This window comes from Cyprinus carpio, chromosome A15 (genome assembly GCF_018340385.1).
Source record: "Cyprinus carpio isolate SPL01 chromosome A15, ASM1834038v1, whole genome shotgun sequence".
NCBI classification, from domain to species: domain Eukaryota; kingdom Metazoa; phylum Chordata; class Actinopteri; order Cypriniformes; family Cyprinidae; genus Cyprinus; species Cyprinus carpio.
Genome location: NC_056586.1, coordinates 7,778,934 through 7,851,022, shown reverse-complemented (window position 1 = coordinate 7,851,022; position 72,089 = coordinate 7,778,934). Strand labels below are relative to the sequence as shown.

Genomic DNA, 72,089 nt, shown 5'->3' with positions numbered 1-72,089 from the left:
TCCACTGCTGTTTTGAACCCTTTTGACTTTCACTGTATGGCAAAAATATTATTTAAAATATCTGCTATAGTGTTCTGCACCAGAAAGTTTGTTTGGAATGATGTGAGTAAATTATGACAGAATTGCAACATTTGTCAACAAGGATTAAAGGACACAAAGGCCATGTCAGAAACATTAATATTACTTTTTATTTTAACTGAATGAGTTAGATCAGCGGTTCTCAATTCCAGTCCTCGCGCCCCCCAGCTCTGCATATTTTGTATACCTCTCTTTGTTAACACACCTGATTCAGATCATCAGCTATGTCAGGAGCTCTGTGCATGAACTGTGTTCCCATTGACATGCTCCCTACACAGTGTTCATTGCTCCCTACTCCCTGAGCAGGGGAAATCTGTTGAAGTTTACCTCACTTCAGAACATTCATTCACGGACTTGTGCTGCGCAACGTCTTATGTAGTCAACGTCACGAACAAGTGTGACATCATATACCTCTGTAAATAAATACAATTTAAATTCACGTATCGCACACTTTAGTGCACTTTGAATGGAACATATACATTTGCTTCGAACTTTAGGTTTATATTGTCCAGTGGTTCATGGCACTTCGCAGGGCACTTACGTTCGAATAGAACAAACGTCTGAAGTGAGAAGAGAAACATACAAAATGTGCAGAGCAGAGGGCGCGAGGACTGGAATTGAGAACCGCTGGGTTAGAAGATGGTTAATGTAGTTAATGAATTGGTGTTTTGTTAAAAAAGGGCCATATATTTCAAAGTTCACTGAACACATTCTCTCTGCTGTTGGCAAATCATTTATAGGTTCTTTTTTTTCTAAATCTTGAAAGCAAATTTTGTCCATTCCATAAACACCACATCCTTCTCGATCACATTTCCTCTTCTTTCTTAGAGCCAGAGAGGCCAGTCTTCACAAAGAGCTTCAGATGGCTGTCAGTCAGAATGTGAATATTAATGAGTAAGTATCGGCTGTATAAAGCTAAGTAAATCTGACTTCATGTCAATCCAAACCCTTATAACTTTCTTTCTTCTGTGAAGCGCAAAAAGAGAAATGTTACAGTCATTTATTTATGTTTCACGGAGGAAAGAATATCATGCTGGTTTGGAATGATATGAGGGTGAGTAAATGATGACAGACTTTTCAGTTTTAAGTGAACTATTCCTTTAATCAGCATTTGAGGGCAACATAAACAATCTGACGTGGATCATTTAAATGTTTCATGTTGTTAATCAGAGAGTTTTCATTTATTGTTTTGCTTTTGCCTGTCAGAGAGACTGGAAATGTGTCGCCTCCTAAACCATCATCCCCTAAATGTGAGTCTTCACAGAGGTTTGAGAGATCCCATGCACCTCTTTCAAGGTAACTACTACAGTAATTAGTTTAAAGGTATATTTTGGGTCTTGAGTTTCAACTATGCATTTGAGGCATGCTCTTGATTACCCCAGGAAATCATTTAGATATGTCCATCAGTTTTTAAAAATGCAGCATCATTAGTAACCTAATGTAGTTTATGAAAGTAAGTGTGATCCCTACAAGTCTCGATAGTTGTTCTCATGGTGTGAAGTTGTTGTTTTTCTTCTCAGGTCTGCTTCAGCTACATCCCCCCGCATCATCAGCTCCATCAGAGGACTTTTTGAGTAAGTTTCTCGAATCACTGTGTAGAATAAGTTGTGATTGTTTGAATGTTTTTAAGCCATCACAGCCAGCCACTCGCAAGTGTAGGGGAATATTATTTTTAAAATTAATGTGTTATATTATTACATTAAGAAATGTATGTAAAATAGAGTAGGGGCCCTATCATACACCCGGTGCAATACGGCACAAGGCGCAGCGCAAGTGCTTTTTGCGGTTTTAGGCATGACACAGTTCTCATTTTCCCGTCCCACGTCGTTTAAAAGCATTTGTGCGCCCATTGGGCGTTTTGCTGGTCTAAAAAAAGGTGTGTTCAGGTGCATTGTTGGCGCATTCTTTTTTGAGGAAACACTGCCTAGAACAACTGCACCTAAAAATATCTTTTCTTGTTTTTGTTTATTTAAAGAGCGTGTTTGATAGACGCTATATGTGCACAACACTTACACTTTGCTTTAAATTTCGTTACACAAATAGAGACATGCAGCCATACTATTTTTCTTTTAAAATAGAAAAAAATACTATCTTGCTTGATATATCATTTTGAAGGGTGTGGGAGATGAGATTGTTTTTAAAGTATTTACGCCCAAAAAAAACACCCATTACTCATTAAGAGAATAGGGTCAACATAATAATCCATTATAGCAAACGTTTTTCTGTCATTAAACTAGCAAAATGGATTCAGACACGCCCTGAGTGCACCTGCACCGTACGCTTTAGACCATGCGCTTAGATCATTAAAATAAGGCCATAGTATTTTTTTTATTAGAAATGCAACAAATTATAAGCAAATTCCATAATAATCATATAGCTCTAAAAATTAGGAAATTCAATCATTGAGCCCTATGAAAAAAAGTAAACCTGCTGTTAAAATGTAAATATGATTTAAAAACAAGAGTATAGTTGAATCTAGATCATAGTTACAGTTTATAGGCACTAGGTGATCATGCCATATGACAACTGATGGTTTTGAATAAACCAATCAGATATTTAAAATAGTTTTGTTGAAGACAGTATTGAATTAATTAAATATTATGAATTTGATCATTCAGTTTGGACTTTGTTTTCCTCATGCACCATTCTCCTTCATTGAGTTAATTGTGTCATTCTTCTCAGGTGTGTGTGGTTAATTACCGTTGTTTGGTCTGTGTGTTTAAGTTCCTGTGTGTTCGCTTCTAGATTGTCCGGCCTCGTCTGCGTTTATGCTACCCTGTGTGTTGGATTAAAGACTTTAATAACTTTTTTCTTCATCTTCGTGTGTTTAATACAGTGTAGCTGTGACAGATTTTAATTTGTATACATTACAATTTTTAGTCAAGTCATCCATTCTATCTTTATAGAAGTTGTTTGTTTTGGAAACGTTATTATTACTGTTATATTGCTGTTGTGTTGCTGTATGTTACTCCGTGTAACATCATTAACAACATTGCTGATCCAACGTGGTTCTTAAAACAAATGTGTCAATCTTGCAGTTGTTACTGTGCAATAATTACTTTAGTTACTATGCTTTAGGGAAGCTAGTTTATTTCTCCAACATTGTATCATAACTATGAGGCTAAAGCAGCAAGGAGAAAGTGTATGTTTTTCAGTAAATATATAGTCAGTATTTTGGCTAATCAGAAAATACTTTTAGCTGCCAATAAGATTGTAGTACATTTAGCTTCATATTAACATCTAATCCAGAATCCAGAAAAGTCTGCAGACTGTGCATAGACCTTGAAATTGGTTTAAAAAAAATACTTTACTGTATTTAAAAGTGTTATGCTGTAAAAATGAATTCAAATAATTTCAAAAATAATCTGATTATGTAACACGCATTAACACACTACACTCAGCCCTGCATCTCTGTATAAGTTCTGTATTATTGATTGTTCTTCTGTTGTGTGTCTTTATGTGTGTCCAGGAGTAAGATTAGAGGGAAATCCGTTTGCAGGTCAGAGGAAGATCTCTATATACCATTAGGAGTCTGTCTGGTTGCCAGAGTCCCAACCAAGGCAATTTTTTCAACGGTGCGTGTTACTGTTTACAACAATATCAAACAAAAAAAAGTTGCTTCTCACAAGCTTTGAAATGATGCTTAGGTCCTGTTGGGTTATGAAGCAACTAGAAACCAATACAGCATGAAACAGTTGTGTAGATGAACCGTAGTATAGTGATAGACATGGAGAGATAGGGTAAATGGATAATAATATTGATCTTGTGGTTCTTACATGGGTCATATCTTAAAGATATCTTTAAAAGCACATTGCCTGTAGCGGTGGCTGGTGGTCTGTCTGTGGGACAGAGTGTCTGTGTGTCGCTGTGAAACAGTGTCTTTCTATAGCACACTGCAGCTCTGTCATGTGCAGCCACCCGCTTCACATGTCTGTGTTCATTTGAATAGCTGACAGCAGGAACCAGCCCTAGTTGTGGTATGGAGAGGAGTTGCCACTTCTTTAAATGGAGATATGTATTGAAGTATTGAAGGGCTTATCGCCTACAGCTTAAATTTCCATTTGAGTGTAAAGTAATACAGGTGCTGGTCATATAATTAGAATATCAACAAAAAGTTGATTTATTTCACTTATTCCATTCAAAAAGTGAAACTTGTATATTATATTCATTCATTACACACAGACTGATTTATTTTAAATGTTTATTTCTTTTAATTTTGATGATTATAACTGACAAATAAGGAAAATCCCAAATTCAGTATCTCAGAAAATTAGAATATTACTTAAGACCAATACAAAGAAAGGATTTTTTGAAATCTTGGCCAACTGAAAAGTATGAGCATGTATAGCACTCAATACTTAGTTGGGGCTCCTTTTGCCTGAATTACTGCAGCAATGCGGCGTGGCATGGAGTCGATCAGTCTGTGGCACTGCTCAGGTGTTATGAGAGCCCAGGTTGCTCTGATAGTGGCCTTCAGCTCTTCTGCATTGTTGGGTCTGGCATATCGCATCTTCCTCTTCACAACACCCCATAGATTTTCTTTAAACCAGGTACTGGAAGCTTTGGCACTGTGTGCAGCTGCCAAGTCCTGTTTGAAAATGAAATCTGCATCTCCATAAAGTTGGTCAGCAGCAGGAAGCATGAAGTGCTCTAAAACTTCCTGGTATACGGGCTGCGTTGACCTTGGACCTCAGAAAACACAGTGGACCAACACCAGCGAATGACATGGCACCCCAAACCATCACTGACTGTGGAAACTTTACACTGGACCTCAAGCAACGTGGATTGTGTGCCTCTCCTCTCTTCCTCCAGACTCTGGGACCCTGATATTCAAAGGAAATGCAAAATTTACTTTCATCAGAGCACATAACTTTGGACTACTCAGCAGCAGTCCAGTCCTTTTTGAAGCGAGACGCTTCTGATGCTGTCTGTTGTTCAAGAGTGGCTTGATAAAAGTTATTGGTATGATGGAACACATGTATTGCATACGTCTTTGTGTAGTGGTTCTTGAAGCACTGACTCCAGCTGCAGTCCACTCTTTGTGAATCTCCCCCACATTTTTGAACGGGTTTTTGTTTCACAATCCTCTCCAGGGTTCGGTTATCCCTATTGCTTGTACACTTTTTTCTATCACATCTTTTCCTTCCCTTCGCCTCTCTATTAATGTGCATGGACACAGAGCTCTGTGAACAGCCAGCCTTTTTTGCAATGACCTTTTGTGTCTTGCCCTCCTTGTGCAAGGTGTCAGTGGTCGTCTTTTGGACAACTGTCAATTCAGCAGTCTTCCCCATGATTGTGTAGCCTACAGAACTAGACTGAGAGACCATTTAAAGGCCTTTGCAGGGGGGTTGAGTTAATTAGCTGATTAGAGTGTGGCACCAGGTGTCTTCAATATTAAACCTTTTCACAATATTCTAATTTTCTGAGATACTGAATTTGTGATTTTCCTTAGTTGTCAGTTATAAACATCAAAATTAAAAGAAATAAACGTGTAATATATCAGTCTGTGTAATGAATGAATATAATATACAAGTTTCACTTTCTGAATGGAATTAGTGAACTAAATCAACTTTTTGATGATATTCTAATTATATGACCAGCACCTGTGCACTCCTCACTTGTATTATTTTTACACCTTAGTAAAGTTGCTTCCCTTTCTGTATTTTTCGTGTTAGTGCACTGTTTAAAAATAAGATCACCCATGACAGTTATTATTTGTGCCGTGATAAAAACAGAAGGTAGTGAGGTTCCTCAAAATCAGACACTTGGTTATTTGAACACTCAGATACACACTCAGAGTCTCATTATATCACAGACAAAGTATTGTTGTGCACTATTGTTGGACCATGGTATTTGGAACTTGCACCATGTAAAAGAGTGTTTTTGCAATTTTTCTGCTCCACTAATAAACAGTGGAGCAAAATGACTACTGACACCTGACAGCAGGTGTGAGATGAAGTTTTCACTAATTTTCTTCAAGTAATTTGTCTGTCTAGACCGAAACTGTGAGCAGGGCTACTCAAGCTTGAGTCAAAAGTTTGGAATAATTATGATTTTATAAATGTTTTTGAAAGAAATCTCTTATACTTACCAGTTCTGCATTTGACTAATATACAGTGAAAAAAATAATACTGTGAAATATTGTTATAATTTAAAAGTACTGTTTATTATTTTAATATATTTTAAAATGTATTTTATAAAAATGTATTCCTTTGGCAAAGCTGAATTTTCAGCATCAGAATTCAGTGTCACATGAACTTTCAAAATCATTCTAAAAAGCTGGTTTGGTGTTCAATTATTAGTAATGATCAATTTTTAATTATTAATAATTGATCTTAGTGTTATTAATGTTGACAACAGTTTTTCTTATAAATTTAAAATGAACAGCATTTATTTGAAATAAGACTCTTTTGTAGCATCAGTGTTTTTTTTCTGACCAATTTAATGCATCCTTGCTGAATAAAAGGATTTTTTTAATTATTTTTTTTTTTTACTTTTTAATGGTAGTGTATCACAGTTTCCACAGAATTATTAGGCAGCATAACTTTTTTTTTTACATTGATTATAATTATAAATGTTGCAAATCAGCATATTCATATGATTTCTGAAGGATCATGAGAGGCTGAAGACTGGAGTAATGATGCTGGAAATTCAGCTTTGATTGCAGGAATTAATTAATTTAAATGTATATTCAAATAGAAAACAGTTATTATTAGTTGTAATGGTATTTTACAATATAACATACGCATACTTCTTTTAAAAACATTAATAGATAGATTGCTAGGATATTTTTGTTGATTGTTAGGGAATTGGTACAGTGTTGTTAGGATATTCTGGGTTGTTGCTAGGGTGCTCTAGGTGGTTGCTAGGGTTTTCAGAAAATTATTAAATGAATACCTAAATGCAATGCAAGTCAGTTAAAAGTGTCATTGGATAAAAGTATCTGATAAATGTAAATATAAAGATTAGAAATGAATGTGTGCTTTGTGGTTTCAGGATGCACATGAGCTGGGAATCAATGCTGTGAGGTTCAGTACCAGTTCAAACCTGTTGGCTACAGGAGGAACTGACAGAGTCATCAAACTGTGGGGCATTGAAGCAGGTACATCACAAAACTGATCTAGGAAAAAAACGATCTTCTGTTTAATTGTTTGCTCTAGCCATAAAGACAGAGTTCAGATAGATAGTATAACAACCCACATTGAGTGATACTGAATGCTTTTGTCATTACATGTAACTGCCTCTGACCACCAGCAGATGGCAGCATGCTAATATATATATATATTTATACTAAGTCAGGGTACATTAACCAGAATGTCACATCACCACAATAAAAAAGCTAATTTTGCATGGACAAGCATTACTGTGTGTGCTGTGATGTGCTCTATTATGCAGTTAATAGACACAACAGAATTGAGTGAATATTCTCAGGCTTGATGTAATTTACGGCGATGTTTCATCGTCACAGGTACTCTTCAGAACAGAGGGACATTAGATGGAAGTAATGAGGGGATCACCAGCATTGAGTTCGATCGTACGGTATGAACACACTCAAATCATTGTGTTTGAATGGATTATACACAGAAAATGAGCAATGTAATGAGACGATATACTATATCACTAAAGCTCTCACTCCCTGCAGCTTTGCACAGTTTTACATATGAGCCCTGCAGTTCAGGACAACTTACAAATTGTCTACTCTTTGTTGGTTATTGGTTATAAACATTGTAATTTCGTTGTGTCGCTTGCTTGTAGTGTATACTGGTTGTTACAGTGCAAGCATTTTGCTTCAGTTTCTTTAGCAGTCATTTCTGTGTCCACTGCAACCAAACACAGATCTGTGCATCAGACTGCTTCAGATTCGCTCATTAGGACCTGTTGCTGTGATTAATGCCTGCATTAATGTGCACAACAGACTCCTCAGAGATTGGTTGCAATGCTTGTACAACTGCTACAAAAAACATATGAATAAAACTTTGATGCTATAAGAGTATACCCAATTGAAATACTGTATTAACTATTTCAATAATGTTTTGATGAATACCAGTTTACTCACAGAACTATTTAGTGCTGGTTTAACTGAATTATGAGTGGTTGTTGTTGCTCTTTATTGGACTTTAGTTCAGGGATTGTTGATTCCAAGCACCCCAAAAGTATGGTGATACCCAATACCCCAGCTATATTTTCATGTATACTCATTATAATGTGCCTTAAAAATAGTATGTGTGCTATAATGTGCTTCATAGAAAGGTACAACCCCAATTCCAGAAAAGTTGGGACATTTTGTGAAATGCCATAAAATCAAGAGTATCTTATTTCTTCATTCTCTTTAACCTTTATTTAATTGACTAAAGTACAAAGAAATAATAACCTAATTTTATTTTGTAAATGTAAACAAATTTTGATTTTGATGGCTGCAACACCACGCTGTTGTAGCACATGCAGGATGAGACCTGGCATTGTCTTGATCTAATATCCATGGACTTTCCTTGAAAGACATCATCTTGATGGCAGTATATGTCTCTGTACAATTCCAATATATGCCTCCATGTCAATCGTACCTTTGCACATATTCCAGTCATCCATGCCGTTTGCTGTGCTGCAGCCCCATACCATGACAGATGTTTGTTTTTGCATCTGTCGCTGGTGAAAGTCTGGATGATACCTTTGGTCTTTGGGACTGAGAACTTGACGTCCATTTTTCCCAGAAACAAGTTGAAATGTGGACACATTTGACCACAGCACACATTTCCACTGTCTTTTTGACTATATGAGATAAGCTCTGGCCGAGAGATCCCCAACGACATCACTGCATAGAATTTCATAGCTTTCTTCTAGAGTAACAGAGATTCAACTTGCATTTATTGATGCAGCAGCAGACTGTGTTAAGTGACAGTGGGTTTCTGAAGTACTCCTGATCCCATGTGGCTATATTTACCACTGCGGCATGACGGTTTCTTATGCAATGCCATCTGTGGTCTCAAAGGTCATGCACTTTCGACTGAGGTTTCCTCCCTTGCCCTTCACAGACTGAGATTTCTCTGGATTCCCTAAATCTTGTCACAGTATTACTGTGTGTATTGTAGTTGGTGAAAGACCTAAATTCTTTGTGGTTTTGCATTCAGAAATGTGATTTTTGATGTGTTTGTCACTTCTCTCTTGAAATTTGGCACAAAGTGGTAAGTCATGATCCAGCTTTACTTGCAAAGACTGAGATGCTACTTTTATACCCAAACATGATCTCTTCATCTACTACCAAAATTTTCAAAACCGTTTAATTTCGATGTTCTATAATCGTTCATTTTTATTTAGCCTCTGTCCATACTTTTGTGGAGTGTGTTGCAGCCATCAAAATCTAAATTTACATCAAAATTACAAAATACATTTAAGTTGGTCAGTGGAAATCCTTTATTTGTACTTTTGTTAATTAAATAAATGTTAAAGAAAATTAACAAATCACAGATTCTTGATTTTATTGCATTTTGCAAAATGCCCAAACCTTTCTGGAATTGGGGTTGTAGGATAAATGCTGCTACAAGGTAAAAAACAAAAGGAGAACACTGTAGCAGATCTAGACATGTGGTGCTGGGGAGGAGGAGGGCAAACGAAGATTCTTATGGCATGCGATAATGAGCTGTACCTTTACAGGGACAGGAAGTGCATAGATGAGAAAGAAAGATTGTTTAGCTACACTACCAGCTTGGGAGAACCAATCTGCAACTCTGAAAAGAAAACCCCTGCTTTAGATTATCTGAAGGACATTCCAAATGACTCCACTGAGTCATTGCTAATTAGCACGTACCAATGAGCTGTCTATAAGAGCCCCCGGCCACTGAAGGATCTTTACTAGTAATATAAGGAGACTGTTGAGTTGATTATGCTGTGGTTACTGCTCTAATGCATTGTGGGATCTGTCACTGTGCTTTTCCATCAGGGCACTCGGATTTTAGCTGCGTCATATGACAAGTCGGCTCTATTTTGGAGGCTAGAGGACAGCGTTCCCAAGGTAACAGAGCTTACCTCTCACCCATCCAAACCTCCCGTGCACTAGTCTGTCTCTCTGAATCACTCTGGAGTATCATCATCAGATGAGACAGACCAGTATGAACCATGTTAAAGAGGTTTATTCCTGTGCCTGCTTAGATTCCATTGTGTTTTACTTGACAGTGAGGCCTGGGAGAGTTGTATAGGGTGGAATCAGATTTTTTTATAATAATTTGAGGCAAAGATGGTTGTTGTTGGTTCTTACTACGCAGTATTATGCAGTATTTGGGGCCCATCATATTTGTCTTAATATATTGTGTAAAATCATATTTGGAAACAACAGTTAAGTGAACATGGGTGAATTTTAAAAAAGATATCTGCACTCATTATACTTTTATAAAAATACCTGAATTATAATTCAGCATTTACATTTTTCATAAGGTACAAAATTCAAAAGGTTTGTCATGACAGGAACGACCCATATATATAAAAATGTGTCTGAAATTTTTTAGCATGACAGAAAGGGAGGAAAGAAAAAAGCAAACACAAAGAATATTGTTTTCATTTTCATTAATTTTAAGAAATTGTCATAAACATCAGTTGCCATAAACACCAATTGTAATAAACATCATAAACATGTCTAGGTAAAGCAACAAGAAAAAACATATCCTTCAGTAAAATGCTCTTTTTTTTTTTTTTTTTTTTTTGTATCAAGATAAAAAGACACAGTTGCTTCCCTCAAAACCAATTTGTCAAACTGAATATGAGAGGAGACAACTTTATTTAACAATTGAATATCAAATATTTCATCCCTGTGTGCGAGAGAGAGAGAGAGCGAGAGTGTATCAAGATAAAAGCAGAGAGAGAAGAGAGAAGAGGAAGAGAGAATGATATGTCCGGGTCACATTTTACCCGGAATCTAAAGTAAAAGACAAAAAAAAAAAAATAAAAAAATAAAATTATTTACACACACTACCATTTAATAGTGTAGGGTCAGTAATTTTTTTAAAGATTTTAACACTTTATTTAGGTTTTGAAAGATCCTGTCCTCATTAAAAGTGTGTCTGTTGTTTTTCTAGCTTACATTGACGGGTCATTCTCGTAAAGTGACAGCAGCCAGATTTAAATACAGTCACAAGCAGGTGGTCACGGGCAGTGCGGACAGGACCGTGAAGATATGGGACCTCCAGCGAGCTGCGTGTATGTGTCACAAAAATATGCAACAGATCACTCATCCATTAACTAACAATGAACACATTTTGCATCTGTCTGCAATAATTAGTTCAACATATTAGCACAGATCAGTAATATCCATATTTTTTTCTCTGTACTACTCGCAGGCATACAAACCATTGAGGTGTTTTCTTTCTGTAGTGATGTTGTGTGCTCCGAGTACCTTATCATCAGCGGCCATTATGACAGAAAAATACGGTTTTGGGACAGCAGGTAAGAACAGGGCAATAACAACACCACATCTACAGTATCTGACAACATAAAAACTCATCTTAATAAATGTTTATGAAATGTTGACATCTACTTTGTGTGACATAGCCAGACTTTGACTATGTTTATAAAGTGTGGTTCACATTGAGGCTTTTGCGTCGCACTTCAGAAATCCCTCTATCCAGTTTTAGACTGTTCAAAAAGCATGTGCAAATGCCAGATCTGATTCTATTCAGAGTGCAGTCACTTTTGCTGGCATGTCTGCAGAAGTAGGTTTATCGTGTGGGAGACTTCAGCATGGGATGTTTTACCATTTATGATGTTTTCATTTATGAACTCCGTATTCAAATCTGAACGCATTCATCACAGACAACAGAGGAATTCTGAATTATTATTTTACATCTCACAGTTCTATCTTATTTTTTTTCTGGTATTAAGGTCCATCTTAATATATCTGCTTGGATCACTACATTTGGAGGTTGTTGAAAACATGTGACCACATATCATCTGTGGTGTAAACATTGTAATCTTATTCTGTTATAAGCACTTGTTATCAGATCACCTGATATATTGATATTATGTGTAAACAGGGCCTAAGTCTGCTTGTGTACACAGACCAGCTATTAAAAAATATTTCTGGTCCAAAAGGAATAGCTTTAAAATTTATAGCTGAAGGTGGATTTGTTAAACAAGCGGTTTAATGGCTTTGTAGCAATGTAAAACCTTGAAAGTTTCACATCATAAATGTGTTGATCACTGTAGTGCATTTCACAGCAACCGTCCAGGTTTCCAGAACTGACTTGAGAGTAGTTGGCGCAATTAAATCTGATTAATGAACCCAGCTGACAGTGCTTGAACTGGCACTGCTCTGTCTGGCTAGTGTGATGACCTAAAACAGTGTAGCCTCAGGTGTGTGTGGATTCATCGCTGGTGAGAGATGGCTTTTTAACGCTTTTGTGGTAATGTGTGAGACTGGTTTCTCCACAGGCCTGGGTCTGCAGACAGAACCTCGTCCACACGTGTTGACATTTGACCCCCAAAGGTGTTTGTGCTGCTCTACATGGGGTTCATTTTCCAGATGTGAATTATTATTATTTTAAAAACGTAACTGCAACATGATTCAAGTAACATGCTCTAACATACTAAAAACCTGCAAAACCATCTAGTTAAAAAACAAATCATCTAGTTTTCATGCCACTTTGACAAGTTTTAGATCAGTTAAAGGTAAAAAATAAAAAGTCCTGAAAAAAAACAATAAAAGTTGGCACACTACAGTCCACATTTGTATAAATATTTTTTAAGATAATTAAGCAGTTTTCCCTTCAAAATTCTCGTATATATCTTGTATAATACAGTACTGTCATATATTCAAAATTCTCGTATATATCTATAATATATATATATATATTTGTATAATACAGTACTGTCATATATATATATATATATATATATATTATAATATAAATTATAATATGTTATAATAGGGTCGCAATGCAAATAATTTAAATGACCCTAAAATGTATTTTTGGTTTTGGTGTTATTCATTTTTAAAGTTTAAAGATGTAGTTTGTAGTTTGAAGAAGTTTTATGAAGTTTTATGATATATATTGTTTATTGATAAAAAGAAATAAAATCAAAATCAAGGCAATAAAGAAAAAAAAACTTTGGCATCAACCAATGTTTAGATTATCCATAACAAGTAATTACTCTTAAATATTCAAATTAATTTTAGGAATATTAATTTGGATTAATAAATGAGGTTGCACCATGTCCTTACTGTCTTTCACTTGCACCCTGCTGGATAGTTCATATTGAAATCCCACTCCAGATAGCAGTTAAAACGGTCTTTTCTGAATGACTGTGATTGTGTCGTGCAGAACTTTTGCTTTCAATGTGGACAGACAAACTACTTACTGGAAACTCTGCATCAGTTTTTGAACTATTTTTCAAATAACTAATACTATTTATCCAAGTTGAAAACTCTCCCTTTTCTCATAACGGCATAATAGCCTGTAACACCACAAACACATCGACTGCAATTCGAGCTGCGCTATGAGACGCCACATGACAAAACCACATTGCTCATTATAATTAATGGTTTACTCTGAAAGTGACGTGATGTCTAGTCATTACACAGAAAATACATGCAAACCATGACAGTAAACAAGCAAGCCAAGAATACAGCTACCGTTCTGGAAGAGTAATTGACATGTAGCTGTAACATAATTACTCATTTTTATAATATGTTTAAAAGTAACATTCACAACAATAGCAACCATGTTTATCATGTCAAATGGACAGAATGAAACAAATATGGTCAATGCTGTAATGTAGTAATGTTGTAATGTAGTAACTCATCTTATGGTAAAACACTACAGCCAAGACCATTGGATTTACATGCACTGCTGATTTATGAGCTCTTTTGCTTCCATAACTCTAGTCTTTAGTACACTAGTGGAAAGAAAATATCCAAAATATGCATTTGAATGTTTACTTTACTTTTAGACTTCAGTTATAATACACTTTTTCTAAATTATTTTTTGATTTTATTTCCTTTTATGCACTGAGGCAGAAATCTCCACTTCGGTAGCATTTACATAGTTTTGTAAATGTTTCCTATCTCCTATCTTAAACATAACATTTCAGAACACTTGTCTTAATGTACTGTGATCAATCAGCTGGGGAAGACACCTGTGGTCTCTTGCCTTAAACAACAACAGCAAACATGTGTCTTTGACTGAATACAGAGATGCCGTAACAACAACTTACATCATTCACTACTAAATATTAATGGTGTTGCATAAATCTTATGTCACACTGGAGCTGGTCAAGTTTTCTTGAATAAGGCTGCTTTGGAAATCACCTCGTAACAGTCAACGCAACCCTGTAATAATACGCCTCATTTGTTGCATAACCCTCGTTATTCAGAACCTCAGTGGGTTTCGATTGCTCTGATTGGATAAGAGATGTAAAATAATAGGACCAAGGATGTTAGTCCAGCAAAGTTCTGTTCTCCATAGGCCACAAAGCTTCACGGCAAGCGTAATTCATCTTTCAGCACGAAGCTGACAATATAGATGATGCCACCTAGAAAAAGAGACATTATTTACACCACGTCTTAGTCCTTGACATCTCTCATTCACTCCCAGCAACCACAGCTTTCAGCTGCCAAGGAGCCGACGGCTCGCTTGTCTCCTAGCAACCGTCAGCCCACATAATTGTCTCTCATCTTCTTGTAATGGGATTTGTGCTGTATTATGACATTTGCGTTTTCTCCATGCAGCGCTTTAACCATTTTTGATTCTTTTGGAAAAGAAGAGTAACTTTCAAGTGGCAATTTAATGGCGGACGTATAAACGAAACATCTCTTGTATAATATGCATGCACAGTATGTGTGTCGCTTTAAGAAGCAATAAACACTCGAGCCTGTCTCTGTGATTGAAATTCAAATCATTGTCATGCGTAACGTTCAGAAAAACAAGGCTTCTCTGGTTTAGTGACACCCTGGATGTCATAAATGTTAAGATTCACAGTCTTTCCGCTCGTCCTTGTCCAGATGATAACTTGTTAGAATGTAAATGGAAACAGCAGATTTTAACCTCAGGCTGCACATCTGCAGTTGCCTTTCTTGTCTTATTAAGTACATCACTCATAGTGTAATGAGACAAACTATCATGCCATCAGTCTCCTTAACCTCGATGGAGAGCTGCACTTGTCAGATTTCAGACTTTCAGATGGGCCTTAAGCATCATGGTGCTTAATCTTTCCTAATATACAATACATAAATAATATGAGGCCAGACGGCAATAGTGAACAGGGTTCACTGTGGCGTCCCATTACATTTTAAAAAGCTGTTAAGACACAAATCCCCCTTTTTATTGATAGCTTTTAGATATCTAAAGCTACTATCTATTAGAAATATTATTGAACATAAAATGAACAGCATGAAAAGTAGGTAGTTTTAAACACATCAAATGCCTTCACAAGTTTCTTTGATGGGTTTCTGTAATAACATCCTGTAATTAACATTTAAATAAATATATTTTTCATATTGAATCACCAAATTGTTCTAGAAACAACATAAGGGGCTTTTCACACCGGAGGAACACTTTTTATTGTTCCTATAACTATTAGTGGAAGTACCCTCTTTTGGGCACGTTCATACCACAGTAACTGATTGTAGTTCTAGGAATGCCTTTTGGGGGAACTTAATTAGATTCTACAACAGAGTCTAACCCTGTGCAGTAGGAACTACCAGTGATGTAAGTGAACGCTGATTGGTCGAACACATGCCATATGCCACTGGAACTCTCATTTTTAAAAAGCTGTGTAAACACAGTTTACACACTCTTAGAAAAAAAGGTACAAAAGATGTCACTGGGGTGGTACCTTTTCAAAAGGCACACCTTTGTACCTAAAGAGTCCATATTGGTACCTTAAAGATACATATAAGTACATAAAGTGTACATATTAGTACCTAAAAGGTACCACTCCAGTGACAGCTTTTGTACCTTTTTTTTCTGAGAGTGCATAAACTTACTCCACTAACATGGAAAACAGCGATAGATGGACTGATGCCAGAGCTCAGGCACTTTTCCGTCCTCCATTCTCCAGTTGTTGACATTGTTGAATGCCGCTCTTAAATGACGTTTGCTGTCAGCCGGCTTGCGTCACCTCAGAGTTCCTTCTGGCGGTTGTGAATGCAACCAGGAAAATGGCCCTAGGGGGAAATTTAGTTCTTGGGGTGGCTACTTCCTATAACTACTCTGTGCGAAAGCCCCTATAAAGACAGTAATTTAAATATATAATATATTAAATGTTTGTTTAATGGCATATAACTGCAAATGATCAGATATCTTTTTTTTATTTGTCATTTATTAACAATTACAGAACATGAAAAATATTATAACACCTTGTAATGAAAAGTGAATAAATAAAATACTTCAATTCAGTAAAAGGCATGCTGAGTTAATTGTAATAAATTATCACATTAAACTGAATGTGCTATTATTTCTTGCTATAAAATTAAAGTAATGAAATTAAGATAAGTAAAATAAAGTAAGTGTTTTTTTGATTGTTGTTTTTTTGATGATTATTTACTATTGTGTGGGGGAAATGTGGTTTTGTTAGTCAATCCATGCCTGTATTCCGTAGGGCAGGGACCTGCACACAGGAAGTGCCTCTTCAGGGCAAAGTGACATCATTGGACCTCTGCCCCAACCACAGGCAGCTGCTCAGCTGCTCCAGAGATGACATCCTGCAGCTGGTTGACCTGAGAAAGAGTAACGACAGGGTGGCCTTCAGGTAGAAACAAACACACCGACCGAGTTAGGAACAGGTGGCAGAGTACTTTTAACAGTGTAATACACAGAAGCAGATTCTATGTAGGGTTAAAAATGAACACTTGCTGAGCAATAAATAGAGTAAAACCTGCCAAGCAATTAAAAACTCTGCCATCTGGCCAGTAAGTTAATTAGGAGTGGCAACAGACAATCTAAGAACAATCAGTGATGAAGAGTTCCTGTAGTTCAGCGAGTTGAGCATGACACTGCCGAGTCAGCATAGCAGCATAGCATGGGTGATGTATATATTGCCCTTAATGTTTAATATATTATAAGGATAAGTGTTTTTATATTTAAAATGTTATATTTTATTTTTAAAGACATGTATTTTATAAATGTAAATAAATACTCCTTTATGTTGATTCTGCATTAATTTGGGAAGGCAGTGTGTAAATATATGATAACAATGATCAGTGAGCAAATATGTTTTTTTTTTATTTTTTTAAAAATAGTTATTTATTTTTATTTTTATTTATTTGTGTGTGTGTGTGTGTGTGTGTGTGGGTATATATATATATATATATATATATATATATATATATATATGTATATATTATATTCGTTTGTAAAAACTAAAAAACAACAAAAACATACATTAAATACTGAAATATGATGAATACTTTTATTGATAAAAATACATTTAACTGATCAAAAGTGACAGTAGAGTATTTTGCATTGTTACAAAATCTATTTAGGATCAGTACTTGTTTTTCTGAATAAATTGTTTTTTTTCTGAATAAAGCTTTTAATTTTCCAAAACAGCTTTACAATTATATAGATATTCTCTTTAAAATTTGAAAACGTTTTTTTTAATTGTTAATACTTTTTTCTATTTTATAATATTACTGTTTTTTTTATTTTTTTTTTTTATTAATGTTTTTTTTGTTTTAATTTTTTTGGTGGGTTGTTCATGTGTTTTAATTTTTTGAGGGTAGTAGAGTATGTGTTTTTATAAATATGGAAGCAGCTTTGTTATGATATACAAGGTTTTTTTTTTTCTTTTTAATTTATGGAAATTGCAGACTGATTGAAAGCCACTGCACTTTGGAATAAGCTCACAATGTTTATTAAAGTCCCAATAGACAAAGAAATGAATTTATTTAAACCATCAATCAAGCATATTCAATGCCCCGACACCAATGACAGAACGGCTCCCTTCAGCATTATCCTTTGTTTTAAAGCAAGTCCACATGCACTAGCAGAGAAACTAGTTATAGACAGAACATGGCCTGAGGCATTTAAAAAGTATGTTTATATCAAACTGTATGAGCACTCTGATTAGATTTGTTGTTCATTTTACAGAAGAATTTCTCTCTTTTTCTTGGTTGTTTCAGAGCGGAGGGCTTCAAATGTGGAAGTGACAGCACCAAGGCCATTTTCAGGTGAGTGAAATCTAACAGGACGCTACGAGCCGTCGCTAGCCATCCATCAATACTGAGTTATCAGAGCACTGTCTGCGCAGTAATAGGAAGTCTGTGCTATGTCTCATTCGAGATGGCATGCTGTGTGATGCTTTCAACCCCTGAAACGTGCTGCTGAACTGTGCTTCTGGCATCTACACCAGCCCTGATTTGCAGTCTTAGTCTTTGGAGAGGTCATGTGGATTTACTCTTAGATGGAAAATCCAATTCTGCTAGCGTAATGAACCGAGAAGGCCCTGACCTCCTGAGTAAAGATAGCTGGCGAGATAGATTTAATTTGTTACTCTTGTCCCCTTCTAGTTTCAGCAGGAGTCATATCTCGTTTTCTCTTAGGTAAAAGCCGTGCAGTTGCATAATATTTTTGGGCCAATCAACTTGTGCAGGTCATATTTCACCTCGGGAAAAAAAAAAAAAAAGTTTTACAAGATTATTTTACAAATAAATAATTAAATAAATAAACCTATGTTTTAGAATAATTGTATTGTGTGACATTATTTTCATTCAGTTAAAGTACATTCATTATCTACCAAATAATTACTAGATTTTTTTTAATTAAAATTATTTATTATAGTATATTATTTATTTACACTACTGTTCAAAAGTTTGCTGTCAGTATGATTTTTGAATGTTTTTGAAAGAAGACTTTTATGCTCACCGGGACTGCATTTATTTGAACCAAAAATACATTTAAACAGTAATATTATGAAAAATAATAATTTAAAATAATTAAAAATATATATATATATTTTAAAATGTCAGTAATTCCATTTATTTATTCATCATCATTACTCCAGCCTTCAGCATCGCACAATCCATCAGAAATCTTTCTAATATGCTGATTTGACGCTCAAGTAATATTTCTGATTATTATCAATGTTAAAAACAGTTGTGCTGCTTAATATTTTTGTGGAAATCATGGATTCTTCATTAAGGAAATATATAAAAAAAACAATTTATTTGAAATCTAAATGTTTTTTTTTTGTTGTTTTGTTTTTGTTGTTAAGATGTCTTTACTGTCATTTGGATTTTAAATGTCATTTCTGAATAAAAGTATCAGTTTATTTAAAATAAAAATTCTTACTGACCTCAAACTTTTGAACAGCAGTATATATTTAAATTGTCAAGTATATAGACAGTACAGTATTTGTTTTTGAGCCTTTCATTTATACTCTTTAATTCAGAGAATTGTTTGAACAGGATGCTCTCCATTATTCTATTACAGTAATTTGAATGTGAATCATTGTCTCTGTATGTATTTAGGTTATTTGTATGTGAATTTCTTTGTATGTTTTGGTTTATGGACTAGTTCTCACTATTAACTAATTGCTTATTATTTTGGGTATTGTTCTCACTATTAACTAATTGCTTGCATTTATAAACAATTAGTACTTATAAAGCACATATTAATGCCTTATTCTGCATGATCATATTTTAGATCCCTTAATCCTAAACCATACCTAAACGTAACAACTACCTCACTAACTATTAATAAGCATAAAATTAGAAGTTTGTTCAGGGAAAACTTAGTTAATAATGAAGATGTGTTCCCTATTCTAAAGTGTTACCAAATTCCTTACATATAAAAAAATAAAATGTATTGAAACACATTGAAATAGCCAATATATATGTATATATGTAGTTTGAGAGTGTAGGGAGACTGGATTTCATCGCACTGCTTAATGAGGGGACAGTTTCTGTTTCCATATCCATGGCAACAGCAACTTCTCTGGTTGGTGAATCTTTTTTTACTTTTTTTTTCTTTTAGAATCTTTTTTGACTTTTTTTTTTTTTTAAGAGTGTTTGACTCCACTAAAGCATAAAAATACCATAATATTTTTGCAGTTATTTAAGAAACATGCTAAGTTAACATACTTGTATATCTGAAAAACAATGCTACAGTCAGTTATTCTCCTTTGAAAATGTGCGTTCCGGGCTGGAATGTCGGTCTCTGTTTTGGTTTGTGAAACCCGCCCACTGCCAGTTTACCTAATTGTATTTCGGCTCCCCAGGTTGGTGGAAAACACAGCGTATTTCATTTTAATTAATTGTCAAGTGTGCATGTTCCTGTTGGTGTCGTCAATCTGGCAACCTTCGTGTGCCTCAAGTCTGAGGAGGAGGGGCCGGGTGAAAAAAAAAAAAAACACTCCAATATTTTGAATTCGAACTGCAATACCTAGTTCAACCACTTGGTGTCAATCTTACATACAGCACCTTTAAAGGGTTAGTTCAGCCAAAAATTTAAATTATGTCATTGATCTCACCCTCATGTCGTTCCAAACCGTAAGACCTCGTTCATCTCCTCAGCAAACACAGTATAAGATATTTTAGATGTAGTTTGTCCGAGAGCTTTCTGTCCCTCCATTGAAATGTATTTATGAACGGTTTATGACTGTCACGTCCAGAAAGGTAATAAAAACATCTTCAAAGTAGTCCATGTGACATCAGAGGGTCCGTTAGAATTTTTTGAAGCATCGAAAATAAAGCATCTTTGTTATTGGGCGCACCAGAAAATACGTCAGCGGCGTCACTGCAGTGTTGTGAACGCGCTCACAACAGCATCTTCAAAGAGAAGGAAAAAGCGGAATAAAGTCGTAATTTTTGTTATTTTTGGACCAAACTGTATTTTCAGTGCTTCTATAAATTCCAACGGACCCTCTGAAATCTCACTAGCATTTGGCTCCTCCAGAAATTACTTTTTGTATTTCACATTCATTTTCTTTATCCAAAAATATGATTCTTATTTTGCTTTTTAGACTCATTATCATTGCCACATTTGTTTAAGTATGAAATTACAGAAGAGGCTTATATAACAGCGTAAGATGCTGTATTGAAGAATCAGACAGATGCTTTCAATTCCTAGCCTAAAAATGGAGCGCTTTACTCCAGATGTATTTTCAATAATCCTCTATATCCTCATGCGCAGTCTGACCCTGCAATTTTCTCAGCATTGTTAGAAAGTAAATGCTAAACATGCTTCATATGATGTGAGATGAGAAACGAGTCTTTTTAGCACCTCTCTGCATAGGCATATACAGTTTCCATGGAGACAGCGAGGCCAGAACGCACTGTGGATTTTTTCACAAATGGATCTGGTACGAGCACTTGAAAGGGGAGAGAGAGTCACAAGCAGGAACCTAATGGTCGCTTTATCATTCATCAACACCTTCTACTCTGCAACATCTTCCCCTTGTGCCAGGCAAATAACTCAACATCTTCCCCACTGGCCAACACGCAGGTCTGGGCGGGAAGAAACCGCACACTGCCAATAGAAACAGTGTACTTCACTCAAACTAATAGTTGAACAAAGCATATCTATCTACACTGAAAAAAAACTGTGGCATGTGGTTGAAGGGATGAGGGTGATCTAATGCAGTCTAGTAGAAGTTAGCAAGGCTTAAATTGCTTATAGTACCTTTTGAAGTACATTGATTAATTTCAGATGCAGTATTGTGGAAAAATGTGTCCAGATGGTTACTGACTAAGGTTTATGGCTCTTGCTGTCTACATACAGTAGGCAGCTATCTTCTACGATGGCATGCTCAACACATTTGTAATGCTCTACGTTGGTTCAGCTCTGGTTCATAGGCTCCATCCACCATCGTATTTCTTTCTTTTGTCATTGTGCTTGTGGCATTGCAATCACACAGTCCGGGGCTTACATTTGATGCCACGTCTAATTTGTCCAAAATAAGGTTTTCGAAAGCACTTTTAATTGCAGCATGAAATTAAAAAAGCTGCTCTTCCTTAAAATGCAGTCTTGTTCACTTGGTTTAGGAACAGACTGAACAGATATGGCTTGTATAGGTCCCTGATATTTCAGATTACTTGCCCGAGGGATCTATATGACAAGAGAGAATCAGTACCACGGAGTAATGTGTTCGGTCTGTAGTCATCACTCACGATGGACGGTTTTCTCTCTCTTTCAGTCCGGATGGCAGTTTCCTGGCAGCTGGCTCTGCAGACGGTGCCGTCTACATATGGAATGTGAACACAGGAAACTTGGAAAAACGGCTTCCTGACATGCACAGGTAATACAGGGATGGGCCACCATGGACAACCAATCAGGGGTGCATTTCCTAAAAGTATCGATTGCAAACTGTACGATTTCAAGTTTGTCATTACCAACACAGTTCAATGATTCTGTGTTTTCCAAAACCATAGTTCCAACAAACTTTTGCAAACAGAATTGTGTTAGGAACTACAGCAGTTTCTTGTGGACTAGCCAACAGGCAGCACAACCTGTATACAGTATGTCATTCCACAATTCCATTCTACATCTTTTAACGTGTAAAAACAATCTCAGAATAGTGCACATGTGCAAATGTGCTCTAGAGCTCTGGCAGAATGTAATACAGAACCTGTAATGGAATCAAGTATCTTAAAATTAAGCGAACCAATGGAGAAATCTGTCCAATATTTATCGCAATAATCTGACATTAATTCAAACTCAAACCAAATTTATACTCCACCGCCATTGTGATGTCATTTACTACAGTTTTATATTGTCGAACCAGTGTGGTTTGAATGACAGTTGAGCAACAAAGTTACAATGGTTTCGGGAAAGAGTCGTGACAAGCTAGTTCATTCTCTAATGATTCGTTGTATTAAGCAGTGACAGTTCAGTAAAACTTGATGGCAGCAAGGCTTCTACGTACAGTGATTTGATTGGCTATTTGGGTTGACAAACCTATTATAATGCAAATTTACAGTTGATTTTTTAATTTTCACGGACAAATTCCAGTCATTTCAACAGGAATTGTAAGTTTTGTGTGAGGGTGAAAAAGTTGCACACAGATTTAGCTCATGTTCAAGTTTCTAATTGCAATTGCGAGATATAAACTCATAATTTTGACTTTTTTTCTAGCAATTGTGAGTTTATATCTTGCAATTTTGGCTTTTCAGAATTGTGTGATGTAAACTCGCAATTGAGAAAAAAAGTCAGAATTGCAAGATTTTTTTTTTTTTTATTCAGTGGCGGAACGGGCTTTCATAGGAAATGCACCCCAGGTTGATTAATTAACTTTTGTTTCTGATTTATTTACTGCAATCATTCTTAAATAAGGGATAACGTACAGTCAGCCGTTATATAAAAATTAGTCATTATGCCTATAAATGAATCCTAACTTCTGCATGAAAGATTTTCAGCAAAAATTTACTTGCATTTCATGTGTGTTTTTTACACAAAGCTATATCTTAGTTTTTAATGTGGCTTTAGGATAGTTGGAATACAGCATATTAGTTGTACGGTTATGGTTTTAGAGTCAACAATTACACTCTTCTATTTTTTTGGGGGTGGGATGCTGTGAATTATCTCCTTTAATTTTGTCTTTGAATTGTATTCTAAGATGAAATTTCTTTTTGCAGAGCTTCAATAAGTGCTGTGGCCTGGTCGTTGTCAGGTGAATATGTGGTGAGCGTGGACAAGAGCCGTCGAGCTGTGCTCTGGAGTGATATCTGAGAGCAGACACGGGCTGCCTTTTTCCATCTTATCAACTGAAGTCACTCCTGGAAATGCACTCCAAAACACAGCCCTGTTGGGAAAAGCTCACACGCTGCTCTTCGTCAATAACAAGACCTGTAGTATTGTGACAGTCTTTGTTGCTAAGAGGTGGTGTCATCCAAAACGCAGACAGATGTGCTAATGCTACAGGGGTCTGGCGACTGTCGAGCGGAGCTGTCTGGGTTTTGTTTTGAAACCTTGTTACACATGAATTACTGACGCAGAACGTGCCGAAGCGTTTGTAGGCCTTCCTGTTGCTTGATTCTTACTATAATTGTCAGCAACTTTAAAATCGGAGATCTCTTGACATACACCAGATATCACTGCCTCTGGGATTTGATATCAAAGGGAAACATGAACAAAATGGATTCAGCCTGTTTAAAGGACATAGCAACACATTTCTGAATACGTGGAAACTCGACCCAGCGTATTCACATCTCAGTCCTATTTTTAGAGACCAAAACACAGAGTAGACACACAATTTTGAATGCCTGGTAAAGGCTATTGTATATTGTCACACAATGACATTGATTCTTGAATGCAGTATAAAATGAGATATAAATATTATACATTTAAAAAAAATATGCATTATTGTTCAAAATTGTGGGGTCAGTGTATATATATATTTGATATGAATGCTTATATTCAGCAAATTGATCAAAAGTGACATGGAAAAAGATAAGTGCTTTTCTTTTGAACTTTCTATTCATCAAAGAATCCTGAAAAAATGTACTTCCACAAAACTGTCAATAAGAAATATTTATTAGCAGAAGACTGCAGTAATTGGCTGCTGAAAATTCAGCTTTGCATAACAGGAATAAATACCATTTAAAATAAAATAAATAAAAATAGAAAACTGTTATTTCAAATTGTAATAATATTTTATTATTATTTATAAATGAATTTTATATATATATATATATATATATATATATATATATATATATATATATATATATTTTATTTTTTTATTTTTATTAATTAAACGCAGCCTTGGTGAGCAGAAGAGACTGACCCCAAACGTTTGAATGCTAGTGTATATATTTCAAGATGTCTTAGATAAAAATCTTGGGACCATTATGATGTATTTGATCATCATATTGATCCATTTCTAGATCACTAATGAAATGTACTCAAGCAAATTTGTGACATCATCATTATGATAATAATTAAAGGGATACTCCATCCCAAAATGAAAATTTTGTCATTAATCACTTACCCACATGTCGTTCCAAACCTGTAAAAGCTTTGTTCGTCTTCGGAACACAATTTCAGATATTTTGGATGAAAACAGGGAGGCTTGAGATTGTCCCATAGACTGCCAAATAAATAACAGTGTCAAGGTCCAGGAAAGTATTAAAAACATCGTCAGAATAGTCCATCTGCCATCAGTGATTCAACCTTTAACATTATGAAGTGACGAGAATACTTTTGTACACGAAGAAAAACAAAAATAATGACTTTATTCAACAATTCCTCTCCTCTGTGTCTCTCCAAATCAGCGTAGCGCCATTTTGACAAATCTGAGCAGTATGCAGATGGCGTACGCTCTTCTGTGTCAGAGAGGAATTGTTGAATAAAGTTGTTATTTTTGTTTTCTTCATGTACAAAAAGTATTCTCGTCGCTTCATAACGTTACGGTTGAATCACTGATGGCAGATGGACTATTCTGATGATGCTTTTCATACTTTCCTGGGCCTTAACGAACGAAGCTTTTACGGGTTTGCAACGACATGGGGGTAAGTGATTAATGACAAAATTTTCATTTTGGGATGGAGTAACCCTTTAATATCCCATTCTGAACAGCAATCTTAAGGTTTTGCTCAAACGGGATGATCCCATGTTGCTTGAGTGCTGCTGTCATTAAAAGAAAAGGGAGACCGACACACCAAATATTCTGTTTGTTGATTTTTAAATTTAGATTTTCACTCAAATTGTTAAGCCAATCATTTGTAATAATAATAAAAAAATAATTTATTAATTTAGAAAAAAGCTAAATGCAGTATTTTCACTAGTGGTCTGAGATATTTAGACCCCACTGTATGTTGTTAATCACTGCCTCAGTGCTCAGTTCTACTGGACTGACTCCAGTAATTTATTATAAAAAGGGACTTGAGTGTTTTAAAAATGAATGAGAGGAGGCCTTGCTCTCCACCACACTCTTTAGTGCTGCCATAGAGACCCAGTATGCTCACTGCTAAACTGCGCTCAGATTAGCATTTAAAAGGGCCCTGTGTCTGATGAGAAGCACAGCGCACCGCTCTGACTGACTTTGAAGACCCTCATTACTGTCATCAGAGATCGCACGAGTCCAGCTAATGCACGTGATTTGATCTGCTGTGTTCGTTTGCATGTTAATTATAGGTTAGATGGGGCAGTCTAAACGCCCATCTTATGCTTGTCAGCCGTTGGACCACGGAGATGTAATATAGAGTCTAGAATATTTATTAACTTAAAGCCATATGTGCTAGTTGCTATGATGACGTGTGTGCCACAGTATTGTAACTTAATGAAATATAGAAAAGAGTGAATGTCAGTAAAAAGAACATGTCCAGATCAGCACAAAATCAAAATAAAAATGTATATTTATAAGATTATAAATTTTGTTATAAAAGTTACATTTATAAGAAATTATATTTTAATTATTTTAGATTAATATTAGCATAAAGTCAGTACAACAAATTCTATCATGATTAAAACTTTAAATGTTAAAAATACATATAAAATATATTTGTTTTATATGTTTGTATTATGGTAACAAGTGAGATTTTTCCCCATGCAATAATGAGAATTAGAAAATCTTAATTTTCATAAAAAGATACAAAAAAAATATTTTAAATATGTTTAAAGGTTTGCTAAACAGACCTTGGAATGTTTTTCATGATCTTCTTGAAATGCTCTGGTTAAGTAAATCAAAGCCACTTCATGATATTAAGTAACAGAAAAACATCTTTTTGACAAGAAAAAAAAAAAGAAACAAAAACTATTAGACATTTTGGTTTACATTAAATAATTGATGTACAATTAGTTTCAACAGCAAATTTCTTCATGCATACAGGTGGCACTACATGGAGCAACAGATTTGAGGTTAGATTTATTTGACCGTAAAAGTGCTGTTCTATTTTTAGAGGAAAGGATGCATTTTCTTTTTTAATCATATTGTTACTGAGCAAAACTCTGCCTTTCCAAATGTGGATTGTTCTTAAAGTAGCACAATTATCAAGGGACCAGCTGTATATCGGTTAACAACATTCATTTGTGTAATGTTTTTTTTTTTTTTTTTTTTTTGAACTGTTATACATATTGTCTTTGTTTTATGTGACCAGAAAAGAAATATACCAAGCAAAACTGCAGAGTAAGGACCAAAAGTGAATTTGATGATAAAGTCTGTTGTTTACATAGGAAATAATAATAATAAAAAAAGAGCAAATAGGTATTAGTCCATGCTTATCTTTGTTCTTAACAGGAACTTTCCATGAATAGGGTAGGTCCTGTCATGATATAGTTTTAAACCTTAATTTAAGTAATTTTGTTGTTTTCTACATTAAATGATTGTTAAAATTTAAATATTAAAAATAAAATTCATTTATTAAATAAAATTAAATAATAATCCCAGAATGGGTAACATGGTTGTAAATACTGTAACAGGATTGGAAATCTGTCACTCTGTATAGATTTTAGCTAGATTGAAACCAAAATGTTCGTTTTTAGTTGTGATAAGCTTGTATTTCCCATAAAATGAAGAGTTTTTATTTTCATTTGTTTTAATTTATTTATTTTTTTATAGTAACTTTAATGAATGCTTGATGTACTAGCATTTTTTCATCCTGGGATTTTAGGTTAAAACTTTTATTTGTGTCTATTAAAAAGTAATGGGACACCAATTCTGTATCCTGTTTGTGAGAACATTCATGAATGTATTTTAAAACGTCACATGTTTTGTCATTACAGTTTGAAGCAGTTACGTAATGTACTATGGTTATTGCTGTCATGTCTTATTTTTTGTGGTTTTTAAGTACAGTATCATTAATAAGCATCTTGATGTTTATTTCTTGGAATTCTCTGCAGTGACTTTATATATATATATATATATATATATATATATATATATATATATATATATATATATTAATATATATATATCTATCTGATACATGCTAGAAATACTAAAATATCAGGGATGCTTTTCAGTTAATAAAATCATCTTAAACCCAGATGATGGCTGATTGATATGTTTTATCCAAGCCAGGATTGATTTTATTGCTTTGGGAGTTTAGAACTGTAATGTGACACCTCTTTAAATAAATGATGTCAATGTCAAGACGTAAATAAGGCTTCGCCCGACAGTGCGCGCGCTGCTTTCACAGCCTCTGCGCGATGATGGCGAGCTGAGAAATCTGCTCCGCTTTGGAGAATATCATCACCCACTCACCTCAGCACCCGCACACATACCCTCACACACACATCCAGAGAGGAGGGGAGAGAGAGAGACGGCGGAAGAGCTCTGCTAGATAGTGTGGATAGCAAACGGAAGCTTCTTAAGCCGTAGGATTTTTCAAACTGCGTTTACTATTCATTACATTCCCACCTGAAGGACCCCTAAAGCCGAGCGGCGCAGGAAAGCAGCGAGGAATCACCGGCTTCTGCTTGTTTTATGTCGGCAGCGCGGGGTTTGTCTGTTGGCAAGCGGCTGTGGAGATGCTCCTGTAATTGGATTCATCTGGAAAGCGCTCAAACCGCGAGGAGAGCTGCTTAAGTGACAGCGGCTCTCTATAACGCAGCGTAGTAAATTCTCTTTCTTTCAGCCTGCCTCTTCATCTTTCTTTTTCCTGCGCTCAGCTCCATCTCCCTCTCTTTTCTCGGCAACCCTCTCTCATCTTGTTCCCACAGCAGAAGAGTTTCTGTCGCACGCAGATCCTCGCGATGGGTGATAAAGGCACGAGGTAAGCCGTGTGTTTCAGATGGACTATCTGGTTCGAGAAAACATTTGCATTTTTATTGTTGTTATTATTATTCTGTAGCTTATGTTCTAGGTGTAATTGATCATTTGCATCACAGTGGCTCAGTCAGTATTGCATCCCAGTGCGCATTAAGTTTAAGTAAATGGATGAGATGTCCGAGGTCTTCAGCATAAGTTCATCATTTAAACTGTATTTAGGTCAGTTGAAAACACAGGACAGGAAAGTGAAGGGAGAGAGTGGGACACAGGCTGGATTTGACCCTGCCCTCAGCACATGCTGCACTACAAACAGTGTGCTAAATGGACAATTAGCTAGCCTATATGGATAGTTGCATTTTTTTTTTATCCCCTCCTCTATGTGACCCGATGAGAAACAGACCTGCAAGCCATCAGGAACCCCTGCGTAAATATATCCCGTTTGTTTAATCTGGTATTCATTTGCTTCAGTTCTCTCTAGGAAGGCTTTAGAGGGTGGTGGAGGCTTTGGCATCACACTGCTTTGGCATAGCGGCATTTCCATTGATATTTGACATTTCACACAAGAGCACATTTGACCAGGACATTCAAAACTCTCAGCAGGACTGTGAATCAGTTCAGCGCTCAACACACACAGCTTTATGACATGATTGAACAGCTCACTCTTCAAAATCATCTACACCCTTAAAAGTAAAGGTTCTTTATGAGCATCTATGGTTCCTTGAAGAACCTTTAGCATCCGTGAAAACTTTAGTTCTTCATGGTGGGGAAAAAAAAGGTTCAAATATCGCTCTTTCTTAAAGAGACACTTTGTTACCATGCGTCTTATCATTGAGCTAGTGCCCCTTATTTTTATTATATATTTTTAAGCATATTACTGTTTATTCTGGTCAATAATTACCCACTTTAATGAATATTTCACGAAAATGAAAATTCTGACATAATTTTGTTAATATTTTTTACACATTTTGTTTCAAATCCTTACGACTTTCTTTATATTTGTGACACTAAAACATTGCTTTCTTGATAGTTATTTCTACATAAATATATATACACACACTATAAGTGTTTCTATAGAATGTATCGTGCAGATCTTTTAATAAGACAAAAGACATGATATAACAAATACATAGTCCAAAGTTTTAATTATCTTTGATTGCAACGATATGAAATGTTCCAATGCAGAGTGTCACAAAAGTGCTTAATCATATTCTGGGCACGATTCACTTTTAAAGCAGCATCACTTATAGTCACATGGAACCTTGTTCCATAATGAGAGTGTCATTTTGTTCTCTCATCTAACAGACACCCGATTATGAGTACTTCACCATTCAGAATCACCAATGAACTCCAGCAAAATACATTCCATTTAAAAAAAAAGCACAGGCCTTTATGGTCAGCTTAAGCAAGAGAGAATGGGAATGTTGGAACATCTTGGAGAGAGTTTTACTGTGCTGACTTGTAATTGATCGCAATATGCTGCTTGAATGCTGAATAATGAACGACGTGACAGACACAATCTCACGACAGTTCATAATTAGTGAATTAGGTGGCAAATTTTTACTGTATGAATTCATACAATCTCATTTGTATGTTTTCTGCTTATGCTTCAGTGATGGTTATGTTTAGGGTGGGGTTAGAGGTGAACCTTCATGCTTTTTTTCTTTTTCTTATTGTACATTTTTGTATGATTCACTTTGTACGAATTCACTGTTTCCCTTTTTTTTATTTTTTTATTTTTTTAAGCTAACAACCATAATGTACAGAACCGTATTGGATCGGTCCCATCAGACCGAAAAAAGGTCCAGATTGGACTGATATGATAGCGTATCAGATCGGCCCATCCCTAGAAGTAATGTGATACACATAAACATGTAAATCTCAGAGAACAGTGGAATAGCTGTGCTCAATAATATCTTGTTTATTTGCTAACAATTCTTAAACATCTTTCAAAGATGTAATGACATGACTCTCGCAACAGTTGGAAATGACAGTGATTAGTCCTTCTTGAAAGTGCTTATTGTGACAGATTAGGAATTCTTGGTTATGACATTATTTTTCATGGCAGACTGGTAAATACCTGTAAGCTCTAAACCCCAACAGATTGGAGCTTGGCATTTTGAGAAAGCACAGCCTGTTTTGTGTGCACTATGCTTTAGATGACGAGCCATCTGGATCTTCTCATGACAAAACCTACAGTAATATATTTGCAAGAAGTGCATCTTCCATTCCTCATCAAATATATACATGAGCATTTACTCATCAAAAATGACTTTTCTCTGTTATTATTTCTGTTTACACCATTTCTTTATAAGATATTACTAAGACAACATTTTCTGTTAATACTTTACAGTAAAGTTCAATCAGTTAGCATTAGCTGTGTTACATATCAAACTAACAGTAATACAGAGTATAATGATAAAAATAATAATTAAAAAATACTCTGATTTGTTACAGCCAAATTAATTTTATTAGTATGAGTATTTTTCTTCTTCAAATTATATTTATTTCGTGGTACCTTACATTTTGATTTAATATTAATCAAAAATATATATTTCTTTTCCCAAAGAAAAAAAGCAATTAAAGACCATACACTCTTATTTTATATTTTTTTTAGACATAAGCCGAAATGTTACTTAATTTAGGTTAAGAATTTTTGTCTTTTACAGCTCAATTTTACCATAAACAAAAGCTAAATTAACTATAATATGAAAGTAGAATTTTCACTTAAGATAAAAAAAGTTTTGTCAACTTTTTAATTTGAATTATTGGGTGAGCTATCCCTTTGATGTTTATTATGATATTTGTGTAATGCACTTTAAATGAAGGACAAGGTCGTTCCACTTTTTAAAAATGATTAGTATACCAATACATTTCAAGTTGTACAAATCAGTAATAAATTTGTTAATGTATAATGAGTGAACATGTCCTATATGAATCGTTGTGAACCCCAAGTTAGGAATTATGCTTGTTATTTTTCGCATATTTATTCATACAGTACTTGCTTTGTTTGAGTTCACCTTGATAGGTCACCTAATGCTGAGATCCTAATGATGTGTTACTGGCTAGAGGCCAATGTTGGAGTAACCAGGATGACCTATTTACAGTCCCTATATTAAAACTGACAAAGAAAGAAAGAAAATAAGAGTTAATCACATCATAATGTAGAAATGGAAGGCCCATGAACCCATCAACAAAAGGCATGTGAAGTCACCAATGTCCCTATACAGTATGTCAATTCTTTGACAGTAAGAGCCAAGCACTGTATGAACTAAATCATGTTCATGAAAGAATTAAATTTGCTTGTGCTCTTTTAAAGGTTTCATGAAGTTCTTACAACCCACTAAAAATCAATGGACTTACATTATCAGCCCTGTTTTACTTTTGAACTGACACCCTATTATACTAGGCCTCAGGCCTGACTGGCAGTTGAAGTTTTGGTATGATCACATTTTTTTTGCAAAAATAAAAATTCATTTTTTCACACTTAATCTGATTTACGATGGTATCAGGTTATCAGCACTGATGTGCTTTTTAAAATTCAGAGTTGATTTCTGAGTTTCCGGTGAAGTAAGTTTAAAATCTTTATAGTTTTTAATGGTTTATCGTTACTTAAAGTGCTTTTTAGTTCAAAAGCCTACAATTGTTCTGTTATGGATCTACTGTGCAGTGATTTCAGGATTGGCGTCCTACTTGTGCTGCCCACACTTACAATCTATTAAGTGTTCAGTGTGATCCATTGTTCATTTTGAATGATTTTTATGCTTTTGCGTTTAGCGTTTTTGTGTGATTATCACAGAGCTCTTCAGTACCTTCTGAATTCTCCTGCCAATCTGAATCTCCCTTGATGCGTATGGCCACTTGAATCACAGTTTCAGTGTCTAGGATGAGTTGTGCGTGATCCATTAAGAGGCAGCTGTAAGCAAATTCAATTTATATATAATCCAATAATAGATGGCACGTCTTTAAACCTATAATGCTTTTGTTGGTGTCATTTTTGTATGTTGCACTTCTTCATGGCGAATAACACTTAAACTCCTATATTGTACCTGATAAGTGACTTAATCTTAAATATCATATCACAATTAATATTTGGCATGACTACTCAAGCCTTAACAAACAAATTAATTGTATTAAAAAAGCAGCAAACAGATATTTGATTATATCAGACAGCTCTCTCCATGAAGGCTGGGAGTTGAGCTTTAAAGCTGCATTTCATCCACCCCTAACCAAAGCTCACAAATAGAAATGTTTACAGTGGGTGTAGTAATACATTTTCAAAGGTTTTTATTGCTTAAATAACAATCCCTAAGTTCATTCAGTCATAAAGTTGTAAGCACAATCAATGCAACAAAAAACACACCATTTAGTATTTTGTCACACAACAGTGTCAGACAGGCAATGCCTTACTGCCTGTGAACAGTCTTCAGACACAACAGAATGACTGACACAAATTTATCATCAAATGTGTCAAACTGCTGGATATATTCCATTGATCTTTTGACCTGCATGACATGAGGAAGCCATTAAATTCGTCATATGCCAGGAAACATCAAGTTTGTGGTCTGTGTGCTTTTCCCTCAGCTGAAACACAAACATATTGCACACAGGTCTTGCTCCCAGAATTCAGGTGTGTTTCGTGTTGGACACGAGCTAAACGTCAAGTCTTTACATTAAAATGTTATGTAATGTATGGTGGAATTAATATTAGTAATTTGAACTGAAAACGATGTTAAAACTCCCTGTTATGTAATTAACTGTACTATAAATTATCCTTTGGTTAAAAATTATTTAACAAGACGTGTAAATGTAGTAAAATATATAATTTGTAAAAAAAAGTATACTTCTTATTTATAATTTACAACTATTGTCTTAAGACAAAACATGTAATTACCAAAAAGTAAAAAAGAAGAATTGCAAGAATTATTAATGTGTTATTTTTAGCTTTATTTGATATTTTGAACTGTTAAAGTGTTTTGAATGTTTAATTGTTTAGTTGTTTAGTATATTGTTAAAATTTGTGGTTTAGGTTTTTAGGATATATGCAATATAAAATACAAAAAAAAAAAAAAAAAAGTTATAATTTACAGCTAATAAGACAAAACATGCACTTACCAAAACAAATTAAAACTTATTTTATTAAGCACAGAAGAAGATATTTAGAAGAATCTGGTAATTAGTTGACGGTAGCCATTGACTTCCATAGTACTTTTTCCATAAGATGAAACTCAGTGGCTACCATCTAATTTTTGGTTACCCTCATTCTTCAAAATATCTTTTGTGTTCAGCAGAAGAAAGAAATTCATACAGGTTTGGAATCATTTACTGGGCAGGTAAATGATGACAGAATGTTCAGTTTTGGGTGAATGACCCCTTTAAAATGTACCATTAACAATCACAGTCTGTAATCTCTGTTTGTTACAGTAAAACTCTAGCAATCACAGCTGCCAGTTTTTTATAGTGTACATCGTATATCATTTCAGTCCATGTTTTACTTCCAGATTAAATTGCAGATTTTAGATGCACTAATAAATACATTTTATTTGATGATTAGCATAAGCACCTCCATTCACTTGATATAAAGGATGGGAGTTGTTTGCCTATGAATGAGTGGAGGTGGCGAGGGGAGAGGCTTCGCTCTCAGCCCACCATCTGAACGGGCACGACAGCTGTTTGTTAAGAGCACTGACTTCATTTATTGATTCGGCCTGAAAGCCTCTGACATAACCGTGAGCAAAATCTATTGCCACAGCAAGATAGTCTCAAGCAGCTGCCAATAAACTGGTTGTCTTCCCCTGTCTTTTGTCCTGTTGTTCTCTTTTTTCATGGGCCGCGAGAGAATGGCTTTCTCTTCTTTAAAATCTGATTAGCTATTTTAATGAGCACAACTCACTAAAGCAGAGGTTAATCAGTGATCGTCTTGATCTGCTGATCTCTCTCTCAGCTGTGGCAACTTCGATTTACCTGCAAAGAATGATGTAAATGACATTATCCAGGAACAGGGCACAAAATAGGGTCTGAAACAAAAATAAAAAGTCATTTTCTTTTTCAGCAGTGATCAGCGAGGTACTTAACCTTCAGAAAATGTTAATTATCAATTTCAGGACGTCAGAAGGTTGTTTACAATTTTATTTGTTTAATTATTCAACTGTGTGTATGTGTGTTTATTTACAATTACAAAAATAATTTTCAGAGTGTGTGTATATAGATTCAAGAATTAGCATTTTTGTATATACATATATAATATTTATATTTGAAAAATACAACAACCTGTGTACAAATTGCCAAAATGCAATAAAATTGATTTATCTGCCTGTCCACCATGATGCAAAAAGGGTCCATTTTATTTTTTTATTTTATTTTATTTTTCAGCAACCAGGTTGCATGCAAAATGTGAGAGACAATTCAACATTACATTTTTGATCAATTAAATTAGTTCATTAAAATTAGTTTTTAGAGTTAAAAGTGAATTTTTGGAATTAAAATAAATTTAGCAGTTTTTCAGTAGGCTATTATTAATGTTACAGTCGAGAAGGTCAAGACAAGCGAGGCAGTACAAAGTGCCAAATAGTGTGAGACAGCTTCTTGCTGTGCTGTAGACCTGAAAACATGCTAGTCTATTTATTCATGGACCGTGGTCAGTCTGTATTGTTAGGATGGTGTGCAAGCGTTTTCTACACTTTCCTCCTTGAGGGAATGGATACTGATGTCCATATAGTCAATGAAGACTTACGTGCGTAAGACCGACAGAAGCAAGCATGGCAGTCATGCTTAGCGTGCTAAACAGAGAGCGCCTGTCATCTATCCTTTCCGCTTCCTCCCGCAGTCAACCCCCACCTGCCTCGATCCCACCCATGCTCTTTGTTCCTGGGCCGCACATCCTGTGTCTTCAGATGCTGGGGACTAGAGCCTGGGCTGAAGAGGATGCAGTTGAACACAGATTTAACCTGTTCTTAGACGCAGTGAAAATGCAGAATGCGTGGATAAACGTACAGCTTGTGTTTGAACTTTAAGCCAGTGCTTGATGCTATTTAAGTAATGATCTTAGTTGTGAAAAAGACAATTCACTGTACAGTAGTGCAGGGGTGTCCAGTCTTACTTTTGCTCCAACCAACTCTAACACACTTAACTAGATGTTTCTAGTGCGTCTGAAGACCTTGATTAGCTAGTTCATGTGTTTAATTAGGGTTGGAGCTGAACTCTGCAGGACAGTAGCCTCCAGGAACAGGTTTGGACAGCCCTGATAGTGTACAGTATATACATTGTCATCACATGAACACACTGGTTCCTGGTAAACTGGCAAGTACTTCCTTGACAAAATTTTACATTCTGTCAACCAGGTACTCTGTTATAAGCCGAGTGATGAGCAAAATGGACAATGTTTAGTGAACAGTGACTTCAATTTCTGTCTGTTCCTCATATAATGCTATTTTATGGCTTGAGTTACATTTATGATACATTTAATCATCATTTCTGATTTATAGCATACGTCCCCATTAACTCTCATTTTATAGACAAGAGGAAAAGAATGCTCAACCTCTTCATTTGCGTTTGAAGGAGGAGGTAAATGATGACAGAATTTTCACTTTTGGGTGAATTATTACTTAACTAGTCAGCATTCAGAATAATTCTATAAAACCAGTGAAGTCTTTCAGAACATGCTACCCTCAGAGAGAGAACACATTAACTAGTTTAGTCTGAACAAGGTCAAAATTATTAACTTAGTTAACTACACCGGTAGCCAGCCCTGCTGCTTTAGCTTAAGAGTACAGTAAAGATTGCATATTCTCTTGCATGCACCATATTTAAAAATTCATACATACACTTTGAAATCACTTACTGTATGTTCCCTGGCTATTAAAACTTAGAGTGAGAAAGCACATTATGGGCTGAAAGCTTCCTGGTGCCTCTCAGGTTTAATTTCATGAAGCCTTTGTCTGTGACATGTTTATGTTAACACACAATCTAATGCTTTCAGGAAATGCCAGGTGTCTATATATGGCCAAATCAGCTGTTGTAGAGCTGTGGTGGGTACAGAATTGAATACAGCTTTCTATAAAATAACATGGATAAGATTAAAATAATATTTAGGTAATCACAAATCTGAGAACCTTTCTCAAAGCTCAACAGTTATTCATATTCTCTGAATCAGGTTTGGACTCATGGTTATGTAAATGAAAACTATAATCTCTCAGTCTGAAGTCTTTGTGTAAATTCTATTAAAATGGTTAATCACTGAAAAAATATATAGTTTTGGATGCGTCTCAAAATGTCTTTCCTTCTGCCTTCACGGGTGAAGAGTCTAATCTGGCTTATTCGAATGCCGCTAAATGTAGGTCAGAGATACTGCTGCCAGTATTTGGTTATTTATTCTGAGAAAAGATTGAATACTTATGACTCCATGTGATGAAGTCTACTGTGCAGTGTTTCTGTTACCCAAAAGTTTGACATAAATCATGTTGTAATTGCCTGGCTTTTGCCAGAATCTGCATTATGTGGTTGTAGGGGGCATTTTCGGACGCTGTGTCCCCTTTGCCAAACCACCACAATGTTACATTTCACCAACATTTACACTTTTATTAATATGATAATATAATAATCGCAGGGATTAAAGCAAAAAAAAAAAATAATAAAAAAATCCTGAGCCTGTACTTTTTTTCACGGGGGCTGGGGGTTGTGGGGGCAGACACATAAATGGTTATATGGCGAACAACAAAAAAAAAAGAAAATGAGTTTCCTTGAAACTAACTAGTAACGTATCTGCCATTGTCATTAGCCCTTTACAGGCTCAGACTACAGATTATGGTGGGATATTTGAAACAGCAATAACAAGAAAGGTTACTCACTACAATATGGTGCAAACACATGTAACATTTAGGATGCTTTTGCTAACAAGTTTTCAATTCAAGTTTATTTGTATAACGTTTTTTTACGATACAAATCATTGCAAAGCAACTTTACAGAAAATTAAAGGGATACTCCACCCCAAAATGAATATTTTGTCATTAATCACTTACCCCCATGTCGTTCTAAACAAGTAAAAGCTCCGTTCGTCTTCGGAACACAATTTAAGATATTTTGGTTGAAAACCTTGAGGCCTGTGAATGTCCCATAGACTGCCAAGTAAATTACAGTGTCAAGGTCCATAAAAGGTATGAAAGTCGTCGTCAGAATACTCCATCTGCCATCAGACGTGCAATCTGGGTTATATGAAATGACGGTAACACTTTTTATAAGCGAAGAAAACAAAAACTTTATTCAACAATTCCTTTGTCAACGGTCTCCTCTTTGTCTCTCCATATCACTGTATGCTGTGTATGCTCTTCTTCATCATCTGCGCCACAAGGATGTGCTGTTTCTACATGTATTTAGCTTTGATTTGAAAGAAAACAGTGCATCCTTGTGGCACGGATGATACAGACGATACATTTACTGCTGATAAATGAGATCACTTTCCATTTAAATAAACAAAGTTTTGCTGGTTAGCTTTGTCCTTGACAGGGTATAGATGACCTACAATCTAAAACATTAAAATTTCTGAAATTGTTTTGTTCAAAAGAAATAATGGTAAATTAAATACTAGGAAATTAATATAAAATAGGAAATATACAAAGACAAAAGTTCAGTTCAATTAACCACAACTCAAATTAACAACGACAAAAACATTAAAATGGTCCAAGAGGTTTTGTATAAATAGTGTTAGTTAATATTCCAGGACTTTAAAGTAATTTTTCTGGTATTTTGGTTTTTAATTTTTTTTGTTTGATCTCACTTATCAATAAATATTGTTATTATCTTTCAAATTCTAATAAATAAACTAATAAAACAAAATGGTACAAATGAAGTGCAGCACATGCAAAGAATGCAATGACTGTGGGAGCTTTAACATTTGAAAGGATACTATGGCAAAGTTATCGTTTTCCTTATTCAAAATTATATATATTTTTTTCAAGAATATTTTATTGTTGTGATGAATGATGGATGTTTTGTAATATTGTTGGATTATTATTATTTATCACGCTAATAGACACTAGGGGTGTGACAATACACTTAGTTCACAAGGTGAGACAAAATACAGATATTTGGTTCACTAGAACGAGACAATGTTTTATTAATATTAATATATTAATATTAATATTAATATTTGTATTTTAATCACAAAAAGTATAACAATACAGTTGTATTTTGAAATGTTTTAACTTATCTAGTGCTAACCTAATGACTATTTTGCTAATCAAGTAATCTACTGATTATTGTAACAAGTGAGTAATGTGATATTTTTTAGTGATACAAATAGAACTAAGTGAAAAACAGGCTTTAATATGACTATATTTATATATAAAGTAAATATAATTAGCAAACTAATCCAGGCACAAAATCATAGTATCAGCCAACATGAATCTGAATTTGTGTTGTACTTTTTTGCACCACTTTCAGGGAAAGTTGGATGTTTTATGTGGGACTTTTGATAAGGAACCGACTATTTCTAATTGTGAGCAAACTCAGTCTACCCAATCATTGACTGCCTTAATTAATCCATCTCTAATTGCTGATGTAATACAGAAATCAAATTCCTCAAGCTGACTAGACCCTGCACCTACTTTTCTCCTGAAACACTGTATCCCTCTATTTTCTGCCCCAATCTCACACCTCATCAACATGTCTTTCATTTCTTCCAATGTTCCTATCTCACTCAAGACTGCTGCTGTTACTCCTATTCTCAAAAAAACGAATCTGGTCCTGTAAATCTATCCAACTACCGTCCAATCTCTAACCTGCCATTTGTATCTAAAATCATGGAAAAGACTGTTGCCTCTCAGCTGCAGTCATTTCTTGCTCACAACAATTTCTTTGATATTTTTCAGTCTGGTTTTCGCACACGGCACAGTACGGAAACTGCACTAGTAAAGGTTGTCAATGATCTATTACTTTCTGGCGATTCATGCAGTTTATCAATTCTTTTATTACTTGAACTTAGCTCAGCTTTTGATACTATTTGTCATAAGATATTACTCTCTCACCTTACAGAAGTTGGCATCTCAGGTTCTGCATTATCCTGGTTCTCATATCTCACAGATAGGCAATACTTCATCTCACTGCACAATTCCAAATCTCCTACTGTCTTGCTCAAACAAGGAGTTCCCCAGGGCTCAGTTCTCGGATCATTATTATTCATCCTTTACAATCAGCCTCTTGGCCAAATAATTAGTCGCCATGGTTTTAACTACCACTGTTATGCTGATGACATCCTGATATATACTGCTTGTCAACCAGATTCTACCCAGTCGATGGCATCCTTATCTTCATGTGTCAGTGAGTTAAAAGATTGGCTACATTCTAATTTTCTTAGTCTGAACTTCAGTAAAACAGAAATGTTAATAATTGGTCCCCCATCTCTAATAAAAAATAAAATTAATGTTTCTTGCTTTGACCTTGACGCTATTTCTATTTTTCCATCGGCTACTGTTAGAAACTTAGGTATCATTCTAGACCCATCACTGACCTTGGATGACCATATTAGCAAACTCTTCAAAGCTGCTTTTTTTCAACTATGTCGAATTGCCATCTTTGTCCTTTTCTCAGTAGAAAAGATGCCGAATCATTACTGCATGCATTTATTACCACTCGCCTTGACTATTGTAACGCTCTTTTCTCTGGCTTACCAGCTCACTCTATTGTTCATCTGCAGTACATTCAAAATTCTGCTGCCAGATTATTAACTTCCACAAAACAATCTGTTCACATCATCCCTATTCTATTTAATCTTCACTGGTTGCCTGTATCTATTAGTGTGCAATACAAAATTCTTCTGCTCACCTTTAAGGCAGTCAAAGGTCTGGCTCCCTCCTATATTTCCGAGCTACTCTCTTCTTATATACCTTCTTGCGCACTCCGGTCTTCTAATTCTGAACTTCTTTGTGTACCTAGGTTCCGCCTATCTTCAATGGCCAGCAGGTCCTTTTCCGTCACTGCACCCAAACTTTGGAAGTCACTTCCCCTGGCACTCAGAACAATCACCTCTTTTAGTGAATTCAAATCAAAACTTAAAACATATTTGTTTAATCAACACTATCACTAATTTACATTGTGTATTTGTCCTTTTTGTTTTCTATTTCTATGTCTTTACTACATAATCTGTGATATATGCAACTGCATTATTTGCAACTGTATTGGGCATATGTCCAATGAAATTGTTTCTTTGTTATCAATATTTCTTGCTTTGGTGTACCATGTTCAGTGTCCTTGAACTTGTGAAAGGCGCTATATAAATTAAACATATTATTATTATTAAAGTAATGATGGGGCAATAATAATTGGCCTCAAATAAAGTATCAATACCAAATACATGGTTTTATTGAATAACACTGTTAAATACATAATGTAATATGCCTGTATTATAACAAATACCTGCAGAGGGTGCCAACGGCCTGGTGATGTTTCATGTGATTAATTTAATATTTGGCCACATGCAAAGTTAGAAACTTTTATTTTGAAATCGCAATGTACAATAAATCGCATATTTAGAAATTCGTTGATGTATTCTGTTGGCATAGGTTTAAATGATTTCCGTTACAAATCAAGTGAGTTTTCCCAGATGAATGTTAAGCAACCCAAACTCACCGCATATACAGAGAAAGAGTTTAGCCCCTTTCACATATACAGTCTTTACTGGTAAATTACCATTAAGAGATCATGTGTGAACAGAACCTTTTCAAAAATCCTGGTAAATTTGTTCTGGCAATCATATTGTTCTTATGGAGAAGACATGATCATTCTGAGCTGTTTACAAAGCTCCGCTGCTTTTTTAAATACAGTAGCTTTTCTATGTAAAAATGACGCTAGATGGAAATCTTTGACCATTGCGCCTCGCAGCTTTTTTCAATGTGTCTCGCTTGAGACCCAGGCTTCTTTTCCATTCATCAGCTGCGACTCTGCAATTGGATACTGTTATGTGCGTCTCATGTTCTGATTGGCTAGTAATTAGTTTGGTTGAGAGTGAAAGCTGTGTTCCTCTCATACATTGGTAGGCGAATTCATCAACTCAAACTTAATATCAACAAGTGTTTTTAAATGTAGGACGACTATCTTTTTTTCCCAGCAGCCAAATGCAGCACGCCGGCAATCCGGCATGGTGCCAGAGAACTTTAAGCCCTGTAATCGATTTGACACTTTTCTCCATAGTAATGTAACTGTTCTTAAAACAATTAACACAGCCATCTAAACACATACTTATCTTAACCAAACTGTTTAACTTTACTGCAAAATGAAGCACTGTAATCTATTCTAATAATGCATTTTAAAAGTATAAATTAAAAGTATATATTTACATTTACATTTAGTCATTTAGCAGACGCTTTTATCCAAAGCGACTTACAAAGGAGGACAGTAGAAGCAATCAAAACTAACAAGAGAGCAACAAAATGCAAGTGCAAAGCATATTACATATATATATTAACATCAAATCTATAGGTGTGTTCTCTACTGATTATAGAACATCTTTAGCTATGTAGAAATATGCTAATGAAAATACATGTTTTGAGTTCTTCAACAGCGAGTTTTGTTTATATATATTTAATATATATAGGATCACCTCATGTTTTATTAAAAATTCTTGAAACATTTTTTATTTGAAGGTACAAAGTCAATCCAAATTACAAAAAAAAAACAAGGTAAAAATTAAATTAAAAACACTAAAACCAAGCAACAAGGAATTTAAAGTCTGGTACTGTGTGATCCTCAGTCGTTTAGTGTATGATGCCAAGTTTTTTCTTTGTGACTATTTACAAAATTGGTAAGTGTATGACGCCTGGTGTTTTAAAAATCTGTTCAAATTTTAAAAGTTGTGTTCTGTATTCTAGCCTTTAGTTGCTTTTTTCCTGGACAGATACGACAGGTTTCTAAAGGCTCCTTCTTTGAATGGACGACATGCCTCTTTCATCTTTAGTCATAAACTATAGTTATGTCTAGGTTTTGTGACCTTAAATGTGTGAAAATATGTTATTAATCATTTTATAAAGATTAACTTAAAGTGGCAACCATCAGTTAATATTTAAAGTCTGTCTATGTTTATTTACATAGATGTTCAATGTTGAAGAGCTTAAAGAGAGCACACTGAGCTTAATTGGAGCAGTGACAATTTTTAATACATTTAATGTAATATTTATTAAAATTACAAAATTTAGATAAAGATATTTTAATATGAAGAACTATCATTAACAATATCTATGAAATTATACTTTTTCTAATTGATGTCACACTAAAGCTGTGTGATTTTCATAGTAGTGTACCCTTTAAGCTCACCTTACAATAATATGAAATCTTTAAAAATTACAGCAGTATAAAACCACAGACCTGGATTAAACTTTAAAAAAAATATGAGATTATAGAGCAGTCTGTAGCTCTGAATGTTTGTAAAATCTAGTGGGAATGACAGTGTTAAATTAAGCATGTTATGACTTTGATAAGAAGTGTCTCACACGGCTCTGGGGTTTGAACAAAGTCCTCCTGTAGAGGATCGATGTGTTTTTGTAAGAAAAATATCCATATTCAAAACGTAATAATCACTTTAATGTAGCTTGTAACAGTTGTACATGGAAACAGCTCCGGGAGGATGATGTATGTGGTCGGCGTTGAGACGAAAATGTTCTGGAGGGACGATTTGGGATAGAGATTCATTTAGAACGAATCTGCTGCATAGTTAGGTTAGATGCATACATATAAACCAGCGGGACATAAGCTAATATACACTTGCTGCACGTCTCATAAAACTTTCAAAAATGTCAATATGTGGGAGTAAGAGAAGAGCAGACATATAGACAGTGCTCAAATTGAATTGGTGGGGGTGGGGGTTAGTCTCGCAATATTCAATTTAAATACACAAAAAGTTTTATCATAATATGAGATATATTTATAACATAATAAAGAGAGATAAGCTACTATTCTTCTTTTAAATGGCTTACTCCAAGTAATACTGGATTTAAAGGGTGACAAAGCAGCAGACCCAAAAGGGCAACTATGGCAAATATACCTGGGGACTACATTTTTTTAGATTGAAGATCCGTAAAAGCATGTAACATCAAAATACATAGAAATTTCTCAAAAACAGTAAAAAAATATTCAGATGCCTTTCAGACTCAGATTCAGATTCAGCAGTATAGATGTATTTAAGTATTAGGTTCAGATTCAGCAGTATAATTATACTATACAGGAATAATTATTTCATAATGTCTCAGAAAAATGCTATCAGGCTGGAATGATACTATAGAGATGAGAGTAGGTATTATTCAAAGAGTGCAAGACAACTGGGCAAACAGGATATAGTCTTTATAATAGTTCATAAGTTTAACATAGGCATGTCCAGGAGATTCTCAAAAGTCAACAATTCTCAAATGTTACAAATTATATCTATTTCAGATAAATGTTGTTCTTTTGAGCTTTCTATTAATTACAGAATCCTGAAAAAAATTGTACACAACTGTTTTCAACATTGATAATAATCAGAAATGTTTCTTGAGCACCAAATCAGCGTATTAGAATGATTTCTGAAGATCATGTGACACTGAAGACTAGAGTAATGATGCTGAAAATGGTTTACTATTGTATTATTATTATTATTATTTTAAATTGTAATAATATATCATGATATTACTGTTTTTACTGTATTTTGGATCAAATCAATGCAGGCTTGGTAAACAGAAATGATTTTTGAACAGTAATGTACATCCAACAGAATAATTCTAGCATTATTTACCAATGTAGTATTTATTATTTTCCCTAAAAACAGCTGGATGATTGACACTTTGTGGTAATAGTGTTTGTTCCAAAAGGCTTGTTTAAATGCAAGAAACTAGTTCATTAGATATTAAAAATGTATAAAAATATATAAATTATGGCAAGACTGGCTGTCAGTCTGTGTGTTAGTGTTGTGGGGATTTTTCAATGATTTCAGTGCAGTTTACATAGTTATGTCCAGTAGGTGGCGGCAAGGGACTGTTATGAGTGAATCTTGTATGTCAGCAGACTATTCAACTATTTCAGTCCAAAAGTCTGCTTTATTCAGGAACTAACTATGGCTATCAATATGTCAGTCATAGCTATTTCAAGGGTGAATCCCGCATTTATATGCCGATGTAATCCCCGAAACTTTGCAGTGTGTATGTGGCCGTTGGTCTTAGCAGCGTGAAAAAGAAGTATTATACAATTCTGAATGGATTATATATAGCACAGAAACCGCACAATGAGCACTCCCTTTATAAATACTAAAAAGCTGTCACTCATTTTCATCGAGATCTCTAGCACCCCAGAACCAAGCCTAATAATAATTTACTCAAGGAATACAAAAGCCCCAACATTGAGTTTATAAATATAGTGGAAAGATATATATAGAGAGAGAAAATTATGCCTCAAAAAAGTCAGTAAAAAGCTTCCTCTTCCCGACTGCGAGTGGAGGTTTTATTATTCTCCATTTTTTTAGCTGAAGTTAGCTTCACCAGAACGGCGCGAATCAAGCAGTCATGTTAACGATATCCTGCGCTCACTGTTGCCAAGAGACAAATAAGCAACCGCAAGCTTCAAAAACAAGCCCAATATTTTTTTTATTATTTATCATCAATATTATTTATCAATTATTTATTACCAATAATTGCAACATATTAAACTGAAACTACCCTGTTATCTAAAAAAAGCAAAACATAAGTTATTTTACAAAAATCAGCAAACTGCAACAAAGCAGGAACAAAACTCATCTCCAATCACCTGTGAGCAGAATAGGATTTGAAAGATGGAAAAGGAGAAAAACACAAGAGCTTCAAAGGGGAGCTGTAACATAGTCACATATTTATTATAGCCTACTAAAATATTGTCTATTCGAACCAAATAATGTACTAGTATTAGTAGGCTATAGGCCTAATTGTTTTTTATTACAGCCCGGGATAATTAATACATTACAAAAAATTGTAAAAATAAAAAATTAGGCTACCTTATAAAGGAAAAAAATCATCCCACTCTAGTCTACTACTATCATTGCTTGGATTACAGCGTCACGCACCGCCTTTTTGAACATGATTTTTCTCCAATCCCAAAGAAAAATCAGTTTAAAAACGCAACTTTACAAAAAAAGAGTGTAACTTTATTTTTCTTCAGTCATGGGGAGGAGTGAGTTTAAAATTTAAAGAGTTTAGCGGTCTTCAGACATGGGGCGGAGCGTTTAAAATTTAAAGAGTAATTAATTTTAGAAATTTTACATATCCATTGCATGAATTTAATCACATATGTCATTATAATTTTTACTCAAATAAAAATATCTGAGGTCCCTAATGCCTTATGGGGGGTCCCGGATCCCCCCAGCCCCCCTTCAATTCTAGCACTGCATATAGATAAATCTGACAACGCAAGAGAGAACTAATTTCGGTTCAGATTTTCAGAGCGCATACACTGAAGCATACACACAGAGAGCGCGTCTCACAGCGCGTGAGTACTCTTTCACATTGCATGAATGGAGAATTACACACAAAATTATATCGAATTGTCGTATTCACATAAACACAGTTGACTACATCACATGAGGGTGAGTCATTAATGACATAATTTTAATATTTGGGTGAACTAACCCTTTAAGTGAAATTAGGGAGAGGGGAGTAATTTATTTGCTATTGTCCGAGTCATTGATCAAGCAACAAAAGAAAGACAGAAAATCACTCACTGTTCATGACTGAAAAACTTTAGTAGCCCTAAAGATTAATGTAAATTTATTTATAGAAATAAATGTCTGCTTGAAAGAATGAAGAATATGGTAAACAAGTTGCTATAAAGAATGCATAATTAGCCTGTATAACCATTCGTATTTTATTAATAAGAAGACCATGTTCTTGTTCTTGATGAGAAGTGGTTTTATTTCATTTTAACATAAAGGCATGTTGTGTGTCACTGCAGTAAAATCTATGTCTATCATAATAAAACCTTAACATCAAAGCTATATAATGAGTTCGGAAATTTTAGAGAAATGCTTAATAAATGGATTACACTGTAACTAAACTTTTTAGATTTTAGCCGACTAAATTTACTGTAGATTTAGTCGACTAATACTAAAAACAATTCATTAGACTAAAATATGACTAAAACTAAATGCCATTTTTAGCCAAAAGACTATGACTAAAACTGAATCAAAATTTGCTGTTAAAATTAACACTGATAGAGTGGATGTGTACACACACTGCAAACACACATTTCAGTTCAAACACCTTGTAAAAGTGCATGTAGCATTCGGTGACCCCTTTAAGAATGTGGGTATCCAAGCAGTTGGTGGTCCCCATTGGCTTCCATAGTGTGGAGGAAAAAAACAAGTCAATGGGACCAGAAACTTTTTGGTTACCTGCATTCTTCAAAATACCTTTTATGTTTCACAGAAGAAAGAAACTCATGCAGATTTGGAACAACTTGAGGGTGATTAAATAATGACAGAATTTTTATTTCTTTTTGTGCACTATCACTTTAAGTGAGCATTCTATGGTTAATTTTTATTAAACTGTAAATACTGTCTCAGAGTCGCTTGGAAATTCCCCTATTTTTTTTAAGCTACTCATTTAGTTCTACACATCAGCACCTACTCATCCAATAGTGTGATCTGGGGTGAGAGAATCTGTTGTTCGATCAGCGGTTGACAGGGTGGGGGCATTTTCCGAAATATTTTTGCGGTTTCATTCAGTGGCACTAGTGGTGCAGAAATTACATAATTCTGTTTTTAGTTTGATGCTGTCACCTTAATTATTTTTAAAATAGCTTCCCCGATGTTCGTGGTCTGAGTATTAAAAATGGACACCTGTATTAAAAATGGACACCTTTTGTAGATGTTAGGACATATTGTGGAAGGTTTAGTTTTGATAGGGTTTAGTTTTGTATCACATCCTGCCCTTTCCTCTTCATGAATATTTTGTTACTAAAGAGCCATGCTTTTTCCTATTGATCATTTCCTCAGTATTTCTCCCAGGAAAGCTTAGTGTGAAAAGGCTGAATATTTATCACTGTAATTGCTGTAAATGATCTAAATCACTGTCTGTCATTATTGTGCTGTCAGTGCCTGAGCTAAGGGAGTGTAATAAGAGGCTCCACTGTATGAGCCATTCATTTAGATGAAGACAGACTCTTTTCTAAAATACATTTGGTAGTAAGGCATGACTCTTTGGCTCTTGACTAACATCCCTGCTAGTGACTGAAGAGGAACCCTTATGTTTCAAAATTAATCCACAAATGCAACACACAGTTTGGAATTTTGTTTGTCAAATTTTTCAGTTTTTCAAATTATTATTATTATTATTTTGTTGTATCTGATTTTGCAAGTGGAAATGCCCATTTAAACTGCAATTGGACTTACGAGTGGTCAGAGGATTTTATTAATTTACACACATTTTTCTGTGTTACTTAGATAACAATGCTTTTGGCAAATATGCTATAGGAATTAAGTGCTACTTGCATGCAACAATTCTACATAGTGCTTTGGGAAACCAAGCTCTAAATGGCTTGGTGTCCCACTGATTGGATGTGAGTTTTTTTAAAGCATCGTTAGCCAACTATGGTCGCAAGTTCCGTCGTTAACGTAGTTCAACGATTCGGTGTTTCCCGAAACCATAGTTCAAATGAACATTCGCAAACTGCATCGCAAACTTGTGTCGTTAGAACGACAGCTCTTCACCTGTGGTTATAGTTCAAGTTAGTTTTTGGTTTGTGGTTTGAAAGTTTTTGTTTTTGGAGCGACTGGGCTGTGTTCTATTCAGAGTTATCGAACCAATGCCCTATTTCTTTCGAAGATTTCACCATCCACTTTGAGTGATTTGGAAGAAAGTTGCGGTGCGTAGATCTTACCTAGTTCACCTTTAAATATTTTTTTATTTATCACAAATTCAGTTTGAAACTATATAGCAGCATGGCCCTGACAATTATTGTCCCTTCGAAGTGCCCTCTGAAAGCATTAATCATGCCGATTGGAACGCAGCCTTCATTTTTCGTTTGTGCGAAGAAAAGGTGAGTTTGTCAAATGAGTATTTTAAAACATACAAAAACGCTTTTTTCTCATATAACAATATTGGTAAAACAGTATGTTAAAAGTTTTCACTTATATTAAATGTTTAACACTCAAATCACAGTATTTTAAATGAATGTACCCAAATAAAGTAACAAAAATGTACCTATCAAATATGTGAGTGTTTTTACAGAATTAGAATATAGAATATTCTCTACAAATGAGTGTGTGTGTGTGTGTGTGTGTGTATATATATATATATATATGTATATATATATATACACACACACACATACCTATTGTACATACACACACACATACACAGTATATACACTGTTTGCAAAAGTATTTTTTATTTTTGTTCATTTAAGGATCCTTCCAATGCAACAGGCCCCAGGATGGACAAAACTTTCTCTTCCTCTGTAGGGAGAGGAGGAACTGAATTGATACCCCATCAGTCTTGTTTGCTTCCCTCTTATGTGCCGCAGCCCTCTGCTTTGTCACGGTTGCGAAGTCCCTCCACTTACTCCTGACTTCTTTTGGGCTTTGTTCGTATCCATAGCCAGCATCATTTATTTTTTGAGTGATTTCTGCCCAGATTTTATTTTTGTCTGTATTTGTAATGCAGTATTTTTTCAGCTTTGAAAATAGCTGTACTTTATTATTTTTCATCTCCTCCAAAAGAACTGCAATTTCATGTTTTGAAAATTGGGGTTTTCGTGTCATTTTTATTAATACATGGCTGAATGGCAAGAAGACTTTAATAGGAAAAATTGAGCAAAATAAGAAACAGGTGTCCACAACATTACATCACAGTTTTTTAAAAACCCATATATATATTTTTTTTTTGCTTTTGTAGGCCTATCAATATAAATAAGAAATGGTATTTCTATGAAATTGTAAAATTATAGACATTGGGATCAGAAAAGAGCACATTTTTAACTCCGTGTGTGTATATGTATATAATGTATTGCAGAACAAATGAATGATTCGTTATTACTTGACTCTTACGTAACGTCATTTCGAAAGCGTAATTCGAGTCGAAGAAAAGAGAAAATAAAACCAAATTACTGTAAGTGGCGGTATGTGCTCATGGCTCCAGTCAGGCATTAGATCGAAGAAGAAGAAGAACGACAGCTCAAACCAACGTAGTTTGAACGATTGATCTGTGACACAGGTACCATGGTTTCGGGAAACAGTCGTGACTAGCTAGTTCATTTCCATAACAATGCATCGTACTATGGTGGTTAATCTGTGAGTAACGTCATTGTACGGGTAACGCACCCCTGGGCAACATAAAGCCAGTGCCCTAATATAGTAATTTGCATTACAAAACAATTTAATTAGAGGCATGGCACTAAATGGTAAAAGACATCATTTATTGCCATGCCAACTATATTTTAAAAGAGAGGTCTCTTTCACTGAATGCCAATGTGCTTTCAGGGTACATTTCTCTATTTATTTAAGCAATGCCAGCTGTACTATGGTAACTTAAACATTGAAACTTTACTGACAGTCACTGATTTAAATTTATTCATTCATCAGATGTTATTATTTGACTTACAAATTAGGGAAAAAAACGGCAATTTATTAGTAGCCAAAAATATTAACATTGCCAATAGGGATAATAACAGTAGTTACTTTGTACACTACAAATGGAAACTTGGAAATCAACACAAAGAGTTTTATAAATGTGAAAAGAAAAGAAGCAAATAAAGAGTCTCAATAAGTGGTCTCAAACTTTTGGACCCCACTGTTTACAACAACAGTAATAGTAAGCTTGTTACAACACTGAGAGACTGTAAAAACTGATCACATTCCCTTATGATTTACTGTCATCTACTCTACAAAAGAATAATATATATATATATAGTATATATATATATATATATATATATATATATATATATATTTATATATATATATATATATATTATATTTCAGTTTGACCACTGCCACTGTCTTATTTATTTTTTGTTCTGTAAAATTATGTAAAAAGAGTGTGATCTTTTTTTTTTTTAAACTTACATTTTCTACTTGAAAAAATATATATATATATATATATATATATATATATATATAATAACTAGAAATATTCTTATGTATTACATCATGACCAGGTTAGAAACCACATAGAAATAGGAAATGTCTTGCTTTGTTTAGCTTTGCTTAGTTTGTTTTATACGAGGCCCCCTTGGAGTTAATATAATGAAGCTAATATTGAGGTTTACTACAACTTTGTTTTGTGCAAAATAGGTTGCATATCCGTGCCATCAAAACCACTTCAAATGTTGTCTCTAATGGAGAAGCCAGTGAGTGTGACTGTAATGAGTCACACTCACTGCTTTAATAGTAAGCAGCTTTTTGCTAACTGCCAAGATCTCCATCATTACACACATCTTTATTGCACCAAAATGCTTCCTCTGAAAGCCTAATGTCCATTAATGAGGACACTCCTCTAATAAGGATGTAAAGTTGAGAGGATATGCTGGTGCCCTGCGGGATTTGTGGAGACACCACGGCTAACTTACAGCAGCATTAGGACTTAACAGAGAGGAAAGCTGGGTAATTTAATTGAAGCCCTTTAACTAGAACAAACATGCCTTTAGGCTATCACTAGAAATGGTACTGAAAAGCTTTTGTGCTTCACCTGGCTAACTTCAGCAAGAGTTGATTGGCTATCAGAAGCTTTAGGAACAATATTCACACTGTTTTAAGAGTATTTTATCTTCTACTTACAATTTTTGACACTGATCGGGTACTGTATCACAAAATGCAATATGCTTGATTAAACTAACTATTTCCAATGTCACAAATGAACAGGGAATAATATCAGCTGCATTTTTTTTTGATCTGCTTCTTGAATATTTGATCATATTGGCAAGATTTAAAGGGTCAAATCACCCCCAAATTTGTAATTGTCATTATTTATTTAGGAAATACCTGTAAATCAACAGTGTTGTCCATTTATTTAAATAAGGAGATTTTACTTTAATTTTATGGTTTTTGTTTGGCAGCTGTTGCTGCCAGTCATTTGACTTTTTTATCATCTAACGGTTTTGTTATTGTATTAATTACAGATTATTTTTGTAATTTTATATACATTTGTTTGTAATTTCATAAAACAGAAAAATGCTGTGTAAAAATACAGTAATTTTTCTGTATACAAAATGTGAATTACTATACTTTGTCGTAATACTTAAAATAACAGCCGAGTAGTTAGTTTAAGAGATAATTTTAAAGAGTTTTGACTACAATTTAAAATAAAAGAAAACAACCTGGAAAAAAAAAGTTATTTTCTATAAAATTAGGATTTTTATTTTTCATTTTTACATTTATCATTGTGTACAATTGAATTCATTTAGAACTGTATCATACTATTTTTTGGAAATGTTTATCAATTTTAAAAAGGATCTATACAGTGCAGGAAATGTATGCCGTAAGAAGTATGCTAATGTAGTATTTCATTCTGAACAAAGCCAATGTCTTTGTACATTTGACTTTGGATTAGTAAATTTTTATCCATTTTAAAAATGTTAAGAAATGAAAATATATGTCTTTTATTGTTGTTTACAAAGAGTGGTGCCCTTAATCTTTTTGTCCAGAAAGAAAAAAATAATAATTTTGTTTTGTTTAGGCCACATACAATCTAATTTTGTTTCGCTTAGGCCATATACAAGCAGATAAAACGCCTTAGCGTTCCTTTAAAAAATTAGGCCATCACATTAGCAGCAAGGCTGATTTACGACTTTATTTATTGTTGTTTTGCTGTAGGGTGCTGCCTCTGAAAGGAATAGCAGAACTGTGGATGAGGAGCAGAGAGATTGTTATTATTTCAGTGCCACTAAGGCAGCAAGTCTTTCTACAGAGTGAGAGAGAAATAAAGAACAAATTAGGAAAAAAATATGTTTTGAAAAATAAACAGTGTACTTCTATACCTGTGCCTTGAGTCGGAAAAACTACTAATGATTTCATAGTAAATATTGCAGATAAGGTGGCCTTTTTGTAGCTGTTTGACTGTTTTATTAAAGGGGTCATATGATGCTATTTCAAATTTTCTTTTCTCTTTGGAGTGTTAAAAGCTCTTGGTGCATAAAGAAGATCTGTAAAGTTGTAAAGACTAAAGTGTCAAATCCAAAGAGGATATTCTTTATAAAAGTTGAGACTCGTCCACGCCCCCCTGAAACGGCTCATTCTAACACGCCCCAAACATCTCTACGTCACCATGTGGGAAGATTTGCATAACACAGCCCAGACGTTCACGCAAAGAAAGAAGGCGTACCTTTCGTTTTAGTATTGTGTTTTCGTTGTCGTATAGAGTACTGTGTGTTTGTTGTGAAAGCGAAACACTGGCCGTCTGAAAGAGGATATATCCGCTTCGTCATGCCTGGATAGAGCCGCTGGGTGTGGATTCACTTTGTGGAATGCGGAGAAGCCCACTACTTTGTTTGGCACCTTCCTTCGTAGAACCCGCCTCAACGATATCGCGGCTCACTTAGGCCTCCGATCCTCCGCTTGCCGCGGGCTGTTGATGAGAAATCGAAACTACTTGGTGCCTTCCGCTAAGGAAATCCTGTTTATATACATGGGTTTCAACTGCTCTTGGACAACACACAATATATTAAGAGGGTAACATTTGCAGAATGGGCCAATCACAATGCACTTTTTCAGAATCAGAGCAGCATTTTTTAATGAATTTTTCAGAATGATGAGCATTGTAAAAATCGACGCGTTTCAGAAGGCGGGGCATAGAGGAGAAATAGTAATGTACAGTATGTGGAAAATAATGTGTTTTATAACCTTAAACCGCATAAACTGATTTCATTACACCAAATACACAAAATAATGTTCTTTTTAGCAGCATCATATGACCACTTTAAATCAGAAATATCAAGTCAATTTTAAGTCAAGTCAGTTTTATTTGCATAGCACTTTTCACAATGCCCATTAATTCAAGGCAGCTATTCAAAATATTGTGATGTTAAAGTTTATAATTTCTTAAATAAACTTTTTCATGTCTTCATGCACTATAGTCACATTTAGCAGATGGATATACTTATACACTGTTAAAAATTTTAGTGTGAAATTACAGTGTATTGCAGGTTAATAATTGCATTAATTTCACACTTCTGACATGACTAGTTCAGAAATTTGAATATGAATGTACAGGGTCAAAGAACCCCAAAAAATGGGATCACCAATCACCGTTATGGTAACTTCAAAAGTTACAGCAGTAAACAACTACATTTCTCACAGTGGCACAGTTAAAGACAACTTTATAATGTGAATTCACAGTAATAAAGCAGTAAATTACTGTGATGTTAGCATCATTTTACTGTTCATTCACAGTCATTTGTAAGAAAATTACCCTGCATGCATTGATTTCACAGCAAATTTCTGTCTACAGTAATTTTATTGTAAAATAAAACTCTTTAATCCTGTAAATTCCTGGCATTTTTTACAGTGTAGAGTATTATGAGAGAGAGATGAACTAATTACCTGCATCTGATGCAGCACTCATTCTTCATGATAAAACATTAGTTTCACATCGGATGGTTCTTGGCCTCTACGTCGTGCATTTAAAATCCTTTAATACACGATAAACTGTTGATTATCCCTTACATGTCTCATGGGTGGAAAGACCTCTCAGCCGATCAGATTCGAGAACCAGAAATAACTGTTTATTATAAACATTATAAACTGAGCTGTGCAGTAATATACTGTAAAAAATTGCCAGGAATTTACAGGATTAAAGAGTATTATTTTACAATAAATTACTTTAGTTAGAAATTTGCTGTGAACTCAATGCATGCTAGGTCATTTCCTTACAAATGACTGTGAATGAACAGCAGAATGACGCTAACATCACAACAATGTATTGCTTTTGTTCACATTGTAAAGTTGTCTTGAACTGTGATATATATATATATGATAGAATATGAAACAACAAAAAATTGCCTGACTTCAAGATAGTCAAACTGTCTTTATTTTAGCATTATTTGTGTGAAGATTAATCAATAACTTATTTCATATTCATAAGTGTTTGTGGCTGGATCTTTCACAATAGTGCAGCAACTGCTGAGAAACGTCTTTGAAAGTTGTGACATCAGTACTCAACATGCAAAACACCAACAGTAATAAAAATAAAAACTCATCAAATAAAAACAACACTTACAATATTAAAATATAATTAAAAATTAAAAAATAAAACAAGATGATAAAATTGTAAAAGTGAAAAGTTAAATAGTTCAATTGAAAAAATAAAGAAGTAAAAGAAGTAAATAAATTAAAATTAAAATAAAAAAGACTCTACAGCATGATCTATTCTTGCTGCATTGCATGCTGGGTACCATGATCAGAGTACATATGCACTGTAGAAAGACAATATGATGCTGTTTGTTTTAAACATTGTGAGTGCAGTTAGATACAAGAGAAGTCCCACTGAAATTACTGTGAAATTAATGCAATTATTAATGTGGAATATACTGTAATTTAATTATTTTTTTTTTATTATTTTTTTTTTTGTATGTATATACGTGGGTAAAGTTGGATATAGTATGGTAGATGTAGGTTGAAGGTATTCATTTGTTATGTGGTCATTAACCTGTAAGGTTTTATTCAAATTAATATATATATATATATATATATATATATATATATATATATATATATATATATATATATAATGTGTATTAACAAGCCTAATTACTATATTCTGATGTGTATCATTGTCATGGTTAAATGATGCACACAGTGTTAATATTTTGATCATTTTGTCATTTCTTAAGCAGCTTGAGGAGTTAATTAAAAGTCATGTAATGACATAAACACATTGTGGATAGGACATAAAAGCTTAAGTTACCTAATATACAAGCCAAAGTCAACTGTGGCAAGGAGCGAAATACTCAGTACGATAAACCAGTCAACACCACGGAGACAAGTTCTCCTGTGGGTGTGAGGGCATGGCTGATTTACGGATATAATGACTCAAGTACTCACAATTTCTGATTATATTTAAGAAAATTTCGCATACAAAACCTTGCATAACAGAAATGAGTGCACTTAAAGTAAAAAGCATTCAGATTGCGTGCTTTAGGGGTTCTGCTCCAGCCAAGCAACTGCCATTGGTTTACAGAGCCTAAGGCTGTCACAGAGACAAGTGTGATTTCTCAAGACACCTGTTTCAGTGATGTCTGTCAGGTGATAGGGACATTTTATGCATGCTATCTTTTGATAACAAATTGCTTATGTATATCACCATCTTATGTTACTCTTCTTTTTCCACAGGGTGTTTAAGAAGGCAAGTCCAAATGGGAAGGTAATATTACATTAATTTTGTCCCTTCTTTATGTCTTGCAGTAATGCTTTGATTCTGATACTGCAAAGGTTTTCTGTCAGTGAGTGCAGCACTGCCTGTTATGAAATGTTTATGACTGAGTAACCACAAATATTGAGCAACAAAGTACCTCTTGTTCCAAAATCTGATTTGATGCTTGCGACATGGTTAGCCAGATGGATGGGTCCCAGCTCGCAATGGTTGTGCGGTTAGCATATAGCCATGAGTCTATATGTATCATTAGCAGGGAGACCTGTGGTGCGCCGCGACAGTCATTGAGCAGGAAGCGGGCGTGGGGCGAATATGAAAGAGGGGCATGTGACTCAGCACCAAGCCTTCTGCAAAGCTGGGAAAGGCTTTACTAAGGATCGGCACAACACAATCATTACAGAAACATATATATAATATCCAGTACAATTCAGACAATTCAGTAATGGGTTTTAATGGAAAATGCACTTCAAAAACAAATTAGTGCTTGTAACTTCATAAAAACATAAATTCTGCAGGGGTTAATAAAAAAAAATATATATATATAAAACTTCACATACACAATGGCACAAATGGACATTTTAGCACAGTTCAAATTGTTCAGTTCTTGAATTGTTTTATGTGTTGTGCTAATACTATAACTGTATGATTGCCTTTTCAGTTAACTGTGTACCTTGGTAAGAGGGATTTCGTCGACCACGTGGATCTTGTGGAGCCCGTCGGTAGGCAATAAGAGACACAATCTTAACTTATAGTTGCACTTTATGCACAGCGATCATGTTACATAGTAATTTCATTGTAATTAATAAGTCATAAATATGACTTATTATATGTGAATATGTGCACTTTGTAATTATGCAATGAAACTGCTTGCGGTTACACTTTATTTTAAGGTGTCCTTGTTACAGTGTAATTATTCATATAAGTACTGAGTAATATTAATTAACTGCATGTTAATTAGTTAGGATTAGGGTTACTTGCATGTAATTATGCATAATTAATTGTTATTATAATAGTAAGTACATGTAAGGTGTAACACGGACAAGTATTACCTTGCTTGCAAATACAACTGATAAAAATGACTAATTTACTAATACGAATTATTAAACTTATATGTAATATCTCTAACACAGATACTGTAATGTGTGATCACATTTATTGTCTGCAAAATTATTCATCAAAGAAAGATGTTTGACAGAGTTTGATGTTTTGGATTAAAAATTTAATTAGTAATATAACTTCACAGCTAAGAAGGTATATAGTTGACACAATTTTTGTTTTTTCTTTTTCAGATGGTGTGGTTTTAATTGACCCAGAGTACTTAAAAGAGAGAAAAGGTGAGATTTTGTATTTATTTTTTTAAAGTGCCACAATAAAAGTTCCCTGGCTCACAGGTTTTTCTCTTCAGTAATTTCACATATGTTTCAGACTAGATCTCAGCATTAGAAACTGTGCTCAGATTTGAAAGATACCAGCAATCATAAATCAGAGATCTCAATATGAACTCAAACCTCACTCATTACATCTGTCTCCAAGGCTAATATCTGAGCTGTGCTTTCCACGTGTATTTTATAGCTCAGTACACTTACTGTATGCCAATAATCATCCCATTTTTTGCCCGTTTTCTTTTATTAGGAATAGGGAGTACAATGTTGACTGTAAATCCATTAACCATACAGTTACTGATTAATTTGATTTTATTCTTCCTCAGTTTTTGTGACATTGACATGTGCCTTCCGCTATGGAAGGGAGGACTTGGACGTTCTTGGCTTGACGTTTCGCAAAGACCTCTTTGTGGCCAACATCCAGGCATTTCCTCCTGTGCCTGAAGAGAAAAAGAGCTTGACACGTCTACAAGAGCGACTGATAAAGAAACTTGGAGAACATGCTTACCCCTTCACCTTTGAGGTGTACCTTCTTTCTCGTTTTCTTGACATAATGCCAACTATGTCATATTGGATTCAGTTCTGATGAAATTTGATCCCTTCCTCAAATTTAAATGTCAAACATTTTCTCACAGATTCCGCCGAATTTACCCTGTTCTGTCACGTTACAACCAGGGCCAGAGGATACAGGAAAGGTACATTTTCCTTAAAAATAATGTTTCATGATGTTGGTTTTGATAGATAAGTAAAAGGGCTTTGCAGAGTTTCATACTCCAGAGTAACATTTTCTTATTCTTATCTGCAAAGGCCTGCGGGGTTGACTTTGAAGTGAAAGCTTTCTGTGCAGAAAATGTTGAAGAAAAAATCCACAAAAGGTATAGCCTTTCACAACGGCACCCAACTGAATAACTGACAAATCAACACATGTGACATTACCTTTCTTTTTAGCAGTTTTGCAACATTGTAGGAATGTGGTTTTGGAAAATATGCACACAGTAATATGCACACTAACACACAGTAATACATGATCATTTATTTATTATTAGCCTGTACTGTTTGCTATTACTGTTTAATAATCACTATTACTGTTTTAATCAATTCAAAGCAACATGCTTGAAAACCACTCACAACACCTTAGCAACACATTCCATTTCCCTGACAACCACTCACAACATAGATTGTGTAAAAGTCAGTAAATGTCACAAATTATAATATGTATGTGCCATTAACTGCCATTCTACAGGAATTCAGTGCGTCTTGTCATCAGAAAAGTGCAGTATGCTCCTGAGAAGCCGGGCCCACAGCCAATGGCTGAAACCACAAGGCAGTTTCTCATGTCAGACAAGCCTTTACACCTGGAGGCCTCACTTGACAAGGAGGTAGGGATGTCTGGTTATTCAGATGGTCTGGGTAAGATATCTGACTATTGAGGAAAGACAACATAGACAGAGAAATAGTTCTGCTAATTTGTAATTCAAGTTAATCCAATGACAATGAGTACATCTAGTGATGGAACCAGGGTATTACAACTGAAATCCTGCAGGCACAATGTTATAGTAGTAGTAGATAATAATAACAATAATAATAATAATAATTATTATTATTATTATTATTAATAATAAACATACTTTTTTTTAATTCTCTTCATTTTTTAATATGTTCTGATGACCTTAAGAAAACTCAGAAACTCATGGAGACATTATTGAAGCTTTAAACAAAAGATATTAATAAAACTATTCTAATAAGAAATTTAGGATACATGTATAATACATCTACAATCTGTATCTCATACACAAAATCAGGAATCTGAAAATTAATAAAATTTATCTAATTATAGTTTTATATCTGAGATCTCTGCATGTCATTAAGGGCTTTTCGCATGTTATTAAATGTAATGTCTATTCATTGTTAAATATTATATATATATATAAAACACCTGGGATCTGTCCCCGAACAAAATAGAAACAGAATCACTCAAAAATTATTTAGACCTTTTCATCCATTTGGATTACATAATTTTAACATTAAAGGGATATTCCATCGTTTATCATCATTTAAGATATTTTGGATGAAAACAGGGAGGCTTGAGACTGTCCCATAGACTGCCAAATAAATAACAGTGTCAAGGTCCGGGAAAGTATGAAAAGCATCATCAGAATAGTCCATCTGCCATCAGTGATTCAACCGTAACGTTATGAAGCGGCGAGAATACTTTTTTTTTACACAAAGAAAACAAAAATAATGACTTTATTCAACAATTCCTCTCCTCTGTGTCTCTCCAAATCAGTGTAGCGCCATTTTGGCAATTCTGAGCTGTATACAAATGCCGTATGCTCTTCTGTATTGTCTTTAAACTGGTAAGAAATTATTAAGATCCTAAAACTATATTTATAATTGTAACAAAAAATTAACATTATAAAAATTATAAAAAATTAACCAAAAATCACATTTTCAGAATCAGTTAGAACCAGCATAAATTACCAGCACAAACAGGGTTAAAATATGGCTAGCTTTGAAACAAACAATATTCAGTTTTCTGAAAAAAAAAAAAATAAAATAAAATAAATAAATATATATATATATATATATTATATATATATATATATATATATATATATATATATGAGATTGAAAGAAATTGGATTTATATAAACTTGGTTGTTGTGTATTCAAAACACGTTCAGTTCATTAGTACTACAGAAATCTTACCTGATTTTTATGTGACTGACAAATATACATCACATTGAGTTTGTTTATGTTAAAATGTTATAATTCAAATAGATTTTGTGTTCAAATACATAAATCCTAAATATTTAGGCCTAATTTTTTGAGTGTAGAGTAATATAATTTCAATATCAGACTTTCTTCAGGAACACATAGCGTACACAGTACAGATATTATTTTTTTGACCTATGCTGCCATTAACTCTTGTTTGAATGATGCTGAAATTAACGTAATTAACTGTTTAATGTCTTTCAGATTTACTATCATGGTGAACCAATCAGTGTCAACGTCCATGTCACAAACAATACAAACAAGACAGTAAAAAAGATCAAGATTTCAGGTCATCCAGTTATTCATAGTGGACAGACTTTGTATTTACACTAGTGTGTAGTTAAGAAACAATAACACGTATTTCTATTATTCCAGTGCGTCAATATGCTGATATCTGCCTCTTCAATACTGCCCAGTACAAGTGTCCAGTGGCGACAGAGGAAACAGAGTAAGTCCTCTGCGAACTGAACACTCGACTACCATATGAGAACACAACTTAACATCCGATTAATTACTCTCTGCTTTGTTCCTGTTCTAGTGATATTGTGGCCCCCAGTGCGACATTTTGTAAGGTATATACTCTCACGCCTTTCCTCGCGAATAACCGAGAGAAACGTGGCTTGGCTCTGGATGGCAAACTCAAACATGAAGACACAAATTTAGCCTCAAGTACATTGTAAGTACAATCTCTCATTTGAAAGTGGATTGTGTTACTTTTAAAATTTATAAATTCACCTCTCCATGGCATTGTTTCTTTAAAGGTTAAGAGAGGGGGCCAATAAGGAAATTCTGGGCATCATTGTTTCTTATAAAGTGAAAGTGAAGCTGGTGGTGTCCCGCGGAGGGTACGTTTGCATTTTGCTCATCCTGTGTGGCGTGTGTTGCTGGAATTAACTTAACAATAAAATTAAACAAATGTCTTACTACTCATAGCACATAGGCATTTGCAACACCTTCTGACTCCCAACTTGTCACACACCGGTCAGGACCCCTTGGCATCACTTTGTAATGCACAGCTTTTTATTGCACAACTTTTTGACATGCAGGGTACTCCATCGCTTTCAGCTGTTTGCCTTATGCATCAGATCAAAACACATTTAATGATTTTCATGCATTTGTAAAAATAGAAATTATTTTATCTACATTTATACTTTCATAGATATTTTGAGCACCTAACCCCACCCCTATCCTAAACCTACCCACTTCTCAACATTAACAAACAACAGGAAAATAAAAGTACAGTCACAAGTAATTACCTGACAAACTGACCAAGAATCAGTGTAAAAGTAACACAAACAACTCGTGTTGCCTTTCAAGTCTTCTGATAAACAAGATGAAACACAAAGTTTTAATCACTGATAATGATCCTGCTTTGTTAAAGAGGTCCGAACTGTTAACACCTGAACTTTAGCATGACACAGTTGGTCACAAGACACACAAAGAGCCAAAGGCACTTCACAACCAAAGATGACGTAACGTGATCGTGATCTCAAAAATCAATCCTTTGCCCTCGGAAGACTTGGAATAATTATGACTGTAGTTGTATCTGTATGTTTATATCCTGTGTTTTAGATTGACAAGTGTTTGGGTTAAGGAGGGTTGGATTTTGTGCTCATAAATGTCATAATAGTGAAATGTAAAAAAATAAATAAATGCTGTGGCTGTTTAAATTGAGCCAACATCAGTGGTGTGCAGTGGTGTTCTGAAATGATGAGGCAAAGTCCTCTTGTTTTTTTTTTTTTTTTTATCAAATGTAAATTTATGTCCTAGTCACATTTTCTTAAATTAAATAAACATTACTTACACAATCATAAAAAGAGAGAAAAACAAACAAACAAATCAATTCTATTTTATATTCTATTTTTACATTAAAAATGTAGACAATATTTTAAAAATGTAAACAATATTTTACACACCTTCTGAAAATATATACAGTATTATTACCTTAACTTTCACCAAGCTGTTTACTCACTAAATTTCAAGTTTTTATTATGATGTGTTGTTTTTTTTTTGTTTTGTTTTTTTTATTTTGTTTTTTAATTTTTTTTTATTAGTTTTCCCATTAACACCATTAAATTGTTCATTCAGACTGATTCGCGAACGCAGAATGGACACAAAGACAAAAGTCGGGATTAATCACATGAACCAATTACAGCCGAACATAACCAGTCACATCCAGTCATATCGTGATGGAGGCATTGCCTCCTCTCACATGACCTGTTAAAACTCAATGGGTTCAGGGGAGTCTGCGAGAGAGAGGCAGACTCCCACTATAACTTTACCTGTTGACAATGTTTCTTTAGAAACAATTTAATGTTATATTTTTTTAATATTGGCATCATTTTATTTTTGTACTATGAATTTTTATCTCAGCCAGTTTTTTGAGAAGACACTGCCTCTCATGGCAGGAAACGCACCTGTCCAACATATATGTTATAATGGCAAAATTATTAGCCATTATATAATTTCATGACATGTCCTTCGCATTAGAATATTGACAGCAAAGTTTTTCCGTGGCCTGCACATTGAAAAATTGATGCTAAGGTGGTACCCTGTTTGTTAAATACTCACCTGACCAGGTGACAAGTTGTGCGTGAGAATGTGTTGGCATTTGTGCTACAGACATGAAACCTTCACATGAAAACTTGTTGAGCTTGCTTATATTTTTTTTTTGTATTTGTTTGTGTTTTTTGGGTGGACCATACATTTGGCAAAAAAAACAAAACAACAACAACAAAAAACCTAGTATACCTAATATAAATAATTATATGTGTGGTAATGTTAGAAATTTTAAACATTATATTTGTTTATGTAATGAGACTGGTACCAGTCAAAAATGTGGACACAAGATCTTTTGGATCATGACAAACATTAATTTTGGTGTGCTTGACTTGTAGTTTATATGAAATGTTTATATATATATATATATATATATATATATAGGTATAGACATATAGGTAGTTAGACAGATAAATTTGACCCCTTTATACATTTCAGGCTTACATTGAAACGACCTTGCTAAATCAATATGTAATGTTTATTATTGCAATACAGTAAAATCATGTTTTATTTTATTTTATTTTATTTTTTCAGGCTGCTTGGAGATCTTGCCTCAAGGTAGTATGATCTTTATTTTTATTCCTACCAGAAATTATTCTGTTTTTAATGTGTGCATATGTTTGACACCCTCCCCTTGAAACCAGATTAAAGCTGCTCCATAGTGAATTTCATTGACAGTGACTGACCATACTGTATATAGAAGAGTCTGTCTTACACGGCTGACTTCTGCCAATTGTGCACATTAGAGATTCCTATAAGTAGCCAAGCTTTTGACTAGAAGCACAGACAGGCTCAGACACTTGATAAGATACCATGAATTACTGAGCTATTTGTGCTGATGCACTCTGTTAGCAGCTCATGAGTGATGGGATTGAGGTTTGATTGCAGCGTATCCTAAATGGCCAGGGTTTATTCTGTTACCATGCCTCTTGGATGCCTTACTCTCATGATTTGCATTTCCCTCTTCAGTGATGTTGCCGTTGAGCTCCCCTTTACATTAATGCATCCCAAACCATTGGAAGAATCGATTTACAGAGATGGTATGTGCTAGACTGCCTTTTTATCTGCTTGCTCCGGGTAACTAGTTTAAAACTAAGATTTATTTTTAGCATAAGAACAGTTACATCACCTAAAACATACACTTTCCCTTATGCAGGGAATATAAAAAAATATTATAAAAGGTTTTGAATGAAATATTAAAATATTCTTAATATGTAAATATGGTAAAAAAAAAAAAAAAAAAAAAAAAAAATATATATATATATATATATATATATATATATATAAATATATATATATATATATATATATATAAACTGTATAAATATACTTCTATAGATACTTCTCCTAACATGTCAGTACTGAATTCCTTCTGTACAAATATGTGCAGAACAGACAAAAGCTAAAAACTGACAAATAATGTTTTGTGGTTGTTTGATCGAATAGCTGCCAGTGGGTGAGATTTTAGTAGCAAAGAAATTCAAAAATAATAACCGTTTTGATGAATGAAAACATCTGTGTACAGACACCTTTCTAAAAGGGGTTCTTTAAGTGGGAAATTATGCCCATTACTTACAGAGTGCCAATCAATATTTCTTCTGCAACCCTCTTGTTTTAGCTCCAGAAAATGATGTCCCCATTGACACAAACCTCATTGAATTTGACACAAAGTAAGTGAAAGTTTTTATCCATGGTGTAATTGGACTTTAACCTACTAAACTGCTTTGAGCCTTGTGGTTATGCATAGTTACACATAATTCTTATTTGTTTGTTTGTTTGTTTATGTATGTATGTATGCATGTTTAATCAAAAATTCTGTCTGTCATTTTTTTAAAGGATTCTCTTATACTCAGCAGGGCTGCAAAAATACTGTACAGTAAACCAGTAATATTGTAAAATATTATTACAATTTAAAATAACTGTTTTCTGATTGATTACTGTAAAACATAATTTATACATGTGATGCAAAGCTGAATTTTCAGCAGCCATTACTCACATGATCCTTCAGAAAATGTTTTGTAACTGTATTAAAACTCTTTCCAGCATTGATAATGGTAAGAAATGTTTCTTGGGCATCGAATCAGCATATTAGACTGATTTCTGAAGGATCATGTGACACTGAAGACTGGAGTAATGATGCTGAAAATTCAATTTGTAGTGCAACCTAATCTAACCGAGGGATAGGAATCACAAGAAATTGAATGATCCTAGTTCAGATTCTATTCCACTAAAATTCTCTGTTTGATTTTAACTAAAGCTAATTGAAGGGAAAAAAAATATATATATATGTATATAATGTCATAAACAGTAATGATTGCTCACTGCAAAGCTGTCTGTTCTTTGTTAACTTCTCGTCTATAAGAAAAAAGAACAGCACAAAAATGTGTTCATGGAAACACAACAACTGATGAATGTTTCTGTAATTGTTTGTCCCTAGTGACGATGACATCATCTTTGAGGACTTTGCTCGACAACGACTGATTGGGGCAAAAGATGATAAAGATGAAGACGAGGAGGGTGCCGATTCGCCCAAACTGAATGACAGATAGATATGCAGATGAGAGTTTCCTGTGTTGTGACGATACAAGAGACCCTTTTGAGATAACCTGGAAAAATGGGACACCCTTTGACACACTCACAGTGGTGCAGTTGTTGTGTTCTTGTTCACATTTGTCTCTTCCATCCTGCAAGGGTGTACAGTAAAAACTTAAGTGTAGAAAATGTGACCTTGTCGTTGAAGCGATTAGAAGGTGAGATTTTAGTTGATAGGCCGGCCACTGAATGCCTCGGATATTTGAGGGTCATTGATTTGTGGGTTTGGGCTTTTGATTATAGTTATATCTAAATTAAGTGTTAGTGTTAGTTTGTTTTTGTTTTTTTTTTTTTTTTTTTATTTTTATTTTGATTAGGGAAGAGTTTAGAGTTTAAGGACCGTGGCTTAGTATTGAACCATATTTAATGTATGGAATTAGTTGTTTTAATGACTGTAAAAGGAACTGGATTTAGTATTTTTATTATAAAAGCTGCCAAATTGAATCATCTTCATAATGTCTCATGTCTCAACTCAGAGCTTTTGATGCAGGCATTGCAGAGTGAAAGTATTTTTTTTTTCCACTTTTCGAAAGAAATTATATCTCTAAGTTATCTTACCTAACAAAAGTTATGAATACACTACTGCTAAAAAGACTATATGACACAAAGCAACAACCATTTATGACATTTTTTTTTTATCAACAATCTTCAACTATTTCTAAAAGTGGGTTTATATGAAATCATTTAATTATAAACAATGCCTATATATCTTTAAGGGGACTATATATTGCTATATGATATTTTTACATGAGTGAAGCTTCTCAAACAGAGCACCTGTGAATAGTCATGAGCTACCAACATTCTACTTACAGTCTCTATCCTGCATAAAGTATATGTATGCTTAAATCTGTCTCTTCTGTGGAACAGAAAATAACTTTTGAAGAATGTACTGGTATATTCCCCTTGCTATCACAATTAACAGAGAGCTTTCAAGCTTCAGTAAGGATTTAAAAGCTCCGGAGTATCATGAAATCTCTCTTCAACTTGTGCCATGTGCATATTGCATGAAATATTCTGAATTAATAGGACTTGTGTGATTAAGAAATCAACATTTAAGTTGTTTTTCAAAAATAATCTTTCCAGCACCCTGGAACTGGATTAGATTTTGAATTAATTATTTAAAAATTCATTATTCAGGTTTTGTGAACCAGATCAGATGATTGATTGAAAAGATCAGACTCAAAAGAACAACTTATTGAATTGAGAATCAGTTGAACTGTTTCTCTAACAGCTTTTTAGAGCTGCTTTACGACAGAATAAAATTTTGTTTGCATTACTGAAACACTGTTTTCCTGTTTAACACTGTAAAGCTGCTTCGACACAGTACGTATTGTATAAAGTGCTATATGAATAAAGATGACTTGACTTGACTTCAGCAGAAAGACTTGCATGGAACGCTTCTATGATAATTTCAAGAAGTTTTATTCTCCATATGGTCCTTTTTGAAGCTTGAAAGCTCCAGTCTCCATTAATTGTAAATGCATTGAACCCCCCCCCCCAAAAAAAAAAAAAAAAAAAAAACAGCACATTCTTTAAATTTCATTTGTGTTCCATGAAAGAAATGAAGTCATGCAGGTTTAGAAACAAAAGAACAGTGAATAAATGATGACAGAATTTACAGTTTTGGGCAAACTATTAATTCTAATCTTCTATGGACAACTTCGTTCTTGTCCAAACTCCTCTAGTCATATCCAGTAATTCTCTGAACTGGAGAGCTACCAAAATTAAATGACACTTCATTGGAAATGTAGCTATTTATACATTGCAAAGATTATGTGCTTTCTATATGAATGAGGCCTTGACTTACTGCATGAAACGTCAACAACTTGTGTTTTGTGAATGAAACATTTTGTAAAAAAAAAAAAAAAAAAAAAAAAAAAAAAAAAGATAAAACGAGATTGATTAAATGAAAATTGATTGTTCAGTGAACTGATATAGCCTAATATAATTCCCATATCCTGAATAAACCACAATTATAAAATAAATAAACTTGAGTATTGGCATAAGGCAAGATGTGTCAATGGTATTGATGATTCACTGTAAGAAGAAATTACAATATATTAAATATATAATGTTTATATATCAAAGTCTCTGTTTCTTCTTTATATTCTATGTATTTACATTTAATGTAACATCAAATTATACAAATTAGGTACAATGTACAATTCAAATGAAGACTTTGAAATATTTGGACATTTTGTGGTTATCAATGTCAATGGATCAAACTGTTGATTTTAATGCACTACATTACAGTCCTTGTAACCACAAAGGAGATCTCAGTTGTTTTTCAGTACTCTTTCTGTATGTCAGGGATCCTCAAATCTAGCCCATGAGATCCACTTGCAGAGTTTACCTGCAGAGTTTAGCTCTAACCCTAATCAAACTCACCTGAGCAAGCTTGTGTTGGAACTGAACTCTGCAGCACATTGGCCCTCCAGGGCAAGATTTGATGAACCCTGCTGTATGTCAACAACTGACTCAATTGTGTCTGTTTTCATTGTTTTAATTTTTCTCCTTGTATCAGTTCAAATTAAGCCCTTCTGTAGCCCAAACAGTAAAGAATAGCACTGCAGCAACACCTCATTGTCATTAGCTTGGCTCCCAAGGAAAGCAAGTACTGTGGAACAAGGTATCCCTTGAATGCAGTGTCACGTTGGATAAAAGCCTCTGTCAAATGCATACATTTGAATGTCTGAGACAATGTGATTATGATGAAACAATCAGATTGTGATTGTTGATTTACAGTATAAGTGCAATGTGATTGCTCATTCCAAGCACAAACTCAATATTTTTACAATGTTTGACTTAAAATGATTAAATGAAATACAATGTAATTTAAAATGATAAACAAATGATAGAATAAATCATTAATGATGAACCGCTTGTAGTTTGACTGGTAGTCAAAGTTGAAGTCTAACTGATTGTTGGGGTCTGTGCTATTATCTTAACTGGTTGAAGAAGATGTATTGTGGTCTTAGCTGATCTTAAGTCAAACATTTGGCGTGGATACAGATTGAATCAGGCTGACTCAGGATGGTTCTGGGGATGAAACAGACAGAAACTACTGTAAGCCATTTGCTAGACACCTTTAGGCCAATAATGCGTACTGACAATGCTCCTAATGATGTCACCATGACCCTGGTAGAGTGCATAAATACCCTTGAAGGCAGAGCCAACCCTTTACTTTTATATATGCTATAGAAATAGCCTCCACATTCCAATGAGAAAGGTTCTGTTTAGTTGGTCAGTGCTCTGCTGTATCTGTGTAAAACCCACACAAGGCACAAAGCATGAAGCTGCGTTAGAATACGATAGCACTCCATACCACTCCAGTGCAAACTGGATGCACAAAGGATGCACTGACAGCGCATGGAAATCACCAACGTTTCACTATGGCATGCAGCCTGATTGCAAGGAATTTTTTTTTTTTAAATAAATACAATTTTTGTAAAATAAACGTTTTAATGAATTCTGATTATCTTATCCAATCAACATATGAGGCACTGTATGATGAACACAAACTTTCTATATTGACACCAAACTCAAAACTCTCCGCTCTCTTGCTCTCCTGCTCTATTCCTTTTTGCAAGATGGGGATATGACTCCCCCTTCTATCTGTAAGAGATATAACAGTGGATCCTTCATTCCTGTCACTGACTGCAGTTTAGGCTGTGTGTGCTTTAACCAGGTCCCCTAAACACTGGGCCTCGGGGCTGTCGCTGAGGCCAACTCCTTGGCCAATGGTGTTTAGAAAGAAAGCTGACTGTGCTGGTCTGCTTAATCTCCTAAGCACACAGCCCCTCAGAGATTCTGCTTCTTCAGGTCTTCAGACTGATCTCACCATTTGGCTTCGGCCACAGAACTGTAAACGCCATCACAAATTTTGGATAGAGCATCAGGCATATTCTCACCACTTTTTGAATCGTGTCACTCCAGTTTTCCTACCACTCTCTGGTACAAATAAGTGAAAGAATCCTGCATTCTGAACTTTGTCATAGGGTTAGGGGGTTTGCCCTGTCTGAAATGTCATCAGAAAAGACTTTGTCTACATCAGGCAAGACAAAATCATCCAGGATACCCAAAGTCCTGTTTGAACTCAGTGACATTCAGTGGAACATTGTCGTGTACACCACACAGACAACTTCTCAGCCTCCACATGATCACCCCAACTCACGTTCCAGCAGACTGAAGTGGACTGTGTCTGGCCACTGTTCCACTGAGAGCACACTCAACAAATGCTACTCACCACTTGAGAATGGAACAGCGGAGCAGCCACTGCACATGCCCTGGTTTTGGAAAGAGCCAATTTCCCCAAATACACAGTGCTTGTGAGTATCCTTCTCTGAAAACAAATACCAACATGTCCTAGGGCAGGGGTGAGAACCTTTTTTAATGTTTTGCTTAGACGTGTATGTCTGTTAACTGTGCTAAACTTGAGCTAAAACAACAACAACAACAACAACAAAAACAACATAAAAAATAACTTAGTTGTACTCTTTCTGCCTCAATAAGAGTCAACACCATGGGTTTGTCTTGTAAATGTGGCATGGTGCTCTAGTAACACAGCAAACAGTTTAAGACCTTTCAGGCTTGAATAAAGGTGTCTTCAGCAAATAATGCATTTCGGTGATCTAGCATGCTGAATCAAAAAGACAATCAAAGGGCATCTGTTTTATCACATCTTTATTTATTTAATTATTTATTTATTATTATTATTTTGCTTCAGCAAGACGTATTTCTGTTTGCTGTGTGTGTGTGAAGGTGTGGGGGCTATTGTATTGTTTGTCTTAAGAGTAGGAGTAGAAAAAAGTGTAGATGAGCTTCACTGTGTCCTTATTATATGATGAGTGCATGTGTTATGTGTCTCTGTGTAGAGCATGCACAGGCATCTGTCAAGGGGGCTGGCTCTGTTCATTGTGAGAATTTTTCACTCCGTGAACTCCACTCTTATTTGGCTCTCATCTTGAGGGGAGAAGAGTCAGCGACTTTACCCCGTGGTTTGGGTCCCACGTCTACTGATGTGACATGGCACTTGTGATCAGTAATTGAGGTAGAGCAGGTTGACCTCATGGAAGAGTTAGAACAGATGTGTAACACTGTTTCTTTTGCCTCTGATGATCTCCTCATGTTTGATCAGGAAGTTTTCAGGAAATTTCTTCGGATCTGCATGGAGAATTAGTTCTCCCCACATCTAGTTCTGAGGAATTGGATGTGGAGTGTCATGCTGCAGATGAGGATCCAAGATGCTTTTCTTATTCCTTAGCAAATGGGGAACTAGTGGAAGTTGTGACTCATGTGGCCAAATTAAGTCTGGAGTGACCAGAAGAGTGGCAGCAGACATCTCGCAGCAGGCTAGACAAGCGTTTCCTCTCAAGTTGTAAAGCACAGCTTCTCCGTACACCAATCAAATCTTTCCCATATCTCCACAATGAGTTGTCAAGATCCTGGGCTAATTGAGACATTAGTGAGCCTATCCCACTTTCAGTGGCATGAGAGCTGTAATTTGTAGTGCTTTCTCCCTGAATATCTATGATATACAGTATCTACCAGCATGGCTGTAATATTATCAAAGCAGGTTGCGTTGGCGCCCACTTCTAACTGTCCAATGCAATATATCTTGCTTTGAGTCCAGCACAGACTGCTCCCTTTGAACGGTTCACATTCCTGGGGTCTTAAACTTGGGAAAAGACTTACTGAATATGCATTGAGAATTGATGCCACTGGCCAAATTTACATAAAAACGAAAACATTAAATAATAAAAATGTACTGAATATGGGATTTATGACATGGATTTAGTAATGTTTCCTCTTTATAAATTTCACTGATTTGTATTTCCTGAAATAACTATTTACGAGCTCCCAGTGCCTAGCTCTCTTTCATAGGTTAACTCAACACTATGTTAGTAGTTGAGACTATAGGTATGATGATTGTCTGAAACCCATATGTAATCACACCAATTCACTGCCTGATGGCACCGCTCAATGAGGCTTTGCAACACTGATGCCTCATAAGGAGGTTCCTGAGCGATTACAGCATCACACATTTCTCTTCTTTAGGAACATGATTTATCTGCCCAATATTTTTTTGGGTTAATTGTGTTCAGTGACCCACGTCGACTGGATGATTTATGTTTTCACAGGGTTAACATGGAGCCTTCACGGAAGTATATATTTCCACATCCTCGAGGCTTTGGAAAGTGAACAAACATCTCTACTTATCATATTCTTTCTACAACTTGTGCTTTGTATTTTTCATAGAAGTGACACATATGTTGAAGTCTGGAAGCTCGCAATGCAATCTTTTTCATCTATACAGTATGTTTCTGTTGAAAGAAGTGAAATTATTTCCTTATGAAATTAATTATTTGTGAAGTCAAACACTCAGGAACTCTCGCAATGCAAAGGCCATGCCACAAAACAGCGGGTTTGATCAACTCTTATCAGATAGGGAGACCTGGAAGAAAGACCATTTGCTCGTCAGACCCTTCACCTGGGTACATGGTCCAGGTCACTAAAAGTTGACAGAGAAATGCCAAGAACTCAAGTTGCTATTCTCACATAAAACATTTATTATATCTTCAGAATTCATGATCATTAACTTTTCATATTTGGTATCATTTTAAAGGTATCTGTGCGTTTGTTAAATTGGTCTCACAAATTTCACAGTAGTTACTTGTATTATATGAAAGATTGAGAACTTTTGTAGAATTGTGTTCTGCTGAGGAGGGGGTGTGTT

General features: G+C 34.8%; 2 protein-coding genes across 2 annotated transcripts in view; both read left to right on the top strand.

The window, feature by feature from the left end:
* LOC109069201 (protein Atg16l2-like) overlaps positions 1–24,337 on the top strand; it is a 27,761-nt gene extending 3,424 nt beyond the window's left edge. The window contains exons 6-18 of the mRNA XM_042770873.1: positions 907–972; positions 1,285–1,374; positions 1,599–1,652; positions 3,548–3,653; positions 7,075–7,180; positions 7,547–7,617; positions 10,013–10,084; positions 11,142–11,262; positions 11,403–11,508; positions 16,660–16,809; positions 18,182–18,229; positions 22,195–22,296; positions 23,633–24,337. Coding sequence (XP_042626807.1) covers positions 907–972; positions 1,285–1,374; positions 1,599–1,652; positions 3,548–3,653; positions 7,075–7,180; positions 7,547–7,617; positions 10,013–10,084; positions 11,142–11,262; positions 11,403–11,508; positions 16,660–16,809; positions 18,182–18,229; positions 22,195–22,296; positions 23,633–23,726 — 1,186 coding nt within the window. The 3' untranslated portion in view covers positions 23,727–24,337. The remainder of the gene's footprint in view (positions 1–906; positions 973–1,284; positions 1,375–1,598; positions 1,653–3,547; positions 3,654–7,074; positions 7,181–7,546; positions 7,618–10,012; positions 10,085–11,141; positions 11,263–11,402; positions 11,509–16,659; positions 16,810–18,181; positions 18,230–22,194; positions 22,297–23,632) is intronic.
* A 3,779-nt stretch (positions 24,338–28,116) lies between these two features.
* Positions 28,117–65,573, top strand: LOC109099463 (beta-arrestin-1). Its single transcript, XM_042770880.1, has 16 exons — positions 28,117–28,711; positions 56,006–56,036; positions 56,704–56,764; positions 57,335–57,379; positions 57,754–57,950; positions 58,063–58,122; positions 58,235–58,302; positions 58,671–58,806; positions 60,407–60,491; positions 60,578–60,650; positions 60,741–60,878; positions 60,964–61,047; positions 63,296–63,319; positions 63,731–63,801; positions 64,380–64,431; positions 65,199–65,573. The coding sequence occupies exons 1-16, from the start codon at positions 28,692–28,694 to the stop codon at positions 65,308–65,310; spliced, it is 1,257 nt and encodes a 418-aa protein (XP_042626814.1). The 5' UTR covers positions 28,117–28,691; the 3' UTR covers positions 65,311–65,573.
* Positions 65,574–72,089: the final 6,516 nt, after the last annotated feature.

Bases quoted from the DNA above. Each gene is read 5' to 3' on its own strand.
- LOC109099463 (XM_042770880.1), top strand. From the start codon at position 28,692: ATGGGTGATAAAGGCACGAG. The intron at 56,765-57,334 runs GTAGGCAATAAG...TTTCTTTTTCAG, and splicing joins GGATCTTGTGGAGCCCGTCG to ATGGTGTGGTTTTAATTGAC. The intron at 61,048-63,295 runs GTACGTTTGCAT...TTATTTTTTCAG, and splicing joins CTGGTGGTGTCCCGCGGAGG to GCTGCTTGGAGATCTTGCCT.